At 47.7% G+C, this 57246-nt stretch overlaps 3 protein-coding genes across 3 annotated transcripts; 1 reads left to right on the plus strand and 2 right to left on the minus strand.

The window, feature by feature from the left end:
- Positions 1-3106: 3106 nt before the first annotated feature.
- Positions 3107-8939, minus strand: LOC131673248 (zinc finger CCCH domain-containing protein 18-like). The gene is made up of 2 exons (XM_058951101.1): positions 8422-8939; positions 3107-6843 (listed from the first exon to the last, which is right to left on the minus strand). Exons 1-2 carry the CDS (start codon positions 8747-8749, stop codon positions 5510-5512), a joined length of 1662 nt encoding a protein of 553 aa, XP_058807084.1. The 5' UTR covers positions 8750-8939; the 3' UTR covers positions 3107-5509.
- An 8705-nt stretch (positions 8940-17644) lies between these two features.
- LOC131673263 (eukaryotic translation initiation factor 5B-like) lies at positions 17645-45510 on the minus strand. Its single transcript, XM_058951136.1, has 5 exons — positions 45110-45510; positions 44825-45032; positions 43539-43634; positions 29543-29704; positions 17645-19712 (listed from the first exon to the last, which is right to left on the minus strand). Exons 1-5 carry the CDS (start codon positions 45142-45144, stop codon positions 19605-19607), a joined length of 609 nt encoding a protein of 202 aa, XP_058807119.1. The 5' UTR covers positions 45145-45510; the 3' UTR covers positions 17645-19604.
- LOC131673264 (splicing factor 3B subunit 6-like) lies at positions 30965-32051 on the plus strand. Its single transcript, XM_058951137.1, has 3 exons — positions 30965-31169; positions 31290-31408; positions 31491-32051. The coding sequence occupies exons 1-3, from the start codon at positions 31143-31145 to the stop codon at positions 31708-31710; spliced, it is 366 nt and encodes a 121-aa protein (XP_058807120.1). The 5' UTR covers positions 30965-31142; the 3' UTR covers positions 31711-32051.
- Positions 45511-57246: the final 11736 nt, after the last annotated feature.

A 57246-nucleotide genomic window follows, 5' to 3' on the forward strand; every position in this document is an offset into this window, starting at 1 on the left:
AGTCGGCGCTCGCGCGCGAGCGAGCGAGCGAGAGAGAGAGAGAGAGAGAGAGAGAGAGAGAGAGAGAGAGAGAGAGAGAGAGAGAGCGACAGGCGAAGGGAGAGAGGAGCTCGCCGCCGTGGGAAACTGGCAGCTCAACGAGCACGCTCTCCTCTCTCTCGATTCTATTTTATACCGAGCCGTGCCTCTGCCTGCCTGCACACACTTCCGCCCTCAGCTTTCGCGCCGACTGCTGCTGTTCTCTTGCTCCGTGATAGCCGTACCCTTCGGTCGCTCTTCTCTGCTTTTAGTCACGCGCTTCCAACCGGCTGCTTTCTTCTCTCTCCCTCTCTCGGAGGGTCTTCGCGAAGCTGCCCGAGACGACGGTGTGCGACGAGCGCAGATTGGAATTTCTTTTTTTTTTTCGGATTGCGCAGCCTTGACCGAACGAAGCGCTCCCGCCGTTGACGGACAACCGATGGATTACTGAGCGCGACGATCCGTTGAAATCCAATTGAAAGAGGAGAAGACAGACGGACTCGATGACGAATCGAAGTCGAACCGCTCGTACTTCGGAGCTGCTAAGTTGCGCCTACTATTGGCGTAACAATCAATGTAAACAAATCCATCCGGAGAATCAATTTTGTCATCGAATCGCCTGTCGTCCGAGTGCCCGTCAAATCGTCAACGAACGGCGCGGCAAATTGACGGCAGAGATTTCGCAAGAAGCGGATTATTACCAGGACGCTCGGGCCGCCGTCGGGGCGAATGATTTATCGACGTCCAACGCGGACGCGCCGATCGCCGTTACTGTCGCGCGTTACACGCTCGAGAAAGAATTACGCGCGAGGAGGTGCAATTTTTGAGACTAATGTTTAGCCTCGCGTAAGTCGTGACGCGTCCGACGGCGAGGATAGAGTGAAAAAACAGCTGCTTCCAACGTTTTCATCGCGCCCATTCGTGCGATCGGAATTACGAGACTCCGATCAGAAAATTGATTTGGAGTTGCATCGAATTTTTCCCATCCTACGAAAGAGCCTTCAATTCGCCGAAATCACAATAGTGACGGCGGGTGAAAGAAAAGAGAAGAGAATACACTTTACATATCTTCGATCGAAAATCGAACTCCGAACCGTAACTACCTAAATAAGCGGAGTATATATCATAGCTCGGCGATCTAAATGCATCGGTTATAAGGCAAGAAAGCGAGAGAGAGAGAGAGAGAGAGAGAGAGAGAGAGAGAGAGAGAGAGAGAGAGAGAGAGAGAGTCCCTCCTACACTCTTATAGCGGAGGGCCTTTTTAGCTTAGTTCGCGGAAGGCAAAGCCATTCCCTCGAAAGGATCTCTTTCATCGTATATAGCCAAAACCGCTTCCTTTCTCCGCACGAGCATTTTATTCTGCTGCGCCAGTGTCACCTCCAGAGTCTTATTCGGACCTAGTTTTTTTTGTGCTACATAGACAGCACTATGTCGCCCATTGTCTCTTACACTTCCGGAAGCTCTGTCTACGTGGAAATTTGGCTTCGCGGTAAATTCTCCTTTTCTTTCGCTGCGGCGGCAGGAATTTTTAGTGCGAATACATCGCATCCGTTTCGATGCTTTGCTGTTATACCGAGAATCTTGTCCTTCTTTCGTTGCTCTTTTTTTGGAGAGGGGGGGGGGCAAGGCACGATGGTCACGTTGATGATTTAGAAGGGCTGTGCTCGCCGTGTCAACCGATGCAATTATCACTACTCCTTTCCACATCCAAAGAACGAAATATGGATTACGCGCGCGTTCCCGTTTGCAATTGCAGGTTTTCGAACGTCGTTCACGCTGATTGCGACCCATAGACTCCGCAACATTGACAGCGTCCAATCGAAGGCAAACAGTCTCGACGGAAGAAGCTGCGATAATTCGCGGCGCGCGCGATCCGAGCGGAACGCATCCCGTCGTAAAAAAGCTGTCTCGATCGCAATCAAAAAGCGCATCGGATGACAAAAAAGACAACTGCAGAAATCGGTTAGGAAGCGTCCAGCATTGATCGCGCGAGTATCAGAGTGTATACTCCGCCGTTCGGTCGTCTCAACAGTCGCTCGGCCGCTGCTATAAAAGGGAGGCTGTGTGCATTAGATCGGTCGCCGCTGCTGCCTCGTCGGCGGCGGATGCAGTCCGTTCGGCTAACTGGCGTTTCCGGTCATCGCCTCTCTCTCTCTCTCTCTCTCTCTCTCCCTTGCCCCTGCGCTCTGTTTTTCCTCGCTCTCGCCACCGAGCATATTTCGTGAAGCGGCTTTTGCTGCACCTCGATATTGCGTACGGATCAGCGTCACATCCGCTCTGAAAAACAGCGCGCTCGAGCGCCAACTTCCGTTGGCAGCGGGCAAAGAGAGGAGTCTGCGCGTGTACGTGTGCGTGCGAGTCGTCGACTTCTCTCCTTCTTCTCCCTCGTCCTCTTTGACTCGCTTCCTTTTTTTCCTCTTCCCGAGCGGACGGACGGTGAAGGTTATTCTGCAGCGCGCGCGAGCAGTTGGACTCCCGGGAAATCGTCAATGAAATGCTGCACTGCTGCTAGGCTTGTTTATTTATTTATTTTTTTTTTTTATTTTTTCCTGTCCAGCACCGGATTTCTTTCCTTTTGCGAAGCCAACGTCCGACAAAACTGCACCTTTGCCGCCGGATAGTTGTGGAAAAGGAAAGGCGAGGAGCGGATGAGAGCCTATTTGCTTTTTTTCCACCAAATCTGTCTCCGTCTGCTTAGCTGTTTTCGACGCGAAGGAAGGATGCATGGGCCAGACTTGCCGCGCGAAATCATTGAAACTGCAGCGCAGAGCGTAAATCCATTACCACAGCCATCTAATTCAAGCACGATTAATTTCGAGACGCGGGCGTTTCCGCTGCACCGTTGCTGCGGCTGCCTCTTCAAAAATCACACATCTACTGGAAGACCGACACCACCCTCTTTCTTGGGATACCTGCTTCAGCTTCTTCGTTTTTGACGAGATGATTGATGTGCGCTCGAGTAAAGTTTCAAAAAATTTTTAGTGACACGCGAACTTTGAAAAACCTGGAAACGTGTGACTATAATAGGAATAGGTGTAAGTCTCATGGGTACATGTAATACCACAAGTATGATTTATAATTTTTTCTCAAATATATATATTTACAAGACATATACAGAGCGTGTGTAGGCCTTATACAGTTAATTGAAAGGGTATGCCATAGTTTTCACCTTTCGATTGTTGGCGAGTCACTTCCTCTCTCTCTCTCTCTCTCTCTCTCTTTCTAATACATACATACACACACACACATACACACACACACATTCGTTTTTCTCGACACTCTCAATATTCATTTACACATACATACACAATTACATTTACGTGTGACATACAAGCGACGCGCGGGTCGGGCTAACCCCGTTGATTAGCGATATACTTTCTTTCAGCTTCTTTGTGACGGCATTATTATTTATTATTATTATAAACGACAGTCGTCTTGTTTTACTTTATATTCTGCTTCGCGCACACACGCACTAACGATACAAGTTTTTAGTTAACGAAAATCCTTTTAAAAGTCGGGTTGTACGTTGTGGAAACCCCGTAGCTTGTGTGTGCAGAGCAAAGTCGTGATACGGTATAGTGTAAATTGGTTTGTATTACATCAAGAGAACAACAAAATAAAGAAAAAGACTAAAACAAACAAAAAAATCAGTGCTGAAGGAATGGAATTTCTTTTTTCTTTCTTTGTCTTCTCTCCTCGTTCCTCTTCGTAAAAATCGGCGAACTTACGCTCTAGTTTAAAATATTTTTTTCTCTCGTGCGTGTATGTATGTGTGCGCGTGTGTTTTTGTTTGATTTGTAAAGTGTGCTCGCTGCTTGTTTTCTCTCTCCTTCGCTTTCAGATTTTCTGCGCGGGAATTCGGTACGCGCAATCGTCGAATTCCAATGCAGAAGAGTGAGAGAGAGAAAGAGAGAAAGGAAAAGAGAGAGAGAGAGAGAGCAACGCGAGAAACTGATATCGTTTTATCGTGTACACATGCAACGCTTGATGATTGATTGACTCTTTGCCTTCTCTTTCACTCGATTCACCCTTTTCCCGACTTGAGTAGCAAGTTCGTCGTTTTCGCTTCGTACATTTTGTTATGATTCCTGTCTGCCTTCACGACATATTCGCGCGCATGTGTTCGTGTGTGTGTGTGTTCGTGTGTATTTTTATATTCCAATCGATAAGAAAGCCTTTTCCGCGGTGACAAAAAAACTCGTTCGCAAGACTAGATAATACTGGAAAAATTAATAAAGTCAAAAAAAAAAAAAAAAAAACAGGCACTCTCATTCTTTCTCACATTCTCTGTCTATGTATAAATGTTTTGTCTTTCTCTCTCTAGCCCATCGATTAATAACGTGCTTACAATATGCTTTCTTTTTCTGTGAAAATGAAAAAAAAAAACGTTCAATCGACCGCGAGGACCGAGTGCTTACAAAATTTTCATCGTGTATGGATCATCATCGTCTTCGTCGTCGTCGTCGTTGTTTGTTTGTCGCAATGCCTTTTGCAAGCCGTTCGCTTGTCGTGATTGTTGCGCGGCGCAACAACACGATCGAAGACAGAGACCAAAGAATTATTATAATAGTAATAATAACGATAATAATTACGAGATAATAATAATATACGATAGTAATAATATTATAATAGTAGTAGTAGTTATAGTAATAAAAAATAATATTTTTCTCAACGAAAAAAAGAACGTATGTCGTATCGGTCCTCGGGCTTTCATAATAGTGACGTACGTACAACACCGCACCTCTCTCGCTGTATGCTTTTTTTTACTTCCTCGCACTCACGCGCTCGTTCGCTCGTTCGCAATTGCAATGCGACCAAAAAAAGTTTAATAGAAAACAAAAGAAAAAGAAAGTCGTCGTCGCGCCTGCCTCTGTGCCTTCTCTCAGTATTAGTTGTTCATTTTTCTGGAGTATGCGCGTATAACTATGTTCTTTGAATGTATACGTGTTTGTCGTGTGCGTGCGTACGTGCGTGTGTGTGTGCGTGCGTGTGTGTGTGCGTGTGTGTGTGCGCGTGTGTATACCCGCGATAACGCCCACGAATAAATAAACTGTAGAAAAGTGTAATCTTTATACAAATGTAATATACAATATATATTTTTAGTTCTTCCATCTTTCTTCGAAATATAGTTATTATTTATATATGTATAATAATATAGAGCTATCTATCCAGAGCGACAGTCACTCTCACTCTCACTCGCGTTGTTTTATTATTTTCCTCAATGATAACAAAAAAAGTTGAAAGAAAGGAATAAAGAGGCTTTTCCTCTTCGTTCTTTCCGCATTTTCGACGAGTGTCCTTCTTCTCCACAATAAATAAAGCACTTGGTTCAAAAATAAAAATCGTTCGTGTAAATGCTGTGTAGAACTTGGGTCGGTTTCGCGGGGAGTCGGCTTATGGCAAGCACATCCCCGTCATCGGAAAAGAAAAAAAAGTAAAAACAAGAGTTGAAGTTAGAAAGCGCACAACACCAATGACACAGAGTGCCGCGTTACGAGGACTCCGGGGCGAGGAGCCTCTTCTCGCCGAGCTCGGGCTGCTCGCAGCTGCAGCCCTGGCCGGCGTGCTTGGCGTAGCCGGCCTCGCAGAGGGCGACGCAGCCGCGGAGCGGCCAGTAGCAGAGCAGGCAGGGCAGCACCAGCGCCAGGGCCGACAGGCAGCTCCATCTGGCGAGGCGCCTGGGCCCGACGCAGCTGCAGGGCTCGTCGGCGCAGGCCGTCGCGTCGTCGCTGCCCGCCAGACTGCAGTGGTAGAAGAGGCCCTTGGCGCAGCACAGGCACGAGGCGTAGTCCAGCACGGTCTCGGCCGAGCAGTAGCAGGCGTTGTCGCAGAGCCAGCGCGACGGCAGCGGCGGCGGCTCGCGGCAGCTCTCGCAGCGGCACTTGCCGCAGCGCTCGCACATGATGGACAGGCCGGCCGCGTCCGGCGCCTGCGGGCCGGCGCCGACCGGTGGCCCGCCGGGCCGCTGCTGCGCGCCCGGGCCCTTGGTGAAGGACACGGGCTGCTTGGTGACCGGCGCGCCGCTGCGGCGCTGCTTGCCCGTGGCGGCGCAGTGCTTGCCGGGCGCCGGCGGCTCGCCCGCCGCGGCCGCCTGCTTGCGCTGCCGCTGCAGCTGCTGCTGCTGCTGCTGCTGGCCGTTGGCCCGAAGGGGCGTCTCCACGTACTCGTTGGCGAGGCGCTCGCCGTCGGGCCGCGGCGCCTCGAGGCTCACCTCGGCGGCGCCGGGCCCGGCCGCCGCGGGTTGCGGCGCGCCCCTGCCCGCGCTGCGGAAGCTCGCCGCGGCGGCGAAGGCCGCGGGCTGCGGCTGCGCCGGCGCCGCGCGCGGCTGCTGTCTCTGTGCGGTGTCCGGGGCATTCTGGGTGGGCGACATGGGTCGCGGGGGCGCTAGTACTGTCGGCGCCGCGAGCCACTGCCAACCGTCGGCCGCGTCCGTGGCGGCGGCCCTAGGCGCTGCTTCTCGCTGGCTGTGGCTGCGGGTGATCGGCTGCTGGCGCGGCGGCTGCTGATGCTGCTGCGGGCGAAGCTGACTGTGGGTGCGAGCCAGCTGACTAGCCCATTGCTGGGTAGGCCGAGGGGCGAGTGCTGGCGCTGCTGCTGGCGACGGCGGGACCACGGCTGCTTCTGGGGCTGCTTCTGGCTGACGGTGAGGAGGCTGGGGCGGCTGCCAACCTGCGGCGCGAGGTGGTGGCGCGCAAGGCAGAGCCGTTCCATTAGCGAGGTGCTGGCTGCTCGTTGACGGTGCTCCGACGCGACGCGACTTTCCGCTGCTGCTGCTGCTGCTGCTGCTGCTTCCTCCCGCCCTCGCGACAAGCGCTTCATCCCCACCTGCAATGCACAAGCCGACAGATGGCAAATCAAACAATCGTCCGATTGACTGCCGGCCGCAAGTAGACGACGGCCGAGCAATTAAGGGCAATCGACCGAGGCTCGCGAGGCGCGAGGGGATCGCTTGACGCCGGTTGATGCCGTTTGGCGCATCTATTCGCGGATTCGCTTCGGTCTGCCGTTAACGCCGATCGAATTCATCGCCACTTGCTCGACTCTCCGCCGTTCGCCAAGAAGATCCTCCTTCTCGCTGCTATCGGCCACCTGCCGTGAACGCGTGAATGGGAAAAGCCGAGAATCGCTGTGGAAGTATGTCGCTACTCGCGAGTAGACGTGCGCTATCAATCGGAGAGAAGCGTTTCGCGCGTACTCGATTACTACACAGCATGCGAGAGAGAGAGAGAGAGAGAGGAGAGGAGAGAAGAAGGTGTGTCGCGTGGAAGAGGCAGCGAGCGAGGCAAGAGCCAGCGATCTTTCTCTTTTCCGAGCCCGCTGCTCGCGAGGAATGACAGGACGTGCCGCCGCCGCTGCCGCAGCAGCCAGCGCCGTACGAAGGAATCTACGCTCGTTTTAACGTTCACGTGTTGGCTCTCAGTACAGTCTCAGCCGAAAGTTCGACCGGCCGTGTTGTCGCACCTTGTCCGCGCCTGTTGCGCGCTTTTCACGCGCCTAATCGCGATCGCGGATCCACCGAAAATAGAGAAGGCTGCCCGCGAGACCCCGAGCGAGGCGCCGTCGCATCCAGGGTTATCGTTTCGCAAGATTACCGACCCACGCGCGCGGGACTGCCCCCTCGTAGTCGATTCATTAAGGAGAGGACTGTATGGGTTGCCGCAGGTGCAGCGTACGGCCGACAACCGCGACAAACTTCCCACTGCAACTGTACTTTCGTCGTGTATGCGCGCGAGAGAGAGAGAGAGATTGTGATGTTCTACGTAGGCAGAGAGAAAGGAAGCGAACGGGCGAGAGAGAGAGAGAGAGAGAGAGAGAGAGACAGACAGAGAAGTACACAAGGAGCGAAGTTTCATCGAATGAAAAGAAAAAGAAGCGATCGTTCTATCGTCGAGTCCCATCGCGCAAACAACTTGCTCGTCGTCGAATTGGAATTTCACGTTTTAGACGACGACGACATTCTTATATAGCGAGCGAGTCAATTGCGCAACGTTAAAAACCGTGGCGCGCGCGAGCATTGTCTCGCTCTCTCATTCTCTCTCGTTGAATTTTCATTGGCAGCGCGGCGTTATGCGGATGTGGGAGTGCTTCGGCTCCGTTTTCTCTCTCTCTCTCGTCCCTCCTCCCACTTCGCCGTGAATAAGTCCTATGGAATTCGCGCGCTCGACGATTGGATGGATTTACAAACGCGCGCGGTTCTTTAAAAATAATTCGAGGGACCGCCCCGAGAGAGCGAACTTTCAATAAAACGCACTGAAAACCTCGCAGCATCCCAAAGCTGTCGCAAGCGCTCGCGCGCACGCACATCTGATCGCGCGATCTCCGACTTCCGGCAGAGAATCGAGGAATGCGAAAAGGAGGAAAAAACGAAGAGAGAAGCAACACTCGGCGTCGAAGAACACTCACCGAAAGTAATCACGGGATGACGATCATCATCATCATCATCATCATCAATGACGGCACAGACACACGCGCACTGTTTTTCTATATAAGCGGCGATGGCATTGCTTGCTCCGCTGGTTTGTTGGCGACGTGGACTGCCGAGTGACTGAAGCTTGCCAAGCAGCGAGAGAGAGAGAGAGAGAGAGAGCGTGCAACCGGACGCCGGAAATCCCGTGTGCGAGCGAGACAACCTCGCCAGCACGAACACACGCTCGACCGTGCGTGTGCACACGCAGTGGCGGGGAGGACAAGGGGGAAGAGGCGGCGGACGTCGCAGGGGAGCCAGAGCCATCTAGCGGGCTGCGCCGTCGAGTCCGCCAAGAGAGAGAGAGAGAGAGAGAGAACGAGAGAGCGCTCTTTTTATGAATGGACGGGAAGCTATCATTGACGAGCAACTAAGCAGCGATGAATGAATCTCGCGATGTGTCGCTGCTGCTCGCCGTCGCGTGGAAATGTCGCCCCCACGAATTTCCGCACACTCGGCGCTGTCGATTTCTCGCGCGACGCGCGCTCGTCCGCTTGCCGCTCCACCCGCGGGGCTCGCTCGCGCGACCACGCCGCTTTTGAAAATCGAGAGACGAGTTATATTTATCGTCGCTCATTAGCCGCAGCTCCGTCCTCCTCGCGCCCATTCATGCCACACACGTACGCGGGCGGGCGCTCGCACGCGCACATACACACATACATACACACACACACATATACACACACGCGAAGTGTGTACGCGACTTTCATTCACGTACGTCTCGCTCTCTCCCACCACGAAGCAGCGAACGGCCTCCTTCGACAACCACACGCCGCCGTCGCCGCCGCTGCTCTCGGTGCAGTTTTTCTCACCATGCCAATCGCGACGGCGTGGTTTTCACGCGAGTGCGCGCTGAACTTGAGCGGATATCTTGAATGAAAAACCACGCGACTCTCGTGCACGTAACAGATGTTTCGGTTTTCTCTCTCTCTCTCTCTCTCTCTCTCTCTTTCTCGAAAAGAAAGAGCGAGCCACTGAACTGACATATGCTGTGTGCGAGAGATTCAGGAAAGCTTCGGAACCCTTTCTCCGTTCACGGATACGTTCGTCGCTAGTGCGAGATGCGCGCTGCGGGAGGATTCTACGGTCGTAGCCGATCGCGTTCGATGCGACGAGCGAGAGCGAGCGAAAAGCCAGCTCGACGAAAAAAGCGCAAAGTTGAACGACCGGCGCAATAATAAATTTCAGTCGTCTGAAAATGTGTGTCGCGCTCGGGCGACTCTTGGCCGCGTCGAAAGGAAGAAGCGCGGCAAGAGCTGTCGTAACGGAGAAAAAAAGCAGCGAAGCCGTACACACAGATCCAGAGAGAGAGAGAGAGAGCGAGAGAGAGAGAGAGAGAGAGAGCGAGAGAGAGACCCGTTGGCGTTGTTAGCTCCCGCGCTTACGCGCGTCCGTACGCACACACACGTTTCCTCCAGGTCGTTGTATGTGCCGTCTCTCTTCTCGTTTTTGTCTGCCTGCCCCCCCCCCCCCCTTCCTCCCTCCCGCGAGCCAGCCAGCGCAGAGCGAAGGACTCGAGAAAGAGCGAGAGAGAGAAGAGGTCCGGTTATCCGCTACGCCGAGCTCTCTGAAAGCGCGCGCGGTCCACGATGGCGTGAATACTTTATACGACGGCGTGAAGCTGCCTCCACAACGCTCGACCGCGCCGCTCGCTGCACGCCGATTTCGCGGGCCTCACGCCCGCCGCGCGAGAAGACGACCGCGGAGGAGCGCCGCCGAATCGCTCGTCGATCGGAGTGAAGCCTCGCGCACAACGGGTGCTGCTCGACTCGCGCGCCGAGGAAGGTCGGACCCCGCGCAAGGCCGTAAGCGCCCGCGAAAAGTCGATTGCTGCTCTCTCTCTCTCTCTCTCGACGCCGCACGCGACGCGCCGCCACGGCCCGATTAGACCTTGCGGTGCGCTCCCCGGCGATGAGTCACGCTCGCACGGCGACGCGCGTACCCGGGGTTCGCGACCACGAAAACGACCGATTGGTCCTTAGCCCGCTCGCTCGGCACTCGGTCGTCGCGCCGCCTCTCCTCCTTGCCTTCAATGAACATTCCGGCACTGGAATATTACCGGTGCTCGCGAGCACGCCCGATCGCACGCGTGCGCGCGCGCGCGGACGCCAAGCCGAGGAGAAAACGAGTTTGCCGAGAGGCGCTAAAGGATTTCAATGATCGCGGACGCATCGAAACGCACGGGGAATCCCTGGAAGCCTTCCGATCGTGGAATGTCGCGCGTCAACGGGGAGACTCCAACGCCGCCTTGCCGCAGGACCCAGCTTGGCGTGGGCGTGCGGTGACTTCGATGTGCGCGCGTCCGCGAACGCCGCCGGGGACAGTACGCGGGTGCGTCAAGCGCGGAGCTTTCCCGTCGGCCAAATGCTCCGCAGGTGAACTCGACGCACTCTCGGAGCTCGATCGACGAGAACGTTGCGAGCAAGGGAGAAGCAGTCGCCGAGGAACGCTGCCCGTACGTGGGTGTTCGTTAATTGAAATAACTCGGCCGGCGTGGGGGAACCTCTCTATTTCTCTCTCTCTCTCTCTCTCTCTCTCTCTCTCTCTCTCTCTCTCTCTCTCTCTCTCTCTCTCTCTCTCTCTCTCTCTCTCAGTTTGTTTTGACACTCGCGAAGCGTTGCTACCAATTCATCAGATTTCATTCTTTTCCACTGGCTCTCTCGGAAACACGTAAACGCCGGGGTTGTCCCAACTCGAAGCACGCGGTGTGCAACAATAGTTACAGGAAACCGAAGGAATTCCCGCTTTGAAAGAAGAAAAGACGCCCACGATGACAGAGGCGAAAATCCGGAACGCGCGCGCGCGCAGCTTTCGAGAAATCTTCATTCACCTGTGTGTGCGGGTCGGCTGCTATTGAGAGCCCGCCGACGGCTCGTACAATAGCTCGCCTCGTGCTTTTCCGAGCGCGCCCCCGCCGTGGAGAACGCGCGGCCGAGCATCCCCCGAAAATATCGCACCCGCGCGCCTACGGCAATCGCGCAACGCGTGCGGCGTACGGGATACTGCCCTCGGCCGGGGCTTTTGGAAAAGCACGAAGCAAATCGAAAATAAGCGCACGAGCAACGCCTTCGCGCGAGTTCGGAATTATACAATCGCGCGTGCGCACGCTAGATTGAGAAACCGACGAGGCGATATCTCTCTCTTTCTCTCTCTCTTGCTCGGGTCGTATGTGCTTGGAGCAGCCGCGAGCCAGAGGAGAGCTTGTGCCGCCGAGAGATAGCTCTCCGAGTAAGACGACAGATAATTCCCCTTCAGCGGATGTACTCGCTCGCTCTCTCCCTCTCTCGCATTTCCAGCCACGGCTCGCTCGCTCGCGTTGCTTCTTTTCCTCTGCTGCTCGATCGACGCAGGTGTGGAATTTGGATGCGTGAAAGATATCGGTTATCGAGCGTTGACGAGGAGGTCGTTTCTTTGTTTCTTTTTCCCTCGCTCTTGCCCCGTCCGCTTCGCCGTAATCGTCGATCTTGCTCTCCGGAGCGAGCGAGCGAGAGAGAAAGAGAGAGAGAGAGAGAGAGAGCGCCCGCGCGCGACTTGAATGGTGGTGATAAACAGGTAAGGCGATATTCACCGCGGCCCACTTATCTTCCTAGTTTTTCTAGGTTAACTCTCGTGATCGGCGGGCACTCCGTCGGTAAAAAAGAGCCGGCTATCAAGGCGCCGATTTCCTGGATTTCCAAAAGAAACGAAGCGAGACATTGGTGGTATCGAGAAGCGAAAAAAACAAAGCTGCTCGAGAGAGCGAGAGGCCGGTCTGTGTACTCGGAGATTGCGTCCGCGGGCACACCAACTGGCGATAACGGGGTGGGTAAACAAAGATAACCACTCTTTCTCCGACTCTCGCTCTGTAGGGTTTCAACAGCCAAATGTCGCCTTTGCCATTCATGCGCTCGTTTTCACCTGGCTTACTACCGCTGCTACTACAGCTACTTTCTCGACTTTCTCCCTGGCGCAAGCGCACGCACACACACACATACACACACGCGCGCGCGCGCCCACCCATACACACACACAATCGGCAGCAAAAAAGCGGTAATCGACATGAACTCACCGTTTCGACTGGGAGGCCGCGGGGGCGCAGGATAACTTGGCGGCACGATAACCGGTGGCTGTTGCGGCGGCGGCACTGAGGCGGCGGCAGCGGCTGCGGCTGCGGCGATGACTTGCTGCAGCCTCGCGTTTAGCAGTAGCTCGCGCTCGGCTACTGCCGCTGCACTGTCACTCGTAGGATAACTACCAGCGGCCTTAACGACGACTGCGCTGCAGCCGCTGCCGCCTTGTCTGCTGTTCGACGCTTGCTCCTTAACGAGCTCCGGCGAGACGTGCTGCCAGGGTGGACGCCGCGGTGGCAGCGCCGGCGGCCCGCTGCAGTCCAGGGTATCCACACTTTTACACTTGTCGCACTTTCTCGCACCTATTATTACATGCGTCGCACATCAATACAATCACACTTTTCTCTCCGCCTATCAGCGAATAACACAACTACGAGCACGTCCTGTGGAGTCGACTACAACTCGCCGCGGCTCGCGCCGCCTCTCCCGGCGACATTCGGATTCTGCTTCGTATTGGTGCTAGCTGCTGCTTTCTCTCTCTCTCTCTCTCTCTTTCTCTCTCTCGCTCTTTCGCTCTCGTCGCCTCGCGATCGTTTCTTTTTCTCTCTCGCTCGACTTATCTGTGAGAGGCAACGGATATGCACTGACTGTGCTACGCGCGGCACTCGCCAACTCTGCGACAAGCTCTGCCTGCGCGAGAGCTGCTCCGCTACTGCCGCCGTTGCTCCCCACTGTGTGGCTACGCTCGACTCCTCGCCGCTCGCTCCGGCCCCCCACCGCCGCTCACCGCCATCCATCCATCCGCCCCGCCGCCACCGCTGTCTTTCGAGTCGCGCGCGCTCTATCTCTCTCTCGCTCACACGCTCGCTCCGTCTCTGTCTAGGTTGACCGCCAGTAAACGGGCTTCATTCACTGCTTATTTTATACGTCCGCAGAAATAGCTCGTGATCTCTCTCTCTCTCTCTCTCGCTCCCTCTTCGCGGCGCTCTCCGCCTGCCCGTCCGTCTGTGTGTGTGCGTGTGTGGGTAGAGAGACTTTGTACGACCGGATCCCCTATCTCGTGCGTGTATGTGTGTCTGCGCGTGTGTGCGTATGTATGCCTCTCACCCGCTCGTTCCCTCTCCGCAGAGCTGTGTGCGTGCAAAAGTGCAGAGCAAGCGAGAGAGAGAGAGAGAGAGAGAGAGAGAGAGAGAGAGAGAGATGCGCTTCCGCTGCCCTCGATCTCTTCCGACGACGACGTCACGAATTTTCAGCCGGCCATTCACGGAAAACGCGCCGCCGCTCTGTGTATAGAGCGCCGCACCGCCGTCGACGCGTGAAAGGAGCGGAAAGAGAGAGACGCAGCTATGCTGGCTTTGCTCTCCGTGTGTAGCGAGCGCGTGCGCGCGAGAGAGAGGGTATTAGAGGAGAGCAGGTAGATACGTTTTCCTTTGAGAAAAAAGCAGCTGCTACTTGCTGTTACGCTCGCGGCAATAGAGAGGTTTCCTTGGTACGGCGAGCAGCCATGTCGAGCGCGCCTTTTCGATCCGCCAACAGCGGCATAAAAGAGACAGACTTGCTGCTGCTGCTGCTGCTGCTGTTGCTGTGGCTTCAGGAGCGTACGCAAATACTACGAGTACCCGATCGGACGATTATTTATGCGCTTGGCGCTCGTCTGTGTGATCTCGAAGCGACGGCAAACGGACATCGTTTGCGTTCTGATTTCGGAAGTCTTGGAGTCCGCCAGCGGTAGCATTATAAACTCCGCGACGTGTGTACGCGCGAGAAAGAGAGAGAGAGAGAGAGAGAGAGAGAGAGAGAGGAAAAAAATGAATGAATCGAATCGCCTAGACAAGTGCATTGAGCAAAGGCAGGCGAGCGACCAAGGGGCCTGTATAAGCTCTCGCGCATGCGCAGCGCCGAGAGAGCGGAGATTTAACAGAGCGCAGCTGCCGCTCGCGAGACGAGCAGGGAAGGATGCAGCAGCACGGCGACTCGGCGAGCCAGCGAGCAGCGCTCACACGTACACGGCCGTCGACTGCGCGATGCACTTCATTCATACTCGTGTTGTGTACGGGCCGGGCGGCGATCGCTCAGGGACGGACGTGGCTCGCCGCGGTGCCACGGGCTCGGCGCGGTCCCGACGAGCGAGCTTGCGAGGCGCATCGGCGCGCCCGGGCTCGAGGGCTCGCGGACGCTCGCAGGGGCGCCACTCCGGGCTGTGCCGCGTGCGCGCGCCCAAGTCGCTCGGAGCTTGACACACGGCTCTCGAATGAATAAGTCGCCAGGCGGCCCATACTTGGCACGTGATACTCGCTCCGTGTGGGAAGAAGGCTTCAAGGCTGCTACTACTGCCCGCAGCCGCGAAGAGAAAACTTGTCTGCGCGCTGCGTGCAGCCTCGCTCTCACCGACCACCTTTTATCACGTCTCCAAGGGGGCTATCCTTATTTATTTATGCCGGACGAGGCTCGCTTTTTCCGCGCCAACTGTTGCCTGACGGAATCAATCGGTAAACCTCACTGTTTCGCGAGCGAGCAGTTTTTATTTTGTTTTTTGGTTTGTTTTGCCTTTGACGCAATCCAATTGGACGTGATCGTGCGTTAGAAAGTCATTAATGCCGCAAAAACAATGTCAAAAGATTCAATTTAGTCGCTAGCCTTGATGTTAATGGATAGTTAACGGCAATAACATCGACTGCGTCAAAATGATAATAAAGCGTGTGGATTTCGAAACAACCAAATATCGCAATTCACCTACTTCGATAGTGAAAAAATATTGTTCTATGGCCTCTGCGCGAACGAGCATCGTTCAAATGAAAGCAAACAGGAAGCAAGCAAAAAAGTAGAAAAAAACGAGCCAGTTAACAAACAATGCGCCGACGTAAGCGAGATTAGCATTCGCGGGGATTGATTAGATGCCGCGGTCGTTGAATTTCACGCGAAGCAAAGCGAATTTAGAATTTATTTTGTCCTTCTCGCCTGACGCTCGCAACTTTTGAAGAGCGCTGAAAAATCAAAAGGAGCTTAGCTTATTAGGAATTGATATTGTCGCGCGCGCCCGTCGTCGGATTTGGGAATGCGGGCGTCTCGTTTCTTTCTGTCTTTCCAAAGCCGATCGCGACAGCGCGTACCTCGCGCGCTCGAAGAATGTCCGACGTTTTCCCCATTCGCACGAGTGGTTCTTCGTTCTCTTTATTGAAAGCTTGAATGAAGCCGCGCTCGGAATTCCCAACTTTTCTACTCGACGAGTGCGCCTCGCTCATAGACATCGTCGAAGCATAATCGATTGTTTATCAGCGTGACGACAACGCCAGTTGACGAGTTTTATGAATGACTTGGTTATCAATTAATGCGCGCCGGCGGAAAAACAATTCGCCTGTGTTTGTCGAAAGAATCATACTTAAATATCGCATGTCCCTCGCGAACGTTTCGCGGAGATGAATTTTCTACGAATCGTTTGACTTTTCATTCGATCCGAAGATGGATAAAAACGGGCCGCGCGACATAATCGCGATAGAGAGAGAGCGAGAGAGAGAGAGAGAGAGAGAGAGAGAGAGAGCGAAAGGATATCCGGCGTGTAAAAGCGGAAACACTTCCCGCCGCACCACCACACGGGCGACGCCCACCACATGCACACACATCGTCACGCAGGAATCTGCGCGCGACTGCGCTGCATCTTTGAACCTGTCCACGGCTTTTTTCGACGAGCTTATATCAGCCTCCTCGAGGAAACACCGCGCCGCCCTTTGCCGCGCGCGAGCTCGTTATGTATATTTATAAGACCCACTCGATGTCTGGAGGAGCGACACTCTTGCTCGGACGCAGTTTGTCGCTCGCAATTAATTTGTCAACTGGCAATTGCGTAATCGGCGAGTGCCGAGCGCCGAGCGAGTTGCGCAAATCATTATGAAATGCGCGCTCGTGGGTGTTAGAATCTCGATCGAGTCGATTTTCAGCTTCAATCTCGCGCCTATATAGCAGATTGTGATCGGCTCGTGCGAGCGACGCTCCGCGCCAGCTCGCCGAAGCGCTCATTGTCGAGCACTTGCCCGCGGGATCGAGCGAGCGCCACTCGCGGCCGAGCACGTGGCTCCCAATACCGTGGATTCGAGCCACGAATCGGCCGAAAGTCCCAGAGGCTATTTTCGCTCGCATAGTGGCATTTGCGCAATTAAGGAAAAGCACACGCGCGAGCGGCAGGTGTGTTCTCATCGAACGAGAAAAAAAGGCGTGTGCACGCGCGGCCACGTGCGCCGGGCATGAATGACGAGTCGATATATACGACGCACCAATTCATTGAGCGCTCGCTGCCCCCTCCTTCGGGCTGCTGCTTCGCGCAAGGACACGCCAGACATACGCGCCACGGGCTTTTCGTATTTCATTCATTAAACCTGGCTTTTGGATGATGGGCGCGGCACGACTCTCGTGTGCCGAAGGAAAATTCAATTTTTTTTTCTTTTTTTTTTCTTTTGCGAGAACGAAAATCGAGTGTGTTCATTGGCTATTAATTAAGTTAATGGTATCATGTGTCGTGCTTGCTTTTAATTTATCAAGGCTTTTTATTGAATTACATCGATTTTAATTTTGACGATGAGTCTTACTTGGAGTGATTATCTTTCATTATTGGTGTACGTTTATAAGCGCGCGGAATATACATCCTGTAAATCATCACGATTGGTACATAAAAAATCCCGTGGCGTTATTAAGATTTGTTTGCATGAGTTTAATGTAGCTTGTTAAACATTCATTGACAATTAATTGAAGTTCGACTGTAGTTTGACTGACATAATCTTCTTTTTAATTAATTCACATCTCATTTTCCATCGACGATATTTTTTTCGCTCGATGCCAGATTTTTCTTTTTTCGGTCGCATTAGAAATTCAACGACGTATACACAGCTAATACACATGTTTGTCGAGACTGTTCCATTCATGAGAAATCGTTCGTTCCTCTCCATTGCGAAAAGACTGTAAGAAATATAACGATGAAATTTATATTTTTTATGGGCGCTGATGACTCATAGAAGGCAATTACCAGAAAATTGACCTCCTGCCGAGTAAAACAATGATGATCGATTGGTAATATAGGTGAGGAAAAAAACATAAATGAATTCTTCAATAAACAATGGTTTATTCGTAATAGTCATTTTCAAAAAAACTCTCTTAAGCCATACGTGTAAAAAGTAATGTTTACTTAGAAATGAAAAAAAGAACAAGAAATAGAGTACGAAAAAAAAAGTTGTCGCACACGCCTGTACAATCGACGTGGCGATCTTACGTTATGTAAAGCTTGGTTGTTACACACACATACATAATCTTGCTTTTTAGGTATATCACTTGTTTGACTCTTGCGCGCGCGCGCGCGCTCGCGAGCTTATCGTGCATCCGCTTCCGAACTACACGACGACGTACAGTATATTGGATTATCAAAAATTTCTCGTCGACGAAACTTTGTCTATGCTGTTCAAAGTGAAGCATTAAACTTCGGCAGCACTGATTTCTCATTTTTTTTCGTTCATCTTGTAATTCGGCTTTTATGAAAATGAATTTACGTGGTTCACCTTTTTTTTTATTTTTTTTGTTTTCTTTATATACAAATAATATGATGACTTTTCTTAAAGAACGTTGGAAAATGTGGACGATTGAACGTATAGAAATTTTTCTTTCAGCTCTTAATTGATAGTCGTAAGAAAAATATTTTGGTCTTGATATTGTTTCAAAAAACATTTTTCAAAATTCTTGTTTATTTTCTTGTTTAACCCTTACCGGTAACTTCTTTGTTGCTCATCACATCGTATACAAAGAAATTGTGCCAATCGATGGATTATTAAAATAAAAAATGCATGGAAATAAATCGAGACAGTGATTCATTTCATCTTTGTTAACAAAAGAACAAAAAAACGAACACAAGAAAACTTTTGGAACTCGATCGAATTTCTCCGAGCGATCGACTCTATCCTTCTTCATTTCAAAGAAAAAAAAACAAAAATACACGCGTCACTTTATCTTCGATACAATTTTTCGAAAGATTAACCCAACCCAACCCACGTATATCGAAACGGAAACGAAGAAAGTTTTTCATCTTTCTTACAGCGCAAACTGAAAATGCTATTCCATGAATTTTTTTCTACTTCGGCACTCCTTAGATACATGGGTATATTTAAATTTTAGCCTCTCTACATATGTGAATGTGTGTACGTAATTCCTTTGTCATACAGCACCTACTTAACTAACATGTATAATTCTAATTCTTTTTCGCGAATGCACAAATTTAATGTTTCTCATATCTGTTCTACTTTTTGCTCATTATTATTATTTGTTTCTTTACACGTTTAGATTAATTCTTCGCTTCATTTTTTATATGAGATTATTCGTTACCTTTTTGTTGTTTTTTTGTTTGTGCTACAAGTAATCACATTCATAATGCGTCTGTACAAACTCCGCGTATCTTACGATTTTCTTTCCACTTCATCTTTAAAAAAAACGAATCGTTTTTCATTTTCATTTCTCGTCTGTTGCTTTGTTGAAAAAAACGCTCTCGTTGCGAAATAGTACATTACGATACAAGTGCGTAATGTACTAGCTTCGCTCGGGCGTATACGCCACACGAGACAAGAAACTCTTTCCCGAATATGTGTCGTACCGTATTTTTTGATACGACGTGTGGAAAGTGCGATTTTCAACGCACGTTTTCTGCCGAGCGTGCGGGAAAGACGCACTTTGCGCACGGAGTATCGAAAATGATTGAAAACAACTTATAAATCTGACCAGTTGCTATTTCGGATTTATCTAGATAAAAACTTTATTTAAAAATCATTCTTTAAAAATCATTCTTTAAAAAAACCGTTAAAAAGCAAACGCATACGTAGGAAACAAATCTTCTCTGGAGCTACAAACTACTTGATATCACGTATTATCCACGTGAATTGGCCATTTTATAGCGCACGCATTTATGTATCTAAGTGTATGTGCGGGTGAACGTAAAAACGGATAAATAAGAAAGGTAGGGATAAGGGGGCTGTCTCATGTACAAAAAGTCAATGTGAGCAAACTTGTTGTTTAGCACACTCCAACGCGACAATTACGCGTTGCGATTAGAGAATCTGGAAGAGCTTTTTGAGTTCAACCATTAGCGTCCAGTCGCTCTTCATCAGGTCGTCTCTGAAGTAATCCTTGCAGGCATCTATACTCTGTCGGCTTATCTGTAACAGTTAGAAAGATGAATTCTGCGTTAGTTTGGTTATGCAGAGCGATTAATTCAAAATAATAATTCTGAACGCTTAGAAGGGAAAACGAGTCATGAAAATTCACGCACGAAAGCTCTCACAGAGGAAGTCGAAAAATCCTGTTTACTTAGACGAATGATTTTCAGTAGTAATATTATGATGCTTCGGGATCATCCTAGTGTTCAAATTTTAAACCTCAAGCAAGAAAGTGCGACGTCAGCTACTAATACGACCTCATGAAGCTTCTGACTAATGTAATTTTCAATTAAGTATTACAGGCGCAAGCCTGGCAAAAATACGAACGATTCCCAGAGGAAACGGAAGTAAAAATCACCCAATCAGTCCTTAATTCGTTACCTCAATTAAATAGCTTATACACTGTCAGTATAATACGAATTGCTCGTCGGGCAAGATCAAAGATCAGGCTTATTTTCCTTCATCATTGGCATGAAAATAAAGGGGCAGCCGATTGTTCGGCATTAAAAATAGCACGCCAATTACGTTCGCGAGTTTGGACTTTTTATATGTGTACGGTGCAACCCCGTTCGATTAGAGTACGCCGAATGGCCGAAGAAAAGCTACGGAAGTTTTTGGTGCCACCTGGAAATACAATTCCATTAGCGAGTTTACAGTGCACTATCGATGCGTGGGCGTCGGCTCCGCAAGGGAGATGGATGAGAAGGGAAAAAGTAATAAAAAAAAGGTGGTTAAATTAGATCACGGCCGATGTTATATAGAACTTCTAGCCGAAAATAGACGATGACGAGAGGCCTACGCCTTTTACGAGTAACTTTTCCTTCTTTCCTCACATTGCTTATTATTATTTATTAGGGTTTTACTTTTATATGGAGGAGGTTTCGAGAAGAACGGTGACGTGGCTTTTCTTGTCTTTACTGAGAATCTGCCCGTGGCCCTCGATTTGCTGAAAAGTTCTGTGAAGTTTCATAATCGAATATTTTATAGGTTATTTTTTCTTACGGTGCCTATTTCAGAATCAAGCTAAGTAATCTTCAGTGAAATACAGTAAAACGGATAGTTGTACATATGTTGAACGATTCGAGATATCAAGTATTTATTTTGCAACGCTTATGAAGCAAAAATCTAAATTGTATTGGAGTGTATCGCAGATTATGTTATCTAGCGTCAAAAATCAGAAGAAAAATGAAGACGGCCGAGTGAGATCAACATCAGAGTCAGTATTGAATTTGCTTTCAAAGTGCATTTGGCACGTCATTAGAAAAAGAAAAACCAAAACAAAACGAAATAGAAACGAAAAATTATCGCACAAAGTCTTTCGCGCGGAGAAAAACGCGGGCGACGACGGGCGCGCGTAGCAGCGCAGCAGAACGTGCAGAGTTGGTGTCCCATTGAGCTGTTCTCCCCTTCTGAGCGGAAGTGCCGCTTCATTCATGAATCGAGGCCCACAATGGCAGATTGTGCGTGCTTCTCTCTCTCTCTCTCTCTCTCTCTCTCTCTCTCTCTCTCTCTCTCTCTCTCTCTCTCTCTCTCTCTCTCTCTCTTCCTCGGTTGAGCAGCGGACGCGCAGATTTTTACCGTTAGATAAAAAAGAAATAAAATTCAAGCCAACGTGCTTATTTTTTTCCCAGCACCTTTAGCTAATTCCATCCACCTGCACGGCAGCTAATACTTCCGATCCCCGAGGAAATCCGATTACGCCGAAAGGAGTTCTATTTTTTCTTTCTTTTTTATCGTCGGCTCGTGAGAGAAAATTCTCCTCGAGTCCTCTGTCGCTCGCGCGGAGAAAATTCGTTGACGGCTTTTTATAAGGAGCACGCGCTTTGGCTTTCCGCTTGTAGATCTGTCGCGCATTGTTTGCCTCGACCGGGGCGGAGAGGGGAGGGATTTGTGAGGAGGCAAGGGAGACGACGTAACGCGGCGATGATACGTAACGTTGGTTACGGCCTCGCCGAGGACGGATTCTCTCGTGAGAAAGCCTCGTTACAATCCGGTCGGATGAAAACGCTAGCATCCCTCGGGACGAATAGTGCCAAGGGCCCGGCACAAGCGAGATACACGGGGGCGCGCGCGGCATCCCCGTCGCCGAAAAAGCGCGCAACAAAAAGGAGACGTTGAAAGAAGTCGACGTCAGCTGTGTGGGGGCCCTTTAAAGAGGTTTCGGCGGCTGTGCTCGGCCTCGCTCGTGCGGTGGGCACACGTCGAGCGCGTGGAGAGAAAGCAGCAGGCGGCAGCACGGGATAACCGTGGGAATGCGCGCGAGCCACTTCCGGCAATGTGCGCACGCGCCGCGCGTGCATGCACGCTGCAGCTTCCGCCCCGCCCTTCTTTCGCCAAACGCCCTTGTCTTGCGCTGTCGAGGGCCGACTCGCGCGCTCGCGGACTATCGGGCTTTCGGCCATTACCCGCGCGTCGAACAAGCAGCAGAATACATTTTCAGGGAGACGACGGGAGCGCGGTATCGCTTTCAAAGCCAAAAATGGCTGGTTTTTCTGCGGCGAAACGAGAAACTGCGCGAGAGAGCGAGAGGGAAAACCCCTCGACGATAACGAATTTTTGTGCGATGTCCGTCTCTTTTTTTTTTTGCTCTTCACTCGACACCTTGTGTTGTCTGTGAGCCGCATGACTCGAAGGCTCTCCGAAATGTCGGCCTCTTGTATGGGCGTTTTTCCCAGACTGCCGGAGAAAAAGAGACGGAGGATGTGTAGGAGGAAGACGATTTTTGAGTGATCGTTGAACATTTCCTCCTCCTCTGTTCGCGCTCAAGTATTACTTTCGAGTGTCTATACCTGCGTCTTAGAGGGAGAGTGTCATTATACGAGATGTGGGATAAGGCAATTTTTAGTTTTCAGCTTGTATCTTATTGTGTCTCTGCATATGACAAGTATTGTTTAGAAATTTAAAGATTTTTTTTAAGTTTTTAACATTAGCGTAGGTAAGCAGCGACGAATAAAGATGGGGGTAATCGATATTGAAATGTAATGCAACGGAAACGTATTGTCAGGCTAATCTTGAATCTGAATTTTGCGTCTCTTAACAATAACGCCGGCAAGTCGTCGCGTTGTTAGACGGTAACCGAGTTGCAAGCACGATTTCCGGCGAACCGGCTGAAAGTCCAGAAGTGTGCAATCGGATTTTCAATGTTGCCACACCCCCGCAGAGCCATGGCTCGCGGCAGTGCGTCGACGGCAACGCGGAGCCGAAGCGTGCCGTACAATGAAGGGAGCTGAGGCCTCGGCAGGGAAGCCGGCGCGCTGAGAAAAGAAGCGCGTTATACTCCGCGTCTATTGTCGGCTGCGCGCGCGAGTTCCGGAAAGCCGGAAAGGGAAGCTGCTGGCGCTGCCGCGGCATCCGGCGACCACCTGCCGCTGCGCTTCCGCTCTGTCCTTCGTGGAAACTCTATATAGCCGAAAAACAAAGATGCTGCGCGCCCCTATCTTGCGTATATCCATTATGCAACTCAATATAGCGCGCAGGCCGCGACTATTTTTACCGGCGCGCCACGTCTCGAGGCGCAGCAGCTCGTTTTCAGGCCGGATCCGGATGACTTTTGTTATCGTAAATATTTGTGCTGCTGCGATTGTTCGTCGCTCCTTTGGCGCGGGACAGGCTTTCTTCTCCTCGCGTTTCCAGCTTTCGTGTGTTGCGATATTACTCGGAGTGGCTGCGGGGCCACATTCCGACCAAACGTCCCGTGAAATTCTATCAATGAGATTCCGATCGACCAGGATAGTCGCCTCGAACTACGATGCATCGTAAAAGCCTATCGAACGAAACTGACGAACAATTATGCAAAATTACCGAACGTCTCTTTTGAGCTTCGATAATATGCGTATTACATATTCTACTCCGTAGAACGATAGAGATGTAAGCGGGTCTTTTAAGTGGGTCGAAGCCGTCAAGAGACAGTGCGGTCGTCGCACGCCTGAGGCTTTCAACACTCAATCGTTTCACAAATGCTTAAGCGTTTCAAAGACATTATCAACGATGTACTGTAGTCTAACGTAATGATTGCACTGTGCCTCTAACGTTGATAACTGACATTGAAAGTATCTTGATTATTAAATAGACGACCGACAAGATAAGCTTTCGTTTACACGTGCATCTTCGTCAATCCATAAAGCACGCTATCTATTTTTATTGAAATTGCTCTGTCGGAATTGAATCCCACAAACGATACAACGCCACGCTTGAAACTTTACTGACTCAACCGTTGGATATCACGTAAAAGCCAGTCGCAACATTAGCAGGTCTGTGCAAAACGGCGATGCAGCGTCCGTGCAAATATCCGACTTGAGTTGTGCTGCTGCTGTTGGCCAACGATGAATTGGCTTGCGCGTGCCGCGACGCCGTGTGTTCGGGTGGCACAATAATAAATGCAATTTTGCAATCCGACTGCTCGTACAAATGAACGAGCGGCAAGAAGCAAATGAGAAGAGGGAAGGCGCGCGCGCGCACGCGAGACGTACGTCCAGCGATTCATCAGGCAAGCTTCGCGCGAGCTACTCCCACGCTGCCGAGCGAGTCGCCGGAGAAATGAAAAAAAGGAAGTCTCGCTTGCGCTCGCCTCGCGCCAGAGCCCAATTCAATTGCGTCGCGGGCGTTCCACGTGCGACAATAGCTCCTCTCTCGATCGCAGCCACTTTCCACAAACAGACGCTTAATTTCGGCGCGGCTGAGGGTGAATTGCGATTTGTACACAAGACGAATCAGCCGAACGAGATTCGTCCACATTCTTCCGAAAACAAAAAGGAACGAAAAAAATAAGAAAGAAAATAAATAAAACAAGGGAGCCACCCCCGCACGCTCGCGCTAGAGCCTTGGAAGCTTGCACACGTACGAGAGCCGAAGCGAAGCTTTTTTTTTATTTCAATGGCGCACGTGTAGCCTTCGTAAGATCCCCGAGGATCGGAAAAATCTACGTCCTCGGATGCAGTTCGTCCTCGACCCGATTGACGGCGCTTAACCTCATCCGCCCCTTCTGCAGTTCTGCCGGTAACCAGTGGCAACGCAGACGTCAATGGGGAGGATGACCTGATTCTCTTGTACTAACGTGGCGGCGGGGCTGCTAAACTGAATGACTAACGAGGTCCCGCGTGGGTTGCGTATGCGGGCGCGTATAGGTGTGTGTGTGTGTATATAACGCCGCTGCCGCTCTAAATGGGGAAATTCGGAAAGAAAATTTTATCCTCGTAAGGGAATCTGGATATTCTTTGTTTTCGGATCCCATGCTCCTGATTGGTCAGCCGCCAGATAATGAAAATATTTAACGCGCGCATAATTTTTCGCAGATATTACGGCACACCAGGCAATCTAATGCATAAGAAAAAAAGCTCATCAAATTCCAATTTTACAGCGCTCGATCTATTTATCATTAGTGTTTCCTCGACATAATTTATTGCAGTTCTGGCCTCTGAAAGCTCGGCACTTCCTGTATATTACAGCGTCGCGCGTCGATAAGGAATCCCGATAAAGCCTCGACACGGTATCGGTGTATTTAACCAAATAAAACGTTGTCGATAAAAGCCAGCGAGAGTCGAAAAATCACAGGCATTCAATTAAGGAGAGCACGGCTGCGATCAATCATCATCCCTCACGAGAGTAGGAGAAAGAAAAAAGGCAGCGGGGCTCGGCGCCATCAATCTTCTTGTTTTTTCTTTTTTCTGCACTCTCGCAAACAAAAATCTCATTATAAAAGCCCGAGGAAGTCGCGGACGGAAGCAGCGGGCGTCGAACTCGCGAGCCGCACGAGAAGTCCGTGAATGGGCTGCGCGCTTGCCCTCGTTTTCCATTCAGCAGCAGCAGCAGGCACGCCAGCGAATCGATACTATATAACTCGCGTACGCGAGTGAATGGAAGCAACGTCGTGTCGTCTCTCTCTCTCTCTCTCTCTTTTCAACTAGAAATATCACAAGAGATTCTGCTCGCAAATGAAAAAATAGGTAAATCAATGTATCCCTCGTCAATTTGAAAACTGCATTCCCCGACAGAACGCAAAAGAAAAAAAAAACATCCAATCTAACATCATTATTCTACAGTAAGGGGAAAAAAGCAAATTCTTAACGACGTACGAACAGGCCAGTACGTACAGTGTAGGTGGTTCCCGCGAAACTGGTGCCGCTTATCTCTCTCTCTCTTTCTCTCTCTTCGCCACATCGACTCTTATCGTTTCTCGCGCCCACGCGATGCGCGTCAATGGGGCGCGCGGACCTTATTTTCTCTCTCTTTTTTTTCTTTCGCCCGAAGACTGGTTCTCCGACCTTGCAAGATTGAGATTTCCGGACTTTTATTGCGTCCTTTTTTTTTCCTTTCAATTTGGCACCTGCGGAGGAGGACGCGCGCGGCTGTATGCTTTTTCCACTTTCAAAACAACGGCCAGAGTTGCGACATTTGGTCAACGCTCGACGGGATGCGCGCGCGTGTGCTTTGAAACAGCACGTGCTCGACAGCTCGAAACCTGGTTTTCAGCGGCTTTCTCTACCGACATGTGCACGCGGCACGAGGAGATTGTTGGGCAATGGAGATCGATTCGTAAGGTCGCGCGGTTCAATTTGATGATCGGGCGAGCATGTAGAGCCGCGAGCAAAACAAAAAAAAAGGAAAAAGTATTTACTGGCGCAAGTATTTATTATGCATCGAGTAGTTCCGAAGGCGAAACAAAAAGAGGCTAAAAGCATACACGAGGCTATTGGCATGCAAGATAGCCTGGCGTTGGTTGTGCAGCTAAGCCGATCGTTTACTCCATGCCGATGAATGGCGCGGACGAACTTACGCAATTCTCTCCACCTCGCTTTTCTCCTCAGCGCGATCGGCCGACGTTGTTCAATGGAACCTACATGCAATTCAATTGAATTGAGACGTTTGGTAATGCACGCTTGATCGATGATTTGGCTCTACACGGAGTGGGTCTCTCTCTCGTTTCAGCTGTAATAGAAATCAAGTCACTGGACACTGCGTTCACTTGTCACTTTTGCCCCTTTCGTCTCTTACTCGATTTCTCTAGCGAAACACCCGTTCCCCACTACGCTTTTCGACAGACTTCTGTTTCTCGTTTTACGAGGAGGGGCTCTCTCTCACTCTCTCTCTTCTTCTCTCCTTTTGGATATTGTTTTTCTCACTTGCACGCGACGACGAAGCATGAGAGAGAGAGAGGGAAAAGCTTTGTCGTCGATCGTCGTTACTCGATCGTCTGTGCGCGGAATCGAATTTCGAGGCCGAGCCGCGGCGCAGCGATGTGCTATAACGCCTTTTCAATTTGCAATTGTCGACTCTCTTTCAGTCGTGTGGTACGAAATTGGCATGCGCAGTGTTACTAACCAAACTGCTGCGATGAATAGCAATCGTGACTGCTTGCCACGAGTTCACCTGTAGGCTCAAAGCAGAGTTGTCGATTCAAATGAACATTTTTCTAAGCTAATTGCTCGCAGATAGACTGTCGCTTGGAATCTAGTTTACTATTATCTCTACAAATAAACGTCCAAGTACGTCTTCGCTGAAATTCTAGTTTAGTCGTATGTATGTAAAGCTTGTGTGCATCTACGGGCCTTCATTGGTAATTGCGCGATCGATAGCTCGAAGAATCATTGACACAATTAAACATACTTTACAAATCAGATTAAATCATTTTCAAAGTGTCCCCTCAACAGTCTCAGTTGTTGTCCAAAGTAAACATCAAACTTCTCTTTCAGTTGAGAAAAAAAACTGTCCGTCCGAGGATTGAGAGAAAAAGAAGAATAAGAAGACGAGAAGGAGTATAGCATTAACGCAAACAAGGACATTTTTCATTCTTTATGAAGGCGTGTTTTCTCTCTTTCTCTCTCGCAGCATCTTACCTAACATCGTTGGAGAATCGCACAGTCGAAGAAGAAGAAAAAGAGAAATAAAAAGAAGAACTCGTAAAAAGTTAATTCCATCCTGGCAGCTTAATTACTTCCGTTCGGACCCGGTCTACGGGCCTCTCTCTCTCTCTCTCTCTCTCTCTCTCTCTCTCTCTCTCTCTCTCTCTCTCTCTCTCTCCTCTCTCTCTCTCTCTCTCTCTCTCTCTCTCTCTCTCTCTCTCTCTCTCTCTCTCTCTCTCTCTCTCTCTCTCTCTCTCTCTCTCTCTCTCACTCACTCACTCACTCACTATCTCTTAAAACGAGACAATTTTAGGGTGAACGAGCGACGGACGAGAAGAAGCAATACAGAAAATAACCAAGTGTGTAGTATGCCGTATCGTGAAATTGGCGGAGCAAACAACATCGACGCGTGTTTCAGCAACGGAACAGCCGAGAAAATCTCTTTCCTTTGAATGAAGAAAATCAACGCTGAAGGTCAGGCGTAGCGAGTGAAAAGAAAGAGGCAGCGAGGAAAATTTGTTGCTTGGCCGGCTTCGAGAGCAGGGATATAAATCGACGGCTTGATGGTTTCGGCTGTTAAACCTAATAACACATGGCGCGAGGCAGAAAAAAAAATAAAAAGAAGCACTGCCTCGGCGAGCGCTTAATAACAGTGATTTTGTCATTGGACGCGGCGTTTTCTGGCGCGTGGAAACGCTTCTCCGCAGGGGCTCCGGGCGCGTAACGAAACGCCGTCGACTCCGCGAAGCTACAAGGATAGCCGAACGCCCGCTCGTTTGCATACATCAGCGCCGCGGCGAGCCGAGGGAACGGTGGCGTAACGCGAGGGCTGGGAAGCGTGCCGTTCGGCGAACGGATCGGCTGGAAATCCGCGACGATCGGGAAACGGATTGACCCGCCTCGATATTTGCCCTCGACGCGCGCACGATCGCACTTGTCTCTTTCGCGTCGAGCGTTCCCGCGATTCGTGGCTTTCGAAAGCACAAATCGATCCCGTGAGAGCATAACCCCAACGCTGTCTTAAAATGCAGGCCGCGCACGCGCGCGCAACTCGACGAGAGAGAGAGAGAGAGAGAGAGAGAGAGAGAGACCGAGGAAAAAACAAGCAATTCCGTCAAGTATTCAACTCGCACATTTCCTACAAGTACGCGCACGAAGCGAAGTGTAAGAGATGGCCGTTGTATAATTGAATCGAAAAAGTTCAGCTCGCGTCGCTTCCGTTATCACGCCGATACGTGGCACCAATGACGATGCGCTGGCGAGGCTGCCTCGCTGTGTGCATGCACCGTTATAGGATAAGCTGTTGCTGCCGCCGATGCCCCGCTAACGCGCCCGTTAAACATGCCAGAACGTCATTAGACTAACGACGTATCGTGTGAAACAATCTCATTCTTCTCCTCGGCACTCGGGACATTTCTGGACTTTTGATGATTTCCGAATGAACACGTGCGCTATCGTTGAGGTAAAATCGCCTTTATAAAGTACGACGCTGAATGGATTGGTTCAAGGGTAAACAAATTAATTCAGAAAAGAAAAGGACGAAAAATCAAGCCGAATTAACGTATCAGATGAATGATAATTGGCAGCGATGACGTTGATGTGACTCGGTGCGACGGCGATGACGATGACGAGCATGGCAAAAATGCGCAGGAGTGACAAATTTTTGTTAAAGTGGGCTGATTCACGGGTCGCAAGAGGAAGCCTCGTGGACGAAAGTGGTCTAGGAATCGACGAGCGAAAAGAGCGGACGAAGCGCGCGCGAAGGGAAGACGCCGAAGTTCGGAGCGCGTATCTGCAAGTCCTTGCGAGGCGAGTTTTTCGCGAACTGCAAAAAACCGGTTCGCTCGCACTTGCCTCATTTGCGCAGGTGTGCGCGCACGCGAAGGTCGAGTTCATCGGGAGGGGCGAGAAAAGTTGTACCGCGGATGAAAAAAAAAAAAGAAATGCAAGGAAGGAGAAGAAAGAGGGAAAAAAAAGGAGCGAGGCTCGTACCTTGCTGACAAGCATATCCTTCTCGTCGAAATGTCGCCCGTACATCTTGGGCGCCTCGCCGGGTATCGGCTCGATCTTGATGCAAACCTCTTGGCCCTTGCGCGCCTGCTCCACTTGCTTGTGGTTGCATTCGATGCTCGTCACCAGCCCGAGATCGACGAACTGTAACAAACAAACATGACGAGCTTTAGATCGCTGGCAGAGGAGGACTCGCAGGACAGCCAATGTATCTCCGTGTGCGCGCGACGTAGGCGTCGCTCCGGAGAATGACCGTGGGCTGCCCATTCAAAAGCGACTCGGCGTCCCTCCTTTCTGCCCACGTGCTTCTGCTGCCTTGTACATCCTTGTGCTTTCTCTCTCTCTCTCTCTCTCTTCTCGCGGACAAGCCTCCTCTTGTCGCTTCTTTTTCCCGACAATTGGATCGAGCCCGTGCATTTCTGCTTCATTGTGGAAGCAAATTTTCCGCGATAGAACACGGCCAGACAGGAAGGAGGCCGAAAAAAAAAATTCGAATACGATACGAGTTCCCAACGGATATACGTTTTAATTGAACAAGCAAAAAGTAAATGGACTTTTCGATAATACAGTTAGATCTGAGGCTAGTCGCCGGCTCATTTTAGCCGAGCATTTATTCTGCAGCAGCGGCGCTGATTCACATGGCAAACTAGCTTATCGTTCTCGCGTCTCGGCCTACGAGTACTCGTTTCGAGCCACGTCCAAGTGAGGTTTTCGCCCAACTATCGGGGCCGAAAACAAAGCTCGCCAGCGGCTTCTATCTCTCGCAAATATTTACGAGTCTCGTTGTCGTTGAACAAAGGCCCGCACTCGAGTTAATCCCCTTTCGACCTTTAATTACTCATAGTCGCAGCACAGTTCCTGCGGCACGAGCGCGAGCGACGCAATCTTTTCCGCCCGCGCGGACGCGGATAACGAATTCGCGCGCCCACGAGGGATGAATAATTCCCAGGGCGGGAATGCGCCGCAACCCACACTTGGACGATAGCGAGGCAGAGGAGTAGGAGGAGAAGGCTGCCGATCGCAAGAGCGAGCTGCCTCGCGGACATTTAGCTCGCTTGTTCTGGCTCGACAGCAATGCTGGCTGCTTTTGTGGAAAATTTTCTACGATAGACGATGTAGATGCGATGACTTCGCGCACTGATAAAACTCGAAGGAGAAACGCACGATAAACGAAACGTGCTTGACGCCAAGGTTCTGTGAAGATTCAAATTCTGGAATAATTGTATTATACCAATCGTTAATCCCATTATGTGCGATCCCTACGAAACTTGCAGCGGCAAGTGACAAAGCTACTTAGAAGCGCATAAGACGGCCAGATTTGTGCTGCAGTCGACGGATCATCTCTAATTAGCTTAGAACTTATCACCCAAATTTTGAGCGATGGGAATGACGGGCAAACCAGCACTTAAGCGCTCCGGAACGCTTAAGGAATGCCGGATCAGTTCGCATCCGAACTGCTTGGGTAAGCCGCATCTGGGCGAGCTAAACCTCGGGATTGTCGGTGTTTTCGGTGATCGTTGTCTGGCTTGTCAGTGTTGACAGCGCTTTTGTCGATAGCTGAGCTTGGAACGAGATCACGACAATGGCTACAGCACGACGCCGTTCGCATGTCAGTATTCTCGATGCAGCAGTAATTACTTTACTTGGAAATCATTGAAATTCTACGACTATTAAACTATTAAACTATTAAGCAAAGAACATTTCGGTTGAAACTTTCCAATACTTTCAGGCAAGGTTGCAGTTGCAAGTTAACAGGACGTTATATGTGAGGAATCTACCTTGCAACATAACGGAAAATGAAATCTATACTATCTTTGGCAAACACGGCTCGATAGACTCTATCAGATTGTAAGCACACAATTATCAAATTATACTTGGTCCGTGCGCTAAAGAAACGTTTTATTAACGGACGTTGTTTTAAAACTTTCAGGGGCCGAACATCCGAGTCTATCGGCACAGCCTTCGTTGTTTACGAAGACGTGTTCCATGCGCAAAATGCTTATGACTGCTTGAAAGGCGTCAGAGTTAGTGGTCAATATCTGGTGATCTTCTACTATCGCTACAATGCTTCTACTCAACGTCACGATGTTGGTAGATTGAAGAAGAAGATAGACAAGATTGGAAAGGTCAGGCTTGATCTTGAGCGATGATCGAAGACAATTTCTATTTTTTCGTACTTAATTATTATCATTTAAAAAGTCTAAATGTGTGAAGGAACCAAGAAACATTAGGGCAAATTGCCTTATATCACTTCGTTTCAAATCATGGCGAGTACTAACCGACAGAAGAATATTATTTGTTTAAAGTAATATTAGTTTGCCTACTTTTTAAAGTGTCTCGAAAACTGTTTTAATTGCTTTTATTTACAAGCAATTTAAGCAATGAGTCATCCGTTTTTGAAAAAATTGAAAAGAGAAATTTTTTCTACTCTACATTCCTTATATTTGTAGGAATTTAAATGTCTAAATATAGATTAAGTCTTTTTCTTTTATAGCTGCTTACTTTTGACATACGTTACCCAATTACTCTCGTCCTTTTAGCGGAGTTTTTAAGCTCTTGAATGACAATTTTCGCATACAAAATTACGGCTATCGAGCCTTTTACAGTTAATCGAATGGTCGTGCTATTTATTAATTATAAAAACCAACATTGGGCGAATTTCAATCAATAACGATTACATCTGGAAATCCACCCACAGCTTCTGCCGTGATCTGGAAAATCTCGGTGTCCCCGCGCGCTTCAGTACGAAAATGGAGAAATCCAGCGTCTATATTCGCTTCGCTGTATATAACCTCGAGAATTTATAAGGCGAGGTCTGCTCTCGCACCTGACCTCCTCTTACTCGCGAGTGCGTATAAATAATTTATGCGAGAGAGCGAGCATTGGAAATTAGACCGGAAGCTTATTAGCCAGTCGTGAGTGTCAATTATAGTTATCGTTCCCTATATACCAGGCCGTATCGATGTACATTTTTAACAATTGATGGATAGCTTCTTACCGATTCATGGAAAATCAAATGAAGTGTATAACAAGCAACGCTGATATATCCGATCTTGGATCGCAGGATATCGCTGAAATAGATCTTTCATGCTGAAAAAGTACATTACGTACTAATTTGGATTATAGATGCCTTAATATCCTATTAAAATTATACTGCCGCTCACGGCTCATAATTCTAGATTATTATTTATCCGAACCCTTCAAACTTTCTCTCGATGGGCAAAACAATGCGATTATTATCCCCCCCCCCCTGTAAGCGTCGAGTATATAATTGAAATGACATATCGAGAACAAACAATGGTATATGATTTGAAGTAGGAGTAGCTAATGAGCGAAACGTACGAACGTAGGTGTTTTCCAAGCCAAAAATTCCAATTTATATATCGAAAATAATACGATTCAATGGACAATGGCCGAAACCCACGTAATATTTTCTGTCAGGTCGTGCTTGCCTTTTTTTACGTCCCTTCTTTCACCTGTCTCTTTATGCTGCCTGCTCGCTTCTTCTTTTTCTCGAACAGGGGAAGACTACGAGGTATATGCTTGGTTCGTTTGCATTCGAGAGGTGAATGGATTCGATTTACTTCTAATGGAGGGGAGAGACGAGAGGGGGGACTTTATAATTGATAACCGCATGAATGGCTTGACTTGACAAACTTGAATACGTCGCTTCTCCTTCGTTTCCTTTTTTTCTTCTTAGAGGAGCGAGGGGGTATAACGTGTTCTCGTTCGAATAATGCCAGTGTTATTGATTGCCGAGCTTTGCTCTTTTTTTTGCTGAAAGTTTATCGTTTTGCAGGTGCTCTTTATTTATAGAAAAGCGACAACATTGCCGAAGAAGAAGTGACACTTCACAGCGTACATACCGGTAAAAAAAAAGAAAAAAAATTTAAGTTTTTCCGTTGTCGATTAATAATCGCTCTCTGCTTGCTTGCGTCTTTCTCCAATGCACTGCTGCCGGCCATTACCATACACAGCAGCATGCAGGTGCGCTTCTGCAACTTCTTTTTTTATTCTCCCGTATAACCAAGAGAGAGAGAGAGAGAGAGAGAGAGAGAGCACCTGGCCGCGAGAAGAACCTGCATCCGAGAAAGAGAGAGAGAGAGAGAGAGAGGGCTCCATTCATAAATTTCGTCCAAGAGAGAGCGAGAGAGAGAGAGAGAGAAGAGAGGCGGACGCATCCTCCGCGCGCACGACGGATTATTAAAATTGCAAACTAGCCGCTCGCTCGTCTCTTATTTCCATTTTTATCTGGCCTTTTCAGAGCGTCAACACACACACACACACACACACACACACACACACACACACACACACACACACACACACACACACACACACACACACACACACACACACACACACACACACACACACACACACACACACACACACACACACACACACACACACACACACACACACACACACACACACACACACGTACATACGCGCGCGCGCACGGCTCCCTCTTTTGCTCCCTTTCTTTTTTATTTAACTTGGCTACCAGATCGATTTCATTCTGCTCCTTCTTCTGGCTGCATCTTAACGAAGGGCGCCGCTGTTGGGGAGCAGCACAGCTTTGCTTTCAATTTAAATGCCGAAATACGGGCTCCGTCTGCTTTTCGCTTCTTTTTTGCCCCTTTTGCTGCTTAACTGCGCATCTTTCGCTTCTTTCGAAGGATCACTTTTTTTGTCGCGGAGGCTGTTGCCACTGTTGTTGATCAACGACTCACTTGTACGCCTCGGTTGCCCTTAGTTCTATGGCTTTGGAGCCTGGAATTCCGTTGCGAGCGCTGATATTTGCGATGCGATAAGTTCGACAAACGTCCGAAGAATAGCTAGGGATTGCTCCTCGTAGATCCGACTCGCGGGTTCGAACAGACCGTCGATCGTAGCCGAACTCAACGCCATTCCCCTTCGAAATCATTCTCGGCGATCCCAAGAAAATTCGCAAATTAGAAAAAAAAATATAAAGAAAAATCCTCATTCTCGATATCGTGCGCGTGCCAATCGTGGAATTACAACAGCAGGGAGTTTTCGAGAATGGAAGCTAGAAAAGAGATCACGTAGTCGACTGCACGAGAAAGGGAAGAGTAAGAAGAAGAGAAGGCGTGGGCTGAAAGAGAAAGAGAGAGAGAGAGAGAGACTGGCTTAATTTATTTCTTCCTAAACGCCCGCAGCGTGCATGCACCACGTGGGCCGATGATACGACTTTTGCCGAGCCCCTCTCGAGAAGAAGAAGAAATCACGCGAAATACGGGAATCTCACCGTATCGCGCGTCTTTTTTCCGTTTCGGAGAAAGCGCGGAGGAGGCGAAGTCGAGGCTGTTACGATCCGCTTGACTGTTTCGCTTTTCAATGGACAATCAAACGTATCGTCCAAGTGTTTCGCGCTCTCTGAAATTCACAAATTAACACGCTCCAACCTCGCGGTTACGCGAGAGAGGGAGAGAGAGAGAGATAGACGGGGGGTCGCATAAACGTGCGAAACAGTGGCAGCTGTGCAAACGTGACTCTCGGCCTTTCTCTCTCGTCATAATAAGAAATCTGGAATCAATGCGAGCCATTGTGGTGCGCGAGAATCGGCGCTGTTTTAAAAGAGCAGCGCGGCCGGAGCCAAACAAGCGATTATAACGATGACACCGAGTTGGCCGCCGTCCACCGGAATTTTCTCCCTCCCCCCTCCCTGCCCCGACGACAAAAACTCGACTGTCCGCGTGACAATGCGCGAAACGGTCTGGTAGGCGACGATCGCGCGATGCAGGCGCGGAGGTGGACGCACCCGAGGACTCTGACGTCGACGGCCGGCTTCTTTTCTCGGCGCGCGAGCCAGCCAAGTGTCGCGAGGCGCAGCAGCGGTTCTCGGAAGCAGGCGCAGCATCGCTCGGTGGGCTCGGGGGGCCGAAACAGGTGGATTAAAATGCGGTGGCCTCTGCCGAGCGACGGCGGCGAGTGCGCCGTAGAATGAGGAACGACTATTTTCGAAAACAGCTATAATGACGATCGGAAGTAGGCATACAAACGAAAACATCGAATAAATCACTGCGCGCGGATAAATTTTCGTCGTCTATTAGCGCGCCTGCGTGGAAGATGAAAAACGGGCTTGATTTACGATGCCTCGCAGAGAATTACAATTGTTAATTCGCCTTTTTGCTCGGCATTACATTTGCATTCTCGCTGAGAGTGATAAATATTTTTTCGGCATTCCGCGAGGTATGAAAGCACGATTATAGATAGAAATCAATTTAGCGGCTCTTCGGGTTACTCGGCCGAGCGGCGGGATGCGTTTGGGCTCTCAACGAGCACGAGGTCACTTCCGAGCAGGCTGCTACGGAAAGCAAGGAGATCCGAAAAGCAGGCAGAACAGAATGCGGATCCGGAAGCACGTGGAAAAATACGGTCCTGCGGCGAGATGAAAAATTCGTGCGTCACTGGGCGGCAGCAGGAAGGAAACCCGAATCTACGTCCGGAAGAAGAGACAAAAGAATAGATTTTCTCAGCCTAAATAGTTGTTGTCGTCGCAGTGTACGTTGAATCGTTTTCTCATGAATGGGCCTATGTTTAGTCAATGGCTGTGGCTGTTGCTGCTGTTGCTGCTGCTGCTGCTGCTGCTGCTGCTGCTGCTGCTGCTGCGAGTTTTGGCGGGCGTAGTCGCGGCAGCGCAAGAGACGGGAAACCGGAAGTCTATTTTCGTAGTCATCACCGATTTAGAATGCTTTATAGTTCATAGCACTGCCGCGTTCGTGCATTTAGCTGCGCGCTCCTGGCGGCGCGCAGCCTTTATTATTATGTTTTCCGCGATCGATACGACACCTGCGCGCGCGGCGTCATCGCCGCCTGCCAATGTTGCAGCGCTTATCGAGTGACGCGACCACGATGAAGTCACGAGTATATAATCTCGCGTGACTAAATGCTGCATTCCGAATGGCTTTGGCGACCGAAAAAAACCGCCCAAACTCATTCAGCAGCAATCGTAATACACTCGGCGAGTGTAAGAGAGGTCAGCTGAGTTTATGCAACGTTACCCCACACACTCACGCGCGCACGCACGCATTGCTAATAATAAAATTAAAAAAAACGCTTGATTGCATCGGCCGCGCGCGCAGCCCAATTAATAACCCGCCAGCATGTGCAATCGCATAGAAAACACGCAATTAGCGGCATCTCGCGAACTTCATCAAAGGAGGAAACTTTATAATAGCTCTCGACAGACAAGGAGAAAGAATGATAAATCGTTCCCTCGAATTCGATAAATATAAAACTGTACACGATAAACAAGATAACAATTGCAACGATGCCGTTGGACGAAGGTTTAGCAGGCACGAACAACTGCTAGGCGACGTCTAATCTTTCTAATCACGCGGACCATTCCAACTGCCGAATGTTGCGACTACTTTGTGAATACGTCGAAACACGACTGTCCCAGTCGGTCCGTTGGACGTACGTGAAAGTGAGTATTACGCGATGTGTCCACGTGAAAAAGAATCGCAGAAACGCGATGTAAAAGTCATCTCATCGCAAAAGCATTCGAAGCGATCAGAGGATGCCCTCAAAGAAAACCATAACTCATACACTTGGCTCTTGGCGATAAACTCTGACTACGTACGACGGCGGGGACGGGGGGTGGCGTATATCGGACGGTGAAGTAGCCGCCGCCATGCTGGCTCGCATCGCGGTCGTTAACGCTGCTTCACACTCACCCACATTGCTCGATTATTAATTTACGAGTGAATCGATCTCCTTCGCGTCTATCGCGTGCGTGTTTTTGCGCGCGTAGATTGACTAATTGACGAGCTGAATACAGCTGAAGCAAATGGTTTTTGTTGCAGCTAGGACAAAAGTTAAGGTTAACTGATTAGTGTTTATCGTCCGGGATAGCGAGTGAAAGTGTCTTGATCGAGGTGAGGAATGATTGCGTGACGAGCGTTCGATGCGAGGTGCTTCGGCTCTACAAATCATTTCGTTTATTTGTCATGGACATCGCACAGTTCTGTTTCTCATGTCCATGTTGAATTTATGTCGCACGAGCTTGTCTTATAATGGATTTCATAATTGCTGTTAGATACCGTGCTGACAATAATTTTAATCATCGGGGTAGATTTTTGGCTATGCCATCTACGTGAAAATACGAGTACAATGAACCTTGTTCCAAACGTAAACCTTGCGAAAAATCATCCGTGTGACCTTGAAAAACTCGGCGATCGTTCCTATACGAAATAAACATCAAGTGTAAAAAGCTCGAATGTGTGACAGCGCAGCTTTTAAAAAAAAGTTGGCGAAAAGTTGGTTCGCAGCATCCGTAGAATAAGTTGAAAAAAGGAGCGCAACGGAGGAAGGGAGGCTCGCAATTTCCGGTTGGAGAGGGGCCCAGGTGCCGATTTGCGGATTCGGGGCCGGAGGAAGCGACGGCAGGATGTGGTCTCTCGTGCAAAGCCGCCGGCAGCAGCTTGGGCTTCCTTCCTGTCGTTTATCACGAGTGGAGCGACACTCTCTCTCTCTCTCTCTCTCTCTCTCTCTCTCGTTCTCTCGCGTAATGATTATTTATTGCCTAGTCACGTCTAAGCATCTGCACGCGTTAGTGTGCTGATTACAAGCAAAGTCTATGAGCCCAGATGGCTTTTTAACACTCCGTTAAACGTGTCTATTTTACAATGTCACGCGCTCGTGATTTTAACGACGACTTGCATCGAATCAGTGCGCTGACAATGGTGGATCGACTGAAGTAAACATCGTCCAGATTTTCCCTCGTTGAGTAGATCTTCGAAATTTACCTTTCCAAATGTAACAATCAAGAAGTTAACTGTTCAAATCAGCTTAGATGTAATCATTGGATATCATACGTCTGTTGCATGCCGAAATGCTTGATGAGATTTCAAAGCGTGTCGGCAATTCTTTTTGATCGCGCCTTGCAAAGAAGAGAAAAAGAAGAAAAAAAGAAAAAAGAAAAAGAAAAAAAAAAAAAAAAAACAAAAAGAGAACCGGTAGCCAAAGAAGAAGAAAAACGGCCGCATCTGCGCATGCGGCTGCGCAATTATATGTAGGCGAGAGTTTTGCGCCCTTCCGGCTCAAGCTAAAACGCTCCTTCCGTTTTTATGCGTACGTACGTGCATACGTAAACGAACGAAGCCACCCCGCGGCGCGGATGACTTCCTTCCGCTTGTACGCACACACAAAACGGAAAAGGGAGGTTTTGTCCGTTATGTACATATCGTTTCTATCAATGAACGCATAACGTTTATTATTTAGGATTGTGCTTTGCATGACTAAACGCCCATAAAAGAAATCTCTCTCCCTCTATATATATATACCTTCCAGATTAGCTACAATCCTTTTTCCTATCCGGCTAAAGAAACATTGTATGACGAATTTCCTTTTCCTGAATTCTCGCTTCCTCCGCGGCTCCCTTTGAAAGAGCAGAAAATGAGGATTTCCCTTTCCTTCCTTTAGAAGGAAAGGGATTACCTTCTGTTTCAGGTCGAAAAATCCTAGCGAAAAAATCCAATGGCGGATTTCGCTATAGAGTTAGCGACGACAAGCCATGCAGTAGCTACAGCAGCGGGGAGAAGAGAAAAAATTACAGGATATCCGGCGCGGCCCCACGTCTCTCTCTCTCTCTCTCTCACTCGGCTCTTTTGCTATCTCGGGATATATAAGGCTATTGCGTAAGTGAGCTCAACTATGCACACCCGTCTAGGCTCTCTTTCACGAGATTTTTCTTTCAATATATAGTTTGCAGACGAAGTTAGGCGCGAGGTCGGCGCGAAAGACGATTATGTTCACAGCTGCCGATGGACAAATGAAAAATAATTAAAATCTGCGCGGAGTGAAGAGATCGCCGAAAGACAGAAGGCTCGTGTGTGCCTATGCGGCACACAAAAAAAAGACGAAGAAGAAAGGGAGCCGCTGATTCTCGCACTCGGTTATTTTTTTTTTTTTTTTTTTCGTTCAATAAGCGCGAGCACGCGCGGAGGAGTTTATTTGTGAAGTAAACAGGCGAAAAGAAAAGGCAGCGCGGAAGTTTATGCCAGGCAGCGGCGGAAAGATCGAGAGAAGAGGGCTGAGAGCCGGAAGTGACGCCAAAGGAGAGCGAGAGAAATTATTCGCGGGATACTTACGTCCTCACGTATCACGGCGTCTTCTCTCGTCTCCGTCGAGAAGAAGACGACTCGCGAAAAAGAAGAAATAGGAATAAAAAAGTCGAAAGCAATTTTTTTTGTTCACTTTACCGTCGCCTACACACGCACATTCGAATTCCTTTTTTACATAACGAACGCACGTTACTGTATTTTTTTTTCTCCGTGGTAGACGTTTTCGCGCTTTCATAATGCAACGCACGTGGGCTAAGTATATGGCTTGGGCGATCGTGCCGTGACATGAGAGATCCGAATGAACGAGCGAGCGCGCGCGCGCGTGTGCCTACCTTTGCATTCATGACGACGAAGACGACGACGACGATGGTGAGGTAGGTGGGTGGCATCTAAAGACCCGCGGAACGTCAACCTACATGCGACGGCACGATTGTTTGTATCCTCGACATACAGACAGAAATTCGTGATATTTTAGTGGAGGACTGAAAACCTTTTGGATTTCGCGACTTCGATACAATTGAATTCCAAACGCTCATTTTTTTAGTTAATCGCAAGATCCCAGTTTGTAACGCCGTATAGTTTCCGTATCGAATTATAGATTCTGCATATTTCCCGTACGTCGTAAATCTCTTTTCGATGTATTTAGTATACAACGAGAAACTAATTTTTGTCCTTTTCGCAACCACCATTTAGTCGCGTAAAACGCGTTGCCTCTAGTCCTCCGCACGCAAAGATTTATCAAATAATTAATTAAAGGCTTAGGAAGAAAAAAACAGTTGCAAAGCATCATTCGCCACGTCTATTCATCATGAGATTTAAATCAATCGGATTGTACATATTCATAGAGAGAGAGAGAGAGAGAGCGAGAGAGAGAGAGTCCATAAGAAATACGTAACGTGCGAGCGATGCATCAATTTTAATCCTCCTCGATATTAAAGAGATTCTTAAAAATCGCAGCCAGTTCTTCCCATAAATCTTGGGGCAATTATACGGCAAATATCGCGCTGCGCGCCGTTTCCAAAACTCTTTCGTTCGACGTCAGTAACAAGAAAGATGGTCATTGCCTCTCTTCTTTTTTTTGGGTGGGGGAATGAGAGGAAGTGGGACTTTTTATGGGTTTTCGTGTTAGAGTCTGTATCGCCCAATCGATCTGATTGTCGAATACATAGCGCACAGATGTGTTTTGACTTTTATTCGAGGATTGACTTAGACTATCGTCGCCACATTGATTGAATCAACATGTCGATGTTATTGATTTTTTTGATCGAAGGAGAACTCAACCGGTTGCTTGGTACCAACAGCCTGAAGCGAGTAAGGAAATTTCCATTTTCAGCTATCCAAAGCACGAATTATGTGTTTTGAATAAAATTGAATAAAGCTGAAATCCGCAGCTCGAATGTTCCGAGCATCGGTTTTCAGTAATCGAACGAGCCTATGGCGCACGCCCTAAACCGAATAGCGTCCATTTACAATCGCGAGAAAAGAAGAAAAAGCCCAAAGGGAAAAAAGCTACGGCCATCGAAGACATCAATCGCATTTAGAGTTGATTAAGCTGTGCTTCCTGTGCTTCCTGTGCTTTCTGTACTGCGGGGACATCGTCCCTGCCGCTCGCGCGCGCGACGTGAATGGGATTTCAAGGGTTCCGGTCTCATTAAGCGCGAGGCTGCGCGCGCACATATACAAGCACGCGCGCGTACCCACGCACACGCGCACACACACACAGTCAACGGTTCGAGTGAGTTATTCTCGGATCGCGATAACGAGAACTTCTCGCCAACGCGCAAACGGACGGACGGAAGACAGAGAGAGAAAGAGACGCCAAGCGGACGACGCACCCGATAACGAATATCGATTTCCTCTTCCTTGCGCCAACAAAGTCGAGCCAGCTCGAGCTGCAGTTTCTGAATAACATCGATGTTTCGGAGAGCATTGTTTTTCCATCATGGAAACAGCTTCTGGATTTTGAAATTGAAACTATTGTCGTTGAAAGCCTTTTGTATTAGCTCATAATGAAGCTTATCAGCGGCCTACAATTCTGTCTTTTGGTTGACCGTCGAAAGGGATATCATTGTAGCGTAAACATCATTGGCATGTTTTTTAACCATTTAGAAAAGCTTACAAATACATCCTTAATAACTCAATGCCATTTTATACGAATGAAGCGAGTCGTTCAAAAGATTCTACAAACTCCAATGAATAGGCAGATTACATCGGACAATAGAAAGCTCTTTTTGCCGCTCTATCGAAAATATGAGGAATCCTTCCCTTTTGCCTAACGCAGAAATAACGAGGTAACGAGCCGAGAGTGTGCTAGAGTGGATTCAGCATTTTTCTCGTCTGGAGGCTTTTCCGCAAATCATCGTCAATCTCATCGTCTTTCTCTCTTAATTAAACCAACTTGAGACTTGAATTTCGTGGAAACATGATAATAGCTGTCATTGTGCTTACGCCAATAACTTTTCTTCCCGAAACGTGGGACGAAATCCTTGTACTATTAGACGTGCTATTCCATCAAATTTGCCTCTACTGCTTGCTTTCTCATTCGATGATTGTTAGTGCAATACGCCACAGATTTGTAGGAGGGCTCCTTCGTTCAGCGGATTATGAGACGTGGATCGAAAGTTTGATGTGAATTGATACTGCGTAGGAGAAGAACTAAAACGACGGATTAAACCTTTCATTTAATTCTTTTTTGAATTTCAATCTACCTTATTTTATCAATGTAGTTTGACCATTTTTTCTCGTCAATTTGAATCCCTCGGCAATGTGCACCTGATTGAAAATTACTAGTCGACAAATCAGTTAGAGGCGACACTAAACGGAACGGTATGTAAAGTTATACGTGTATTCATCGCGTTGTCCGATTTGTTATTTTCAAAATGGGTAAATTTCAAGGCTATACGTTCAATGCTTTCGCATGTGAGTAATCGTACGAATCTGCATGAAAAATTGAGAACGACTTGTAAGCTATTACAATTGGCATTCTAGATATGTAAGAGGAATTTACAGGTACGGCTCAGGCGTTCAAAGTCTGCCAAAAGTGTAACAGTGACGTATTGAAAAATAATCAAATTAATCCCAACGACAACTGGAATTCGCAAGAAAAATTTTTTTTTTTTCGTACGTTTTATCGCTGGATTTCTCAGTAACAGTGGATGTTACACAGAGACCGTTTCATACGCGCACACGCCAACATTTCTAAAAATACGTGAGCGCGTAAACAATTAGTGCGCGAGTATGTATCGAGGCTATCTAAGCCGCATTAACATTCAGCGATCTATTCTCGTTTCCGATTTTACCCATCCGACGAGGAACAAGGAGTCCCCCGCACAAATGATAATGGGGCCGGAGGAACGGCGACGCCTACGAGGGCGAGTTCGTCGCGCAATGGAAGGGAGGGAAGGAAAAAAACTGGATCCTTCGCATACTCCGTATCGAGAGATGGAGATCGGCCAATCAGATAGCACGGCTCTCCAACAGGTTCACCTACACACACTCTCCGCTGGGTTTTCGCGATCTCGCGCGAGCGGAGAGAAAGCGCAGGCATTTTGTCATTTTTCTCGGGGGATGACGGGCGGAAATTGAATCGTTACTCGCAATCGTTGCTTTCGAGTAGCTATGGCTAACCACGCGGAGCTCCGCGCATAAATCTTGCAGAAGGAAGTCGGCTTTCGATATCTCTCTCATCGTATCGGCTCTCGCGCGCCACTTCCTCTTCATCAATATTCAAACGGATTCGAACGAGGACGCCAAGTGACAAATGCACCGCGAGTTGAAAAGGATATCCTTCGGCTTCGTTAATGCGAAGTAAATAATTGAAGAAGGATGCGCCGATAAGCGTAGCGTCGGTTGATTTTTGCCCGGCGCGCCGGGAAACGTCTACTCACCTCTTTGCTGGGCACGACGATTGGCGTTCCCTCCTTGACGATGCCAGCCTCCACCATCACACCCATAACGATCGGATCTCTCGACTTGAAGATGAACTGCAAAAACGACAAGTGGATTATTAATTGATTCCGTTATTCCACATGAAAGTAGACATTCGCGTAGCAGTAACCAGTTTTCCACGTCCCGATGCCATTGCGGAAGGCAAATTAAAATATCGTAGGCGTGTGCACATGTAATGCGCAGTATATGAATTGACACTCAATGCAGCGGAATGCGCGTGCGTTTTATATACAATGTGACGTGCGTCATTGGCGAAAAAGCGCGCTAATCGTTTCCGGTCTCCTTCTTTTTTGCATTTCTTTTTTTTTCTTCTCTCTCTCTCTTTCTTATTGCCAATCAGCTTCTTCTTTTGCTTGAAGTAGAGCCCGGAGGCGCGCGCTCTCTCTCTCTCTCTCTCTCTCTCGACTTCCTGGCAGCCGGCTGCAGCGTTATTTTGCTCTCGTCCTTTTTCTGTCTGTCTGTCTCTCTCTCTCTCTCTCTCTCTCTCTCTCTCTTTCTCTCTCGTTAGCCCCTTCTCTCCTAAAGGCTCTTTCGCACAGCGACGCATCCGGCGATAAATGCTCTCGTTTGTGCTATCTTGTATATATACCGAGCCGTTCGTAAATGCTCCTGCTGACGGTCTTTTAAAAAAATGTTTTGCCCCTACGCTCGAGCTCAATCGTTTATCCTTTACCTTCATCTTCTTTTCTTCTTCTTCTTCTTCTGCTTCTTTTGCTTCTTCTTCTTCTTCTTCTTCTTCTTCCTCTTCTTTTTCTTCTTTTTCTTCTTTTAATTGTGTTTCTGCTGTACGAGGCTCCTTAGCTTTTTTTGCCTTTTGTTGGCTGAGCAACTTGTCAGGTTATAATAACCCATCAAATGTCGGTATACATACAACGTTCAAAGTTTCAAACGTCGATCAAGCTCGGCATTATCGAAAACAAACGGATTCCTCAGTTAGCGAGAGTCGCGAGATCCGCGCGCGAAACATGCAGATCGTGTTAATTGAGCGTGATTGTATTGCGGATTGCCACAGGACGTCGTATATTGTGGCGCGCTCGTATAAAGCTCGCAGCCGCGACAACGATGTTCGAAGGCGCCTACACCGTTACACGAGCGCCGCACACCCTTCCTCCTCCTCCTTTTCGAGCGCGGCGGCATTGTAAATTCTCCGTTCCGCGCCCACGTGGCCGAACAGTGCGACGTAATGTCCTCTCCACCGAGCGATAGAAAGTCGAGGACTCGTTACCTGCGGCAAGACTTTGAGCTTGCAGGGGAAGACGGCGATGTGCTTGAACTCGTCGCGCTTGCGCTGCTTGAGCTGCTCCTTGTACTCGGTGAAGCGGTCGAACAGATGATAAATGATGTCGGCCAGGAAGATCTTCACGCCCAGCGTGTCAGCCAGCTCCTGGGCGTCGCGCTCAATTTTCACGTCGAACGCGAGAATCGTGGCGTACCTGCCGAGCAAACAACATTGGACGAGGACTCTGGGTAGCGCGTGTGCCACCAAGGCTACTACGCCAAGACTACTTACACGACGTCGTGCTCCAACATTATCGACGCCTTCATCACATCCTTCTTGACCACTGGGCCGATGCGTATGCCCGCGTACTGAAAGCAGAAAGAAAAGCCATGAAAATCGACGGCTCCGTTTCTCCGGACGGAGAGGCATCCCTCTAATTTGTATGACTAATGATCGAAGGATGGTTAGCGCAGAGGGAATGGGACGGGAGGGGGTGGCATCTGTGTGGCATTAGCTTGTCAGCCTCGCACGAACGTGCACCCGAACTTCAAAAGGAATGGCGACACGCCCGGCCGCATCCAGACGATGCGACATCCGGGATATGCACGCCAGCGACGATGCTCGGCCCGCGGCTCCTGCGCCGCTGCGCGCCAAACGGTTATTCCTGGAGAGCGCGAGGCGCGCTCCGCTCGGCTGCAAGCCTTCCGGCTATCGATGCCGACTACTAGCGCCCGCCGATTTCGTCCCCGTCCGCATCCTGCCTCGCACGCCGCTTATCACACCCATGACTCGTTCATCGCGATAAGCGTGCTAAGCTGCTGGCTCGCCCCCCCCCCCCCTCCCATTGACGCCACCACTCGGATTATCATACACAGGCTTCGGTCATCATTTTCCATTCCAATCGTCACTTTATCCTTGACACACTACCTCTCGCACACGGCGAGCGCCATTGCTCCGCGCGCATCTTTCTCCGGATAACCGTGCGGCACGCGCCGAGCGAACGTTCTCAAACGCGAGAGCGCACACCCCGTCTGTTAGTTCGACGGCGGGGCATGCATCGACGGGACGCACGCGCCTCTGGGTTTTATCGGCGCACACGACACGCCTCTGCGCTCCTTTTTCTTTTTTTTTTCCGATAACGTACGCGCGAGCTTAATGCCAATTCCGTCTTACCGTTTCTTTCTTCCGTAATTTTGGGCGTACAAGCTAGTCGGCTATGACGAAGAAACGGCGGGTAATCGAAGTGCGCGCGTTGGGACATTTTATTGCAAAAAGTCGCCCACGCTTTTCCTCTTGGTCGTCATTATCATCTCCGCGCGTCGAAGTTGCCAACGAACTGCACGGGGGCGCGACATTTGCACCAGTTTCATTTGAAAGAAATCTCACGTTTCTGCGCTGTCTGCGGAATTCCGTCGGACGAGGGCTCACGCGATAAACGAAAATGCATCGGCCTAAACAAACACACGTAGGCCTAATTATAGGTGTTGGGTATATGAAAGAAGAAAAAAAGGGCGAATTTCGGAAAAAATAAAGAAATACAGCAACGAAGGAATAAGGAGGGAGGATAATAATTGCGCGGATCCCCCAGGGCGTAGCTCGTAAAAAGATAACGAACGAGCGAGAGAAGAGAGAGAGAGAAAGACGGGGGTAAATTATCCACGAATGCGACAGTAGTACAACAGCGGGCCTCTAATGGTTTCATCCTTGACGAGGGATACGCGCGACATTTGCATAATTTCGCGGTGCGCGCGTTTGCGTCTAGCGGCGCTTGGAAAAACTTGCCTTTGTAATTGGCTGAAAGCTCTTGCAAGGGCAAACGAGGGCGCGAGGAGACTGAGAATAGCACGGTGACGCATCGAGCTAGCGAGAGTCTTGTGCGTGGAAACGCACATACACGTGTGTCCATAAGCAACGGAGGAGAGGCGCAGCTCGCGCGACACTAGGGCCGGTCTTTCTGCCGATTTTACATTGTGTCACACTCACGATCAGTTTGTGAGTCGCGCTCTCTCGGCTGTACTCTTAATGCACAGCGTCTCGTAGGAGTGCGGTTCTTAAAGTTCTCGAACGGAAAAAAGTGGCGTTTGACAAATTTTGAATTTTTTATTGAGATTTGAAGGTCGAAGCTCGCGGTGAGCGGTTTCGTAAAAATTAATCGTGTAGAAACGCGGAGGAGAGTCGCAACACCGCCGAGTGCTCGAAAATTCTGATGACAAGCAACGAAACGCCTAAGCGCAGAAGATCATCCATGATTTATACGACTTATCGTCCGTGGAATGAAGCAACGAAGCCTTGATCATTTTTCCATCTACGGTGGACGAAAGTGCAGAAAAAACCTCGCGCGTGAGAGTCGAGCATGTAGAGGCGATGACGAGAAACGACGACGACGACGACGACGACGACGACGACGACGACGACGACGACGACGACGACGACGACGACGACGACGACGACGACGACGACGACGACGACGACGACGACGACGACGACGACGACGACGACGACGACGACGACGACGACGACGACGACGACGACGACGACGACGACGACGACGACGACGACGACAACCACGACGACGACGACGACGACGACGCCGGCAACGACGACGACGACGACGACGACGACGACGACGACGACGACGACGACGACGACGACGACGACGACGACGACGACGACGACGAGTTGGTATAGCCCCCACACAGACCCTAAAATACAACGCTCTCTCGTGCAATAAACGCATGCGTGTGTGCCTGTTCCGAGAAGCCTCCTCGACAGCGCACCCTCTTATAAAGAGCCATCTTCAAGAATGATCATCGTGCTGAAATATATTGCCAAAAAAGGGAAGAAGCGCTTGTATTTCATTCAATAACGATTAAACGCCTGACAATTCAATGAGCGAGTCAAGTTCAAGGATTCAAATAAAATAAAGTAAAGTAAAAGTAAAATAAAATAAAATAAGAAATACTCTTGTGCGTCGGGGCATCAAACTCTCTCTCTCTCTCTCTCTCTCTCTCTCTCGCACGCGCTTCTCAAAAATCATCAATTATCCGTCTTGCCTGCGTCTTCTTCTCCGCCTTATTCTTCTTCTTTTCCACGACAATTTGGCAGCGCTTTGCGCAAACGCTTCGCTCGACAGGAAAAAAACAAAAAAAAAAAAAAAAGAAAAAAGTCACCGGCATTTACATGAGGGAAAGAAGAAGAAAAAAACCGACACTTCCGGCGAGAAAAGTTAGTTACGCCACGAGCGTCATCAGCGTGCGCAGGCTAGCGAATCGATGAATGAAAGCCAAGCCAAGCACCACCGCGCGAGAGGCTCACCTACACGCCAAACTTTCCAAAGCGAGAGAGCTCTTTCACTCGACAATGGCGAAATAGGTCACAACTTCATTCATGCTGCAGCCGCGCCGTTGCGTTCGTATGAATGAAACGCGCGCCACCGCGGAAGTTATACGCGCGCGCAAAAAATCGCAACGCACGAAACTTTATATATGTTGCATGTATATCAAACCGCATGCTTGCGGAGCGGATTTGATAATCCAATTCTAGGATTACGGTGTTACTGGCTGCCAACTTACGTAATTTTACGTCTACGGTTATTTCGTATGCAAAGTGTATTTTTATTATGCAGGCTTTGCGTAATTTTCTCGCAGACTTCTATGAAAATTGTATGTTTTATTACTGTAAAATAGAGTTGCCACGCTCATTCACTCGAGCAGTAGTTAGTGCAATTGATGATTCGACGAGCAAGTATTTGTGTAGATTTTCAAAATTTTTGTTTGAGTCATTTATGTCAGTTTGTCAGTTATGAATGATGTCCGTATGCTTTGACAGTCGGAAAGAACGTCATGTAATCGATTAAACTTACGGATAATCGTGCGCCGAATAGGCCAAGTATAATTCATCAAGGCAATTTAAAACTCTGGAAAATGATTTATTCGCGAACGAAAAAGGATAATCACGCCATCAAGTCAATGTTTATACTTTACGATCTCATGAAAACTCATATTTTCGAAGCCCCAAATTTTCGATAAGTAAAGGTCATTATACATCCGGGGCCCGAGATATAATTCGAAACATCCTATATTTTTATTATAGCAAAACGGTATACACGCGCGATCGCTTTTTGCAGGGCATTAACGAGCTAATTTTCAAGCTGGTTATAAGAAATCATTGTGCAACGTAGCGACGAAAAGATGTAAAACGGAACAAGAAGATTGCTGGCAATCTTACGCGCAAGCGAAATAACATGGGCAACAGTGTTTTAGAATGACTTCCGGCGGGCCTCTCCAAATTATCATGCCCTCTTTCCCTTTCTTCTCAATAAGAAGTTTATTAAGAGGCTCGTGCGCCGCGAGCTGAAATCTCGATATAACGACGCGAAGATCGTGCTTTCGGAATTAATCGATATACGGCCGATTCGGAAAAAAAAACACTCGCAATCATCTGCACTCCATTACATTAACTTTTTAAGTTACGACTTCCTTGCGGCTGCAACTTTTTTCCGATGATATTGCGGCTGCCGGTCGGACACACGCGAGTTCTGTTATGAAAAGCTTTTTAACTTTTTTCCGTTTAACGATATCGCGACAATTTCGATTTCCTGCGTATCCCTTGGACGAGTAGGAAGCGATCCATTCCCGCAGTCGCAGCAAAAAGCCAATAGATGTCAATAACAATTCAGCCGGCAGCAGCCGCCAGCGGAAGCCCGAAATAAACGGACGAAAATCAAACGGACGTCCGGACGAAACTCTACGCCAAAAATTTCTCAGCGTTGTCGTCGTCATCGTCGCTCGGATTTCAAAGTCTTTCCCAAACAACAAACTCCCTCTATGCCCGACGACTTCCGCTTGTTATAAGGATTGTTTCGCGGCTAATGAGCGAATACTTTGCCGATCGCTGCAGGGAAGTTGTGTGCTGCAACCGTTGCTGCTGTTAGCCGCAACGATTCTTGGGTTTTTTTTTTCTTCAAGAGAGATTCTGAAACAAACGGCGGAAGGAAATTGAGGCACAGTGTTTTCGTGAAGTCGATAATCGCGTCATTCGACACGTATTTTACGACCGTTGCGAGAACGAAAAGACTAATTACGATAATCGATTGCGAAAACAAAAAAATATTCCATTGCAAAACGTAGAATTTTTGATCTGAATGAAAGCTTCGAGAGAGGAATTACAAAGTCCCCCGCACATATTATGAGAACGACTGTTGGCATATAAGGAAACGTCGAGATATCCGTCCGGTGTGTGTCGAGTTGAGAGAGCGAGAGAGCGAGAGAGCGAGAGAGAGAGAGAGAGAGAGAGAAAGAGAGAAATAGAGGAAGCAACTATATAGATCCGGCTCGTTTTCATTCATTCATCCATTCATGAGCCATTTTGTATAGTTGCATGTTCGCTATATACTCTGACGTTTTATTGGATATTTTCTATTGGAAGATATAGAGTAGACTTTTGTAGCCGATAATTCAACGTTTTAATCCACGACTTCCTCGATTATTAATTCATTGATTTATTCCCGATTCTCATGTGTCTGCAATAGTGGACTTACGAACGGTTTCCGGGATAAATGCTAAAGACAGACTTCTTTATTATTTATAGATAAGAAAACTTCAATTTCTAATCGTGGAAAATGTCTGCAAGTAAAAAGAAATTGAAGCAAGGGAGTCTTCCAAGCGCTCAAGAGGATAATCATCACGTGCGGGATCATACCAGAAGAGACGAGAGGGCTAAAGGGTAATTTAACAATGAAGGAAAAAAGTGCGTAATACGACGGCGGTGCTGATAATGAAGCCTTTCCCGTCACAGAACCATACGTCCGCTGCTGCTTCCCACGCGTTTCGACACATTTCCGCGACGGTACATTCAAGACGACGTTTATTAGGAAAAACGTACGATCTGTGCGATTCGAGAATCATATCAAGCGAATGACGACGCGGGCGCGTCGACGTTCGGCGAATTTCTCGAATGAACGCGGCACCAATTTCTTTCTTTACATATATCGTTTAACGGATCGCTGGAATTCTTCAAATTGAGGAAATGCCGGATTACTACGAGCGGCGCTTAGTTTTTTTCTTCTTAATCTAGATGAGCTTTAACGAGAATTCGTTGACACTTCATACTGCGTAAAATGTTTTTTTACCAATATATATATTATCTAATAATAATATTTTATATTTGGTAGAAAATACATAGCTTTGATGAAAAATTTGCGAAAATAACTCACGCGTCAGATATATTACCATTCGAGAGATCTGGAAATTCAAGTTGAGGAATATCAGTCTCCAAGAAGATGATAAAAATCTTAATCTGTTAGAACCATTTCAACATTTGAACAATCCTTCGCTCAAATTTTTCACTGACATAAAAGTGCAATTGGATGGAAAAATCATACGGAGTAAAAATAATGAAGTCTTGGCCAGACTTGGGGGAAGTCTGTCATGGATGAAGTTTAGCTGAAATGTGGCCGAACTTGGCCCACGAGACTTTTCTTGGCCTTCCGAATTTTTCGAAAAAAGCATAGCAAATATAGGACAAGTTTGGGGGAAAATTAACAAGTTTTCGCAAACTTTAATAAATTATTTTTATGCTGCCTAAGATTGGGAAAAGATTGGGCAAATTGCAAAACTAGTGGTTAGTTTGTATAAAATGTTATTGTTTCATAGAAACAAAAAACAAGTTTTTCATTCATCTCGACTGTATTTTAGAAAAATATTATAAAGAATTATAATTATAAAAATTATAAATCTTAATATTTTAGAAAAACTTCATTTGATTTTTACTTAAAATTTGTTATTGCGTTATTGGAAAAATTAATTAATGATTTATTAAAAATATTGCAGATGTATTGGTATTATATAAACTTAAGATTTCTTCATTTTTTGCTTCTTCACTTCTTCTTTTTGACTGATATTGTCTTTCTTTCTCATTTTTCGTTTCCTTCATTTTCTCTTAAAGCTTTTAATTTGGTCATGTACTCGTGCTACAGCTTTTTCTTTTTTTCTAGCAAGCTGGAAGATTTGAATGGTTCACTGTTATATATAACAATTAGTTCGATATTTTCAATATCGTCATCGCCTTTAACCAATGCTGTTCTTTTCGAAATTTTTCCACGTGTCAGATCTTTGACAATAGCTGGCACATATGATTTATGCGCGAAAGCTTTGTTTATGAATATAAAACAGTATAATTCTATATATGATTGTGCTAATTGTAAAATAAGAACAGTATTAGAGCAACGCGTAAGGGTATATCCGGCAATCGAAAATTTAGATTTAAGAAGTACAGCGGAATCGAGACTATTTGCCGTAGAAGCTATTGAAACAAATGAGTCAGTTTAAGGGGTAAAAGGTCCGACAGCGCTCGATTTAATTGCGTACAATTATGTAGAATCAACAGCAATTGATGAAATGCACAATGTCTTTCAAGGTATTACAAAAAAAAAATTACTATGTTTTTTAATCGATACGGAAAATCGAGTTCACGGGTTTTCATCATTCGGTTTCATTAATATTGTAAATGATAGAATATAAAACCTAAAATTTCGGTTTTTCATACCGAGAATATCGAGAAAAGTTACCGATTATGTGCACTGGGAAGCATCTGAACTTGTAATCTTATTGTTGATTTATAGTTTACCAGTACTACAAGGTATCATGCCTGCCAATTATTTAGAACACCATATGCTACTGGTACATGCTATTACTCTCTTAAATTTTTCAAATATATCAGCAGATATGATCGGTCAATCTTCAAGGCTCTTGAAAAAATATATATCGCGATTTGAGCATTTGTATGGTTTTCGTTACATGACTTGTAATTTACATCTACCATTACATTTACCCGATATGGTGAGGAAATTTTGACCTCTGTGGATCAAGAGTTGTTTTCCGTTCGAGAATTTTCATGGAATATTGAAATGCTATGTTCATGGTTCCCGACATCTACAATTACAAATTTATTCATCTGTAACAATATTTTTATCGCTGACTAAATTGCAAGATAGGTTTCTCAGGCCTGATAGTCAAGCTTGGACATTTTGCAAACGAGTAGAAAAGTCAAGGACGTTGAAACATAAGACCAGGCATTTACATAACTGTGTTTATGTTGTGGGGGTTTTTTCAAACACGAGATTCTTACCAAAGCCAATTTTGAACACAAAGTTACATGTTTTTCATAGATTATTGAAAGATGAAAGGTACTATGAAACTGAGTTGTATATTAAAGAGAAAAAAACAAACTCTTCATTTATAAAATATTTATATCATAACGACACTTGCTACGGCGTTCTTCATTGTTTTATAACAATGTGCACATGCATTTGTCCTAAAAAGTGTCTTCAATGTATCGAAAGTTGTAAAACATATGCAATTAATACTAAATGTGATCTTCAAGCAGTTTTTTTTATGGAATTTCACATAGGATTATGTACCAAACAATTACACATGTACAAAATATAAGGTTGATTTACGAGCAGTTAGAATGGATGCAATTGTACAACTTTGTTTTTATTTTAAAGTTCAAGATGTATCATACGTAATTGTTCCTACGTACATAATCGAAAATATTATTAAGTGAAAAAAAATTATTTTATATATTATAAAAAAAAATGTATATTATATATAATATTGAATATCGTTATTTATTAAAATAAAGTGTAAAAATTGTTTATTAAGGTTTGCAAAAGTTTGGAAAGTTCCCCCCCCCCCCCCAACTTGTCCCATACTTGCTGTTCTTTTCGAAAAATTCGAAAGGTCAAAAAAAGTCTCATGGGCGAAGTTCGGCCCCACTTCAGCCAGACTTCATCCATGACAGACTTCCCCCAAGTCTGGCCGAGACTTCTTTATTTTTATGCGAGGTACTTAAAGTCGAAAAAGCAACTCTCGTACCACCAAAACTTCTTTTTTTTTCAACAATCGATGTTATTGACGTCGAGAGTCTGATTTTCAAAACAATTGGACATTCTCTCATTCATTATGACGTGACACATGTATCACGTAAGTCTCTAGCATTTTCATAAACAACATTGTCAAGTCGAAAAAAAATAAAACTGTCGTACAATATATTTTATCGTGAATAAAGCGAATCTGAGGAGGTGTCAGGCCAAGACGACGAAACGTTATTCTACTAATACAGTTGATTGATTCATTGAGAGAATCTTGAGGGTGTGTCTGAAAATATTGCATCGATTGAATTAATTTCCAAAATATGGAGCGAGATAAATTTTTATTGCAATGAATACCGACAACCTATGAAATTATTTTTTGCTGTATAAAATTCATTTCGCTGAGCGCTAGCCATCTAGTAGTGAATCTTTGAAGCGTTAAATTATGACCACGCATCAACTACACGACTAATCAAGATTGTTATTATCGGAACGAAGAACTAAATGCATTGGGTTTTCAATGAAAAAAGGTATTAGAACGCGGTGAGTCTTATTTGTTATTTTTTTTTTGGTCGCAGCAGCGATAAAAATACTATTAAGATTTGCATTGATAATAAGATATCAAGATCCACGTTCCAATAAATCTGCGATGATTCCTGATAAGTAACAGGTATCTTAATAAGCTGAAATATTCGATTGACAATATACAGGTAGGTCGTGGAATACAGCCACCTGTCGCCATCAATTCCTGGTGGTTTCCCATTCCAGTAACAAAGCGACAGTCAGGCGCACACAACGCGGAGCTCAATCAGCGCGCAACTGTAAAAAAGAAGCCACGATACTCCCGGAATACGAAAAGTGCGTTCGTTATAAATTTCACATGGAAACGCTCGCTCGCCGCGGATCATCCATTATTGATTCACTGAATGGAGCGCGTAAGGCGTAACAGCGGCGAATGAATGGAATGCCGAGCACAATGGGGCTCGCGCGAGAGCGAAAGAGCCATTCTCTTGAATGAATTTCAATTTCACTTGTCGTCGCGGTGGCCGGGACGAGCCAGCCAGTTCCGGCATTCTCTCTCTCTCTTTGTCTCCGCGCTCCCGTTGAATTTTCGCAATCGATCTCGCGACGGGCTACCGTCGGCTCGCCATTAGCGCACGTTGATCAAATAATGCGACTTCGTTTAAAGAGCTGCAGATGATGGTTCGCCGCGCGAAGGATTTCAGCGCGTACGCGCACACAAGATCACGTGCGCATATTAGCATGAATAAATCTCCACCCATTTTGTGCCGCGTCGTCGCACAACTGTTTTCTCTCGACTTTACAATCGCAGCCGAGTGTCATAACGCGGCGCGGCGAGCGACGCCAAGCCAATTAGCGCAATAATCGTCCCATCGTTCGCGCCGCCAATAAAGTTCAAGAAAAGATTGATCTAAAAAATACAACGACGACGTTTTAATCACCATCTTCTTCTCATTCGCAGAGATAACGATCCGCGCGAAATTTACGTTTATTATCGGCGTGTCGTTGCATTTTTTACGCGAGCGACACAGTAGTAGCTTCTCTCTTTTTTTTTCCTGTCGAATCGCCAAGAGAGATAAAGTTTTAATGTGCCATCAAAGAAAAAATAAGCGTGGTTGTTACGAAGGCCGTTTGTTTATTGACATATTTCAGTTTGACGGCTGTTTCGGAGGAGAACGTTTTTTCTTTTCTTCGATCGATTCATCTCGAGAGACGAGATCTTCACGATCGTTTTGTCGTTTGATATATCTAGTTTTCTAAATGAATGTTTGCTCGAAAATAAATGCAATAGTTACGCGATTCTGCGAACCAAAATTAATGCAACACGATGCGCGTCAAGCATACGGCGGCGGCGGCATCGTTAATTAATAACGACATCCCGCGCGTAGCCAAGCAGCGCAGCTCTAATCGGTAAATCTAGGCACGCAATGTGTCCGTGTGTTTCGTATTCGGCGAATCGTAATTACACATGCGCCATTGTTTCTTTCTTTCACGCTTGCACGCGCGCGTCCCGTCGTCGATATTCCGTGGGAAGAAAAAGAAGGATCCGTCAGGCATCGGCACTCTTTCTTTTTTTTTTATCACAATAGCGAGGAAGCCGGAAACAGCTTGGCATTTTTGCGATGACAATGCAGAAATTTTTTTTCGCTTGCGCAGACACTCGCGCACCCCATGAAGAAAGCTCTTAGGAAATCGTACGGTAACTGGAGAGCTTGCGGCGGAATAAACGAGTTCGACGAATGCATTGGGTTACGATTAGAGAGCGTTGGCTAATTTTTTGGTTACGAATCGAATTTACAGAAAAGTTTTTTCTCCGCCGGAATTCGAAGATTTTATTTCATTTTTTTTTCATTCCGACGGACTTTATACTATTTTGTTCCGTTGGCACTTATCTAGAAAGGAAGTAGCGTTTATCAGCAGTTGACTTCCTTCTTTAGCACTTCGCTGCGATATATTATTTTCTAAAGCTATACGGCGTGACTGTAAAAATGAAACACGAATTGCAAGTAAATTGCTTCGCAATTGCAAAATAATCTCTGGTAAGTCCGTCGCGTTTATCTATAAAGGCCGTTGCCGCACGACTTTACTAAGAGCCCTCGCAAAATTCGCTGAGAGGCTGAGGCAGCTCCAATCGAAATCCATTGATAGACGATTACAAAGCTCGTGAGAAAGCTCTTGAAATTCATGTCCGATAGCTGAAATTAATCATTGAGTCTAATTAACGAAGATGTGCGTCGGGTGGAAAGGAATTCAGAATAATTTTTCCGCTTGCAGTCGTCGCCAGAGAGAGAGAGAGAGAGAGAGAGAGAGAGAGAGAGAGAGAGAGAGAGAGAGAGAGAGAGGAGAGAGAAAGAGGATGATGGCACGGCCTAGCGGTGCGCGCAAATCGTGTGAACATCCTCTTCCTTCGTTTATTATTGCCGAGGTCGCTCTTCCGCTCCTCACATCCGCGCGCACAAACGCCACGTCGTTGACGTCTCTCTCTCTCTCTCTCTCTCTCTCTCTCTCTCTCTCTCTCTCTCTCTCTCTCTCTCACTCAACTTATCTTGCGGCCTTTTTTTACTTCTCTAGCTGTTTTCGCTTGGAAAAAATCGTACCGCTTCGTTGCGGGAAAAAGATCGTCGTTTGATCGTTGTGAATTCTCCAACTCTTCTTTCTTTGGAGGGCAACGACAGGAATTTCTATTTTCTGGACGTACGACAGTGGCAATCTATTAACATTATTCCTTCGTCGTGAAAAGCACGCTCTTCCAAAGATTCTCTGAAAGACTTCAATTAACATAAATAGCGCGTGCTTAATAGAGAATTCGGCATTAAGAAAAAGGAATCCGTCGTACAGATCGACTGATAAGTGCTTTGTACGCGATATTTTAATTGCTAGAGTGTATCAGCGTGCGCGCAGCGTCGGCTCATCGAAAAACTATCGTTTTTACGAGAGATAAAAGACGCCATAACCTCGCCAAAGAAACGCTTCGTTATCGCTGTTATCATCATCATCATTATTGTTATTATTATTATTATTATTATTATTATTA

This window comes from Phymastichus coffea, unplaced genomic scaffold (assembly GCF_024137745.1).
Source record: "Phymastichus coffea isolate CEN01 unplaced genomic scaffold, Cenicafe_Pcof_1.1 PCOF00171, whole genome shotgun sequence".
Taxonomy (NCBI): Eukaryota; Metazoa; Arthropoda; class Insecta; order Hymenoptera; family Eulophidae; genus Phymastichus; species Phymastichus coffea.

Bases quoted from the DNA above. Each gene is read 5' to 3' on its own strand.
- LOC131673248 (XM_058951101.1), bottom strand. From the start codon at position 8,749: ATGGCTCTGGCTCCCCTGCGACGTCCGCCGCCTCTTCCCCCTTGTCCT. The intron at 6,844-8,421 runs GTGAGTGTTCTT...TGTGCATTGCAG, and splicing joins TCATCCCGTGATTACTTTCG to GTGGGGATGAAGCGCTTGTC.
- LOC131673264 (XM_058951137.1), top strand. From the start codon at position 31,143: ATGGCTACAGCACGACGCCGTTCGCAT. The intron at 31,170-31,289 runs GTCAGTATTCTC...CAATACTTTCAG, and splicing joins CAGCACGACGCCGTTCGCAT to GCAAGGTTGCAGTTGCAAGT. The intron at 31,409-31,490 runs GTAAGCACACAA...TAAAACTTTCAG, and splicing joins TCGATAGACTCTATCAGATT to GGGCCGAACATCCGAGTCTA.
- LOC131673263 (XM_058951136.1), bottom strand. From the start codon at position 45,144: ATGAAGGCGTCGATAATGTTGGAGCACGACGTCGT. The intron at 45,033-45,109 runs GTAAGTAGTCTT...TTTGCTCGGCAG, and splicing joins ATGTTGGAGCACGACGTCGT to GTACGCCACGATTCTCGCGT. The intron at 29,705-43,538 runs GTGAGTAGACGT...TGTTTGTTACAG, and splicing joins TCGTCGTGCCCAGCAAAGAG to TTCGTCGATCTCGGGCTGGT.